The sequence below is a fragment of the Lytechinus pictus genome, chromosome 1, assembly GCF_037042905.1.
Source record: "Lytechinus pictus isolate F3 Inbred chromosome 1, Lp3.0, whole genome shotgun sequence".
Classification (NCBI taxonomy): domain Eukaryota; kingdom Metazoa; phylum Echinodermata; class Echinoidea; order Temnopleuroida; family Toxopneustidae; genus Lytechinus; species Lytechinus pictus.
Window position 1 is genome coordinate 12,827,533 of NC_087245.1, and position 72,089 is coordinate 12,899,621.

A 72,089-nucleotide genomic window follows, 5' to 3' on the forward strand; every position below is an offset into this window, starting at 1 on the left:
TTGACGAAAATACGGCACTTGTTATTATGGCGTGCTATATTATGTACGTGTATTCCAACAATTCCGCTTTGGTCTGGTAATAAATTCGCCGCTAATCGAAATCACGATTTTATTTCTTGAAAATCAACCAAATTGATCTTTATTAATCACTTCATCGATCTAGGGGTGAACATTGGTGCACAGAAAAAGGGGACGGGGTCTACGGTGCCCCGAAATGTCGGGGTGCGTTGACGAAAATATCGCGCGCGCTATGTGTGTTCGTGTATTCCAACATTTTCGCTTTGGTGGCCGGGGGCTGGTAATAAATTAGCCGCTAATCGAAAATAACATTTTATGTCATGAAAATTAACCAGAGTTATCTTCATTAATCACTTCATCGATTTAGGGGTGAACTTTAAATGGTGCACAAAAAAGGGGACGGCGTCTAAGATGCTCCGAAACGCAGGTAGTGCTTCAAAGTTGTTATGTAATTTTTTCTGAGAATTTAATGTGGTCTACCCCCCCCCCCCCCTGTTCCAAGGCCCATGCGAGAGGGACTGATCCTTCATATGAAATTAATTAACTGATGCATTTTATTTAGGGAATAAGCAAAAACTATATTGATACACATAGGAAACTCAGAACACATAAACTGGTTGCATACTCCGCGCTGGAAATAAGATAGGATGGGAGGTCGGGTGTCCGGACACTTTATATTTTTGAAGCCTTCTTTTTTGTCTTTGGATTACACTAAAAATATGAATTCAATAGCTGTAATCATCTTCTGTTGTGTTCTTTATATTGTTTCCTAACATTTTGTACTAAAAATTGATGAAACTTCGATCGCTTGTAAATTTTTCAAAATGACTTTCTAAAATTGATCGTCCGGACACACAACAACTGGGTATAGTTATTAATAAGAGTTGAATTTACAAAAGAGAATCCGGAAGCAATCATCAAACTCTGATACTGAATTTTGAAGTAAGCAGTATTTTGTGAAAATAAAATGCACGCAGTCATAACTATCTATTTGAAGTGATCATGATGACGTGTTCCAACTTCGTTTTGCTTATAAAATGCTCTTGCATGAAATCATTTTTTAATCATGTGATGTCGCTTATTAAAATAATGTCCATAAATTAATGAAAAAATGCATTAAATATTTTTAATACAATATTTGTAATTCTATAGGAGGAGGAAATTTGAATAATCATGAATTCATGTGATTAAAAAAGTGGGAATATACAGGAGAGATTACTTTTCTCCATTGAATGTTAAAGAAGAAATGCATATAGAACTGGCCGAAATGCGGATCTTTAAAATATCATAACTCTATTAACCTTGTCCGATATTGTTTACATTTTACCAACTTTGTTTGATTCTTCTTTATCTGTATTATTTTCAGCTGCACTCATGCCATATAGAAACATACTCCATTCAATTCTTAATGATTATATTCAAATGTTATACAAATCAGTCATATACTAATATTTGAAGCAATCATAATGTGGAATAGTGCATTATGGAAGTTCCATATTTTCAATCATCTGTAAGTTCCGGTAACTATGCCTTTTTACTATACCATTTCCGTGCGCATTATGACAATATTCGAGACGTTTGAGAATTTAAGCTGTATTTAGGGTCTGCGACTAATAGACTACGCACACGGTGTAGGGCGGTTTGTATCGCGATAGCTCTGTGCGCTGGATTTGTGCGCTGGCTTGCTTCAATATATTCTGTGCGCTGGGTTTGTGCGCTGGCTTCAGCCTGGTCTGGCATGGCACGGGCAGCGAATTGCAGATTGGCCAGTCCTGATCCTGTCGGGGCGCGGCCGGGCTGCGCGGCGCGAACGTGATAGCTCGGCCAAAAGCTCCAGCAGCTCTTGAGTGAGCTGCTTGAAAACTAGATGATAATGAGCGAAAGAGGGCTCACCATCAAACAGGATTTCGTTTCCATAACTACGAATTGGATGGATGGTGGCCGGCCGTATGATTTCCGCTGGGGTAAAGAAAATTATCGAACTGAGAGAAACATTGCCCAGGCCTGACGTTGCTCCAAATAACAATTATTGCACACTTTTATTTTCATAAACTGAAATTGCTGGTACTTAATGAAGTCAATACTTGCAAGCAAAAAGGGGGTGCATTTTGCATGTATGAAAAAGTTGACAGAAAACATGAATTTAAGGACGATTTTGCTTTCTCCAACAAACCCTCTCATTCCTACCCTATATCCTCACTCCCCCACCCCTCTTACTCACTCATACCCCCTTCTAATTCTCCCTCTCTGTCACTGCCATCCCTCTACCGCCCCCCTTTCTTTTAATACACCCTCTACCCCTTCCACTCAATTTTTTCAAGTAGGTTGTTGCTATTTATACTATGCAAGTCTTTATCATTTTTTTTCATTGAAAACGGTCATATTTCTTATTCCGATTTGAATTTCTCTTTATAAAAAATAGATACAACAAACAAAAAAAGTATCTTTGACTAAACCAGATTTGCAAGAATTGTTTTTTCACAAAGATATATCAACTCTGTATTTTTAAATGCAGTGCTTGATAAATCAGACCTTTCAAAACACTCATTGATATCTGCAATGATCATTCTATTTTTACCAATAGTCAAAAAATATATATATATCATTAATTTGTTCCCATTTTCTTCAAGAGGCACATTACTGTTATTTATCTATATTCATTATGTACTTTAAATTCAAAGTTAGCCATACCCAGGCATTTCTCCCAAACCATCAAGCCATCTTTGGTTCTCTAAAATTGATTTTCACACTAAAAATCCTGCCTAGGTGTTCATATGAACACTACTAACCCAAATCACATAATATCCTAAATAAGTAATTCAACTAAATAAACAATCAGTCTCCTCATCAGTTTTCTTTTCTTATAATTGCTTCCATAGTTCACATAAATGAAAGAACAAAAATTAGAGGAAAACAATACAAACAAAATGTAAAATTGACAAATCATTACATAACATTGCATAATTTCATGGACTTGGAAAGTAGACTTTCTTACATCAACAAGCTTTTGAGTTTCAATATTGATGAATAAAACAAAATAGGAATATATTTCCACATAATTGAAGTACTTCAAAAAAAATTGAGGGGACCAAAAGATGGTGTACAGGGTAGACTTTCTAAAGAGGTGCGAGCAAGCAAAAAAAAATTAAAATCAAAATCTAATTTAATGATAGATTATTACATAATATTTTAGAATATCACAGTTCAAACTTTTTCTTTTCCAATTTTCCCCTTTTTTTTGGGGGGGGGAGGGGGGTCATGAAACTTTCGAGGAGGGGGGCAAAACCCTCCAAGAGGCCAACCCTGGCCTTGTCTCAACACTAACACTGGATTATTTGAGGTGTGGTACGAGCAAAGTCAAAACACCAATACCAGCTCCAAATACTGAATGTTAAATCATCCAGTGAGCGAGAGGGAGAAATCCATTCTAAATATTATCAAGTCCATTGTTAAAGGAGCATATTCTTGTTACATTTGATTTAAAACTTTGAACAGTTGATTGGCTAACTCCCGATTCATTCTTGTTAAAGGAAAGTAAATGTCACTAAATTCCATGATGACACTACTTTCATTTCAACAAACTTAACTCAGAACATCACTATAATTATAATATAATAGCTAATAACAATATATCACTAAATAATTCAATATTCAAGCACCATGATTGTAGCCTATATTTGACATGAAAGCACTCCATGGCTTAAAGGCTATGTTCATCCAAACACATGAAAATTCGAGTATAACAAAAATGACTCAAATTAAAAACAAACAAATCACACAAAAAATATCCAAATCCAAGAATAGAATATGCATACAATTGTTAATGACATGGACTGCACAAAAAAAATCAGTGAGACAATGAATTCATTAAATTCAATACTTTGAATACAGCCCATGTTTAAAAGCTTCAAAATGCCATAAACTTTATAATCTCGTGTTTTGAATTTTGATGACAATTTATTGTTGTCTTTAATATGTCATAGGCACTTGAAATGAAACTATAGAAAATAATAAAATGTTAGAGTGAAAAGTGTAAATATACATAATTATTTCAACATACATGTAGATGAATCTTAGAAATGGTTAAGTTCTTTGTTTTGAACATTTTTGCACTTTATCACAGCAAAACTCAAACTCCTCTCTTTGGACGGTAATAATTACTTATAATTAATTAACACTCTTAGTACGTTTATTATATAATACTACTCAGGGTGTATCAATAAAAAAGGAAACCGATTATAAGAAATCATCAAAGGAAACTTATATTATTTGAAAGTACAACTTATCAGCATTCCAAAGATACATGAACTGTGTTTTCAGAACCACGACTGGTGAACACTCAAGTTCTAAAAGCAGTACAAAATAGCAAGGGATTTCAGTTTCACTGCAGATTGAATACAGAAATAGTAAGTGTGTCTCTATGGACAATGGAATTATGTATTTGCTTATCAATTTTTTTTATGAATATTCATTTTTATGCATCTGAATTAAGATTTACTCAATATGCTCAAAGAGGATTCTTGAATAAAAACAAACACAGATTATGGGATGGCAAGAAGTAGTGAGATTTGGTAATTTTCGCGTTCCTTTCAGTTTCATTGTTCACTGTGTCACATGTGTGATCCCAGAAGCATCATCAAGGTACAATAAGAATACTAATATGATTTGGTTTTACGGCATAATTATTTTTCTTGTCACTTATGTCAGTTTTCCCTCAGTACAGGAAAATATATGAAATCTGGGTTTCCTTTTTTCCTGATACACCAATATTGGCGGACACTCATTCCAAAGCTGAGAGCATTTAATTTAATTTGAAATACTAAAAAGTAATATCGGTATTTTCCTTCAAAAATACATCTTTCACGAGTGTGGATTTTCCTGATTTAGGAATTTTACTCTTTTTCACACATAAATTTTTACAAACAAAATTGTATCACTAAATTCTAAAACTTTTCATTGATGCTTGATTCGCACAATAATAATAGAACCCCTCTAATTGGTAATAGATTTTCTGATATATAGTCTGATCAATTATATACAGATTCATACAAAATATACCACTGTAAGCTTTGGAAATATGAACAGATAGAAACAAAGATATACAAGTCAAATCAAATTAATTACAATCTTAATACAACAAATTTCCACATAAACATATAAGACAAGTATTTTTCAAGAAAAGAAATATAAGTCAGGAATTATATACAATATACATGTAGCAATTAGGTAGATTTTTTTAAATATTTCAGACAAAAATTAATCTCAATATATATCATATTCCTATATAAGGACACAATATCCAATGATAAGACTACACATTGAAAAGCACACAATGATATGATTTGACAAAATGTGATATTTACAATGACATATAGTACCTTGAATGAGCTGACTAGATACCTTTTGAAAATAACCAGCAACAAATATGGGTGTATACAAACACCATTGCAGCACACATTATATATATTATGAGATGAATCACTATCATAGAAAAGATTTGATATGAGATGTTATTCTTTCCTCTTATTAAAGTACAAAATGGCTATAACAATCCAGGCTTTCAAAATAAAAGGGCTGGAATATTTAAATACAAAAATGGTGCTTTTATGAATATAATTAACTTAAAGTTGAAACCGTACCAACTAAACAGGAATAGAAACATTCACAGTATTTGTAGTAAAATAGACCACTTCTGGGCAGGAAGAAAATCATCATGAAATCTGTAGATAAGACAAGATAGACTAGTTCCAAACATATACATCAATCACTTTAGAATTAGAAATCCCTTAGTAACAACCCATATGTTCATGCCAAGCCAGTAAATCTGTAGTCCTGTCTAGTGGTGCTGGAACATTGTGGGGGGGGGGGGGGCCGTTTCATAAAGACTTAAAACTGCACGGTAACTTTACCATTATGGCAATTACCATGGATATATCTCAGTTGTAATTGGCTGATGAGCCCTGTTACCATAGTAGTTGCCATATGGCAAAGTTTACAACAGAAGTGTTTATGAAACAGGGCCCCAGATCAGATGAAAGTTTAAAGGGGCAAGCCATTGTGTATTAGCAATGGTTACCTCCTCAATTATTTGTCTGATTGGTTTAATTCCAGTGCCATTGTTTTATCTGCAAGTTTCATGAAGATGCACTGCCTTAAAAGGCCAATGAAATAAGAATTTTCAAAAAATGAATATATTCGAAAAATTAAACACATGTCCAGGGAGAATATTATCTATGTTAGGAAAAATCAAGGTGATTTGAAACTTGCAGCAGTATTCACCTGCACAGTATACAACATGAAGCCTGTCATGGCTGAAGGCCAAATTTAACCTAGATTAAAATTTCATTTTTCCCTTTTATAATTGTTCTTTTGTGTACTGTGTCTATAAATTTAGAGTAAAGTAATCTGGAAAATTTAAAACATTCTGTCCATGTAAATTATTTCTCATAGCAATAATTGTTCACTAAATATCAATAACTAGAATCACACTGAAATCTGCATAACAGGTTGACATAGCTTTGCATAAGGTTAATATTGGCATTTGCTTAAATTAAACCAGCTAAACCTTCTCCCATTTTTTAGTCTTGCAGAATGGCAGTTTTTCTTGTTGGTCCTCACAGTTTGGCAGTTGTCTGAGTGATAATCTTTAATTTTTATTTTAGACAAAGATTGAGGAAATATTCAGTGAATATCATATCACTGATATCCATTGTGTAGAATTTTTTTTTTCTTCAAATAATTCTTGAATGGATTGCAAACCTCTCAATCTATTATTATGAAATCAAAATTCATTTAGTAGTGCTTACAAAAAGATGTGTGGCACACAAAGAATTTTCTAGAAATCAAAATGTTAGCAGGCCCATTCACACTAGCTATAAAAAACTGCAAACTTAAAAATTATTGAGTTGTCATGGCAACTTCTCCAAGGTAGACTGTTAAGAACCATAGAAATTTAAAGAAATCCTTGAGGTTTGTATGAAACATACTGAAATTATGTGTAGAAAATGAATTTCCATTGAAAAAATTGTCTTTTCCATTTCTTTTAAACCTGTAATACCATTGAAACTTGATCGAAAAATTGATTTTTGGGGGTCATAGAAAAAGTACACAGTACAAACATGATTTGTTCTGCAAAGGTAAACTCAATAAGGCCCTGATTTATTCATTTTATTCAACTAAACACTGCTTATTCCTTCTTTGAAACAATATCATCATTTACTTGGACATCAATTAATGACCTGCTTTCAATGCTTTGCTATCCCATACCCCCCCCATGTTCTATTCATCATCACTCTTATCAAGATTTGAACTCAAGTTTATGAAATACATTTTTATTGTCTACTTACTTGTTTATATTAATAGAATTATCATGGTGAACTGTAATTTTCATTGTTTATTGAAATTAAAATTGTTAATTGATATTTATTTTGTAAATTTGAATTATTATGGTAAATCCAGATTATTGTAATTTCAAAATGTATTTTTGTTGCAGAAATTATATGCAATTTATATGTTGTTTTTTTCTTCGTCACTGTTAATTCAATGGCAATGCAGCCTTCGAGCAGCAATAATTGAATAAATACATCTTGAATCTTGAATAAAGTTTCGAATAATAAGTAGGGAACAAGAACAGATTTTTTCATTATGATTTCCCAGCAAACAGAAAATCAATGTTCCTTGATGTGTGTCAGAGAGAACCTTGCAAGGAATAAATAACAGCAATGCATAACTACAATAGGCCAAGGATTGGGCAGCGTAATTATGACCCACTGCAGAACTCATTGTCGACCACTGTGTAAAACATGCTCTATTTTGATGAGGTAGAGGTATATGATTACGAAACAGTGCTGTCATTATCATTCTCTTCTATCTTGCATGAAATAAAAATACTAAAAGCATGTCAAATTATGATTTTTTTCATGACAAAGTTTATCATGCCTTTTCTGTTCTAGACATGACCTGTTGAACCACAATATTTTTTTTTAAACACCATTACAACATAAACAATAGATGAATTATGGATGACTTTACAAATAATTGGAATATAGCAAGCTAGCAACAGATTTCTGAACTGCCTCTAGACAAATTATTTTAGTTGATTTACAGGGATATAATAGTATATCATACCTACATTAGTCATATATTTGTAGGTAAGGTACATGTAGATATTTCGCCCAGTGTTGAATGATGTAGTTTGGAATATAAAACTGTTTGCTAGGACATATAGGCCTGTATTCTGAAGTCGGATTTAACTTAGACCATGGTCTAACTCTGTGCTAAACTTATGGGAAACCAAACAGATCAAAATTTAGTTTACAGTGAATGCTTCTCATGTTTACTGTGCTCTTTACTAAATCTTTAATGGTGAAGACAACTGTCATACGTATCTTTCCAAGGCATTTAATGTTTCTGGAGTCAAATGAGCTGATACATTGAACTTCTTCTGTTATAAATTTATGTAACAACTGGCTTTCCATAGTTAAACCACAACTTTAAACCCGAGTTTAAATTAAACCCGAGTTCAGAATACGGGCCATGGACTCCATCTCACACAGGAGTGTGACTGATCCAATCAATCTATGGAAAGCCACTGACACCGCAATCATACGTTTGCACACTGCCATGTGATTCTTCTTGTTAAAGGGGATAAGTGCGTACACTCACAAACAAAGAATGATGGCATTACTGGCTTTACATAGTTGTGATTGATTCAATTGATCACAGTCCTTTCTAAAACAGGGCCATTGATAAACTTTCAGCCCAAACTTTGGCACTTCACATTCCTGTCATTCTATCAAGCGTACCTTTCAAAACAGCTCCATGAAACACATCCTGGGTTCAATTTCACAAGACTTATTTTTGAAAGATACCATGCCATGGTATGTGATTGGCCAATAGCAAACTTGTCATACAAATTTTGCATTTGTTGTTATAGCAAGTTTCTACTTGATTACTCATACTCTGGTTAGAAAAAATAAATAAGTAGATTAGTCTTTTGGTACAATTCTGCCTGCATACCGACAGTTCAAGTGAAATTTAGGGATGAGAATTCATTTGTGAGTCTCAACAGCAATCCAGAGCATTACCACTACTATCCATGCTATGAAGAGCTATTAAACTTTCCGACTGATCTTTGTCATCTGACGTTGGTAACCTGGTAAGGAAAACAACAAAAAGAGAAACGAGGAATACGATGGAAACTATTCAAACAGCATTATAGTATTTTGAGGGCCCCTCCAAGCATTTTGGGTAAGAAAACAGGATTCTCAACAAGCAGTACAATGATTGGGTGAGGAAACAAAGTCTATCCAAGAAGTATCAAACAGAAAAGTTTTTATTTGTAAATGGTAGCTTCTATATGATTGAAACTTCTCTACACACAATGCAATATTAACCTCCCCCCCCCAAAAAAAAAAAAAAAAATGATATTATAGTTGCAAAACAATTTCTGCCTCATTGATCATCTGTGTTCAATAATACATGGATGCAAGGTGTGTCCTTATTGTGACTTCACACCTCTGCATAAATCTTGAAAGTTTTTTTTTTTAATTTTCCAATCACTTTCAGTGCATGCTATCTGGCAAAAAGTTATTTTAACCACAGGGGAAAGTAGGCCTCCCGTGAAAATGAACCACACACATTTTGGGGACGGAATGAGATTTAGCTTACCTGACATGAGGTGTTTTCCTTCTGCATATTGAGCATATCGTGCAGAAGAGGCAGCTTAGTCTATGAAAACAGTAGTAAAGTCTTTTGATGAGAGCCCATGCAGGATCCCAATCATTGTAATGGGTTAGGATAGCTACCACAATAAATGACACAAACACTGGTATGGCACCTAAGATGAACATTAGGGAGAAGTCCACCTGTAAAGAAAATGAAAATGAGAGTAGAAATGTCCTGACATGGCGGCACACATATCCTCTGGTAAGGCATGCACTGTTATCATGGTACATGTAGTTATGTCTATCCAGAACAAGAAAAGACTCTGCATGGAGATGGTTAAAGACCATTAAAGGTTAAAGGTTATTAGTCCTCTTACATGTTTTCAGAGCTATAATTGTGTGTATCCTGATAATGTATGTTTTTAGGCACCTTGTTTTTATGTCTCAACAATAAGTACTTCAAAAACAATTTTCTATTTAAAATAAAATGAACCGAACATACTATGTAATATATTTTATCAAACATTTACTAGAATTGCTTTATGTTTACAGGCCTACAAGGGCTACGTTTAATTAAATTATTTCAGGAAATGACAGGGTATTGCACTCAACTTCCTTGTTAATTGGTGTCAACAGTCATTTCTTAATGCAATAGCAAGTTAATCTAACATGGTGTACATGTATATCACATTACATAATAAAATACAGAATTTGACTTACATTATTATAATAGATATCTACAAGGATCGACATGGGGATAGTGAGACTCAAAGAAAGTGTTCCAATCAATGATGATGTCAAGAAACACCCCCTGTGGAAAGAAAAAATGAAAGCAGATTTGGTATCAACTCCAGGAGAAGAAAATTAACTTTGTAATTAAAACAAAGATTCACAAGATTCTGTGCTAGCATGAAAGTGAATTATAAATAACAGTTTTACAAGAAATGAATACGAGTAATTATTGAATTCTGAAATGGAAAGAAGACGATGTGAAAGTTGATTATCAAGACTTCGCAAATTAAATGGGCTTGGAGATTCAAAGGACATGTCTATCCTATGGAGAAAGGGCTGAATGTTCAAGGAAATCATGAGGTTTCTTGCAATTTACGATAACAAACGTGCTGAATTATTGCCATATAATCTGTTACCACATGTGGTAATGTTGCTTCTGACACATTTCGCATGTGCTAAATTCCATGAGCACTCCTAAAACAAACTGAGGAAGTATTTGATATGCATGATTATAAATGAATCAGCCGACAATCTGCCAGACCCTTCAAATTTGGATTGGCATGAGCATATCTGATTGGGCCATACTCGCAAGAGAAATCGTGTTGGCCATTAAGACTTTGATTATAAGCACTCTATTTGCAAAACATTATTTGAAAATGTATATATTATTATTAAAGACCTTTTTTTTACTCCTTTTTCTACTTCCTTTATTCAACGCTGATTTTTCTGTTTTCATCAAAAGCAACATGCTAGCAAGGTACAAATTATCATTCTCATTTATCATATAAAAACAAACATGAATTTATGAAGGGATCCCCCAAAAAGTAATACTTGGCAAAAGCAAAGTGTGAATACCTCAACATCATAGTAATATTGTAGACATAGTATTTTGAACAATTTAAGAAATAAAAGATAGATATTGCCAATAAAGCTGACAAAATGAAAATCATGCATGGGGACATTGGAGAACAAAAAAAGGACAGTTTTTCATGCTGCAATCATCAAATTATCAGGGATCAAATTCTTGGAAATGAAAATCTACCACCAGTGTAGTCTCCCTTTTCAATAGTGCAGTGCCCTTTCACCTAGAAGTCACAAGTGACCTATTTCAAGAACAATAGGACACATGGTGTATTTATATTCCACTTCATTCAGAAGATTAAAGACCTCCCTTCTGATGTCAAACACCATTCTTCCAACCAAGGAATCAAGCAGCACTCATCCCCACCACAATAGAAAGGATTAACACACCCATACATTCTATACCTTACTACATGTCGCCCAAGGTATAAGATGGGTAGATATCATAAAATGACTGGGACCTGCGATTGTTATAAATCAAATGCAAACATTTCCTAATGCCAACACTACACATACCATAACACTGTCATTTCCTAATGCCAACACTACACATACCATGACACTGTCCATTTACAGGTGTGTGTATGTATATCTTTGAAAAACTAGAATCAGCATTGATGGTATTGCTCAATTCTATTATTAAATTATTAAAAGTGGTTGTGGTTCCCCAGTCAAATTGTCTTCAGGAGTTGTTGTTTGGTTAGGGCATCCTCTGACTCCCCCCCCCCCACACACACACCCGGGGGGGGGGGGGGGCACTTACATTGACGAGTGGATACCATGCGTGACTAAAAAAACATGTAAAAAGGATGTCTTTTTCAAGATAGGGCACATTACGTACGTAACATAATAAGGATGTCAAAAACACTAAAATAGTGAAAAAAGGGTATCTATTTTCGCTAGGAAGCTACATGTTTAGGGTCAAATTTGCGATGGTATAAAAAAATTAAGACTAAATTGTTTTATAAAGGATGTACTTTTTGCCCCAAGAAACAACACTATGTTTTTAGAGTACGATCATGACTTGCGCGAGGTGTGGGAGGTGGGGCTGTACTAAGCCCAACGATGTACATGTAGGTAAAGGTAAAACTGTCGACCAACGTCCTTGACATAACAATTAAAATATTGCTGTACTTGTTTAGGGGTTCAATTCTGGGAATACTTGCCAAGACTATCGTTTGGTTTCCAATACTTGTTAAGGGTAGGGTTTCATCACACGCCAATACTTGTCAAGGGGTGCATTTTCAGAATATGGAAAATATGTGTTTAGGGTGCTTTTGGAGACCCCATGGTCATGCATGGTATCCACTCGTCAATGGAAGTGGCCCCCCTGGGACACACACGGGAGCTCTTCTCCAAGAGTAATGACTGTACTCTCAGATATTTTCAGGTTGGGAATCTTACCCTTCGAGTCTTTCTCTTGGGGAAGTTGCCTTATGTTTACAGTTGTATAACAGACCTGAGAGGATATCCATTTCATATTTATGACATTTGATCTGACTTACCAGAGCCAGAGAAACTCTGAAAGCACTGTTCCCACTATGCCATTAACAGCAAGGTATATCCAAACGTTGGATTTAGGGAGTTGGAACGGCTCTATGTTGGTGTAATGTAGGATGACTATTCCAGGCCAAATCACTAGGAAATTGAACAGACCAACAAAACCTGAGAGAAAACAAAAGGAAAGTAGTGTGTTATAACATGTGCATGAGCGAAGTCATTCTGAAATTTACTCTTCAAACAGTTCAAAGCATTTTGATACAGTAAAAAAATCAATTAAATTCCTTCAATACATTTCAACCTTATCTATAATTTATTGCAGTAATATACTTCACATACCCATGTGACATACAATTCAATCAAACTGCACAACACTATCTGTAATATTGAAATGAAGATAAAAGAGGCCAGAAGAAAAAAAAAGTAGATCTCTTTAAAATGAGGAATTCCAGATTACAATACAAGTAATTAAATGTCTCTAACCACTGGAAAATATATAAAATGTTTACTACATTGTACATCTGGTTCCGGTTTCACTAAAAATCATTATAAATGACTAATTGACAGGCAGAGCATTTTACCATGCAGTAACAGTGATTCTCAGCTGAGCATTTCACTGTACATGTAGTTGAATTGTATTGAATTGAATATATTCATTGTCCTTTGTAGGAAATTCCTTTCACATCAGGTTTACAAAATTACAAATACATATGTACACATAGGCAGAGTGAAATAGACTTACAATACAAAATGCCATAGACGTTATCTTAAATAGAAAATGTACAATTGCAAATATAGAAATTAATTAATTATTCAAGTATTAATTGGTATGTGATTCCATCAACAGCTCGAATACAGAACAGGTCTGTACTACGCTAGGGGTGGAAAGAGTATTGCGAGGAAATAAGTTAGTGTGAACAAATATTAGTTAGCAGTAAATGGCAAATTGTCATCAAACACCATTATAGAACACATCCCAAGATGTTACAAAGCATGAAATATGACAACAGGAGCATAATTATCTAAGGATATTGTGCTTTGTGTGTATTATTAAACATTAATAACATGTGTAAATAGTTGCATTAATCTGTAGAGTACTCGAGGCACATATTTAGAAAGTTATGGATTGAACAGAATGTCTTTTCTTTAAGAATTCAATAGAGTAAACTCACCAAAAAACATAGGAATATCAATCTTGTCCTCGTTATCTACTTTTCGTTTGAGTGCAACAAGGTAAACTGCATAGAAGAAAGCACCAGCTAAAGCCCAAAGGGAGCCAAGTTTAAACTGGTTATCCTTGGTCCTATCTGAGTAGCTGACCATAAATATTCCTCCGACGCTACAAAAAAATCAGACATTTAATCATTATTGAATGAAAATTTGATAACCGTATCAATAATCAACAAGCAAAAAACATGTCATTCAACACAACAACCAAAAGAAAAAATAAATAAATAAAAACAAATAATTGTAATTATGAACAACACAAGGAAAAGAGAATAAAAAATAATGCAATAAATAAAATACAAACAATTACAAATAAAGTCAAGAATATATTACTACCAGTAAAAATAAGGTAATTGATAGATAAAAGATTTGATACTTTTATTAATAACTATATACATGTAGAAGGAAATGATGTCATCAGCCAATACAACCATATTATAAATCCACAATTAAAACTTCAATATAAAAAATCAGATGTGTGGGTACTTCGTAACGTAATTACAAGGAAATACCAATGGAATCTATTAACTTTTAATCACATATGCAATTTGAAACCTTACCTACATAAGTTTTATCATGAAAAAAAATATTTACAAGTATCTTTTATGGATTATAAGGATATAAGTGTTACGAAGTTCTATTATTAATCAAAGATACTTCTATATTAAAGATTATATTCATATTCAAATTCGTATCAAAACCTACAGCCACACAAAGTCTATATTATCAATAATGTACATAGCTTCATACAGTATGATGGTGTTTTTTCCTTTTTAAAATACCTTTCTAGAAACTATAGGTACATCACTATGATTCTTATAAATGAAGAAATTAGTATGATAGGAAATGACTTACCTCACTAGAACAGCAAATAATTTTGTGAGTGTGAATTTATCACCTTGAGAACTGGGAAACAGTGCTGCTAAAACAACGGTAAATAATCCTAATGAAAAAGAACGAGAAAGTAAAGAAATAGAAAAACATTAAAATGGGTGCAAAGTCATATAACAAGGCTAATGGAGATTCTGTCACATTAGCACTTTACAATGGACAAACCACCCCACCCCCCAAATAAAACCCAACATATGTTGAACAATGAGAGATAAGTAATATTCTTTGCTTAAAACATTCTCTATAATTCCTTCTTCCAATTTCTTTCAGGAGAAACAGCCCAAGTTGTGAGCACAAGTATAGGATGGAATTCCTTGAACAACCTAGGTAAACCTATTGTACCAAGTACTGTATACATGTTACATAACAATAGTCATTCTCACAAAGCACCCTTTTATGTCTAGTATGCCAGTACTTACATATCATTTTCTAAAGCCTGCCTCACACAGATACTTTGCGATCCAATTTTAAAAGTAAATACAAATAAATAAATCATTTGTACACACTTTGAGGTAACAGAAAAGTACAGTGCGTATCAAAATCAAGTTTACACTTTGAAAAAGCCCTGGGAATTAAAAAATATACAACATGGGTAATTTTTTCACATATAACCTTAGGTTTGGGTCTCATCTCTCTAATGAAAGCAAAAGTTTGAACAGAGTGTTACACTTGAGTGAGCACTGTCCAGTTTTGTAAAGCTCACAGAAATCTGTTTGCGCAGAAATGCTCGTTTTCACGCTGTGTCAAGGGGAAATGGCGAAATCAAACTTACCCTGCGAAACATTTCTCATGCATTTTCCTTGCACTTTTAGTCAATTGAAATAAAACGGATACATTCAAGCATTTTGTAACAATTTTGCCACCCAAATTGAAATTTCAACACATAGTAAGCACAACCTTTACCCTTTTGTGCTAGCTGGATCTGAGGGCATAACTGAATCTGAACAAAAGTTTGTATTAGACATCTCCAGCATTTTTTCACTAAGTTTTTATCATTTAAAGTTGGTTTACATTTCATTTAATACTTGTTTCTCCACACATTTTCCAAGCTTGACAACGATTAACAAAATGAAAATCAAGACTAAGCCATTTCATGTAAATCACAGCTCAGTGTAAACAAATATCGTCACGATGGCCTCTGTGTTTGGGGGAGTGGGGTGGGGCGCAATGCACTCTTCGAAGTGTTTTGGGCAAGGAACCGAGTTAAAAAAGGTAAAAGATATCTTCAAATCAATTTTACTAGCTAAATTCCACGTGTTCTTCATGATTAAGGTCTACTTTTATTCACATAACTATTTCAAAGTTCTGCGCAAATCATTTTTCACTAACTTTTCAAAAGTAAGTGGTGCTCACTCAAGCGGAAATATTTTTCGACAGTTATATCGCCATTTGCTTAAATGGATCTGTACCAATGTTAAAATGTAGAATTTTTTTCAGGATATTACAAATGTATGATTTTACAGGATTTTTTCTAAGTGTAAACTTTTATTTGATACGCACTGTAGAGGTAGTAAAATTAAAATTACAGAATGATAAACCTTCTTCACTGAATATATAAATTGTTAAAAACTCATATTTATATCAGTGCCAACAAGGTGGGGGCAACTTGAAAATGATCTGAGTTATACTCCACATGTACAAACCTTGCATAGATTTCTTATGCAGCAATATTATTCCTCTCCTGAACCAATTACATTTGATAACTCAGACCTTAAAAAATGTTTAAATTCAATGATATTGTGATTTGGCATTAAAACTGGATCAAATTGTATTGTACAATGCGAGGCAGACTTGAAAAGGAATCTATTACTTCAATACTTACCCGATGTCGATGACAGGGTATTGACAATAGCCATCTGGGAATCATTTAATGCTTCTTGATAAGAAAAATTGGCAAGGAACCACTGAAAAAAAAAAAAAAAATGATTTTTGTAAAGATCATAGTGATAATATGGAACAAAAGATTTAGCCTTTTCTTTGTGGGAACATTTTGTAGTCTAAAGGTAGAATATATCACATGGATGCAACTTCTCTCTATAGTGACCCAACAGTTTCATGACCAAAATCCACACCAAATATGCATGGAAATGTCCAAAAGGTTACTTAGCATGTAATCTAAAATAGTAACGTAGCATTGTAATAACCATTTCATATTCGAACCGCAGACAACTACATTTAGATATAAACACCCTTTAGTCTTTGGTCCACACAGTACTGTCAGAATATCAAATATAGATTATCTGGACCAGAAATAGAAGGAATTCATCACAGAAGCTATACTTCCTTTACATTGAAGGCCAAATGCATCAGTCAGTTAAAATCATTTAATAATAACCTCTCAAATTCAAGGTTTTGAGTTTCAAGTATGTGGAAGACCTAAAAAAAATGGGGGGATGTCTGTATTTCTAGGATCTGTTACAAAAACATTATTGTTGATAGTACATGTACCAGTATATATATGAATTATAAGCTACAATTAATCAAACGAAACACAAGGGCCAATAAATGCCAGGGTTCTAAGAGCAATAACCAAGGCAAAATTACAACCACTAGGAAGTAACACTCATTAGTGCCCTGTGAAATGAGGATAAACAATCATTTTACCATGGATTTTAATTCTTAAGTCTTTTCCACAGACTTAAAATGAACCAAATCATAACATTGTTAAATTACATATAATGTGGAAATTTAACACATGGTGAAATAATAAATAAAATTCACTATTCTTGAAGTACCTTATTTATTCTTGATGTTTGTTGAAATGCTTATTAAACTGCTTGTGAATATTTTCTTTTAATAAAGTACAGAATAAACTATACCTAATTTGAATCTTTTGAGACAAAAAAATATGTTTGACTTAGGAGATATTCAACTTTATCATGTAAATAACACCTATTTTAATTCATCTGGTTTTAAAAAACTGCTTCAACTTAGGTGAATATTTAATTTATGGAAGGTGAACTTAAGCATAGTTTTGTACAAAATTCCAATAGATCTTACCACTAAACAAAACATGAAGCTAATTTTTGCGACTTGAGGAATGGTAAACTTGTTTGCTTGTTGAAGGTTTTCCTTTGCTCTCTGTGTAGCATTGTAGGATAACCTAGCCATCATGGCTTCATCTGCAACATCATCTGAAATACAAACAATGGTCACATGAATATACAATGAAATTGTGAGTATACAGTGAACATACAAGAGTAATATGCCATTGTGTAATCTCTAGACAAAGACTATAATGGCACCAAAATAATGGTGTACAAGCGTTAATTTGTGATGCTTATCTAATAAATTGTCCATGTATCCAGGATGAGTTTACTTTCCATCTAGACTCGCTTGTATGTCCCATGGTTGTGAACTACCCTTAACTTAACCAAAAAATATTAAATGACCTACAGTATATGCATGAAAAGTGAAAGCCACTTGAAATCATGTTCAATACAGAGTCCTTTATTCTACTCAGCATGCAAACTGCCCTTGAGAGAGAGATCCTGAAAAATCAATATTTGATTTTACCCAATGACTATATTTGATCCCTCCACATATAATCATTTTGAGCTTGTGCAAATAGCTTTCAACAATCCACAACGTTACGTCAATACAAACAGAATTTTTATTTGAATGATGAAAATTCAATACTTTATAATACGTTCATCGTGCATGCACATGTATGTCAAACTTTTAAACAATAACTGAGGATCTTTGAGTGAATCCAATTTATGAAAGAAGAAAAAGGAAAATGAATTTATGTACAGTAATCCATCCATTACCAGTTTTACATTACTTATTAAAAGTCAAATGTTCAAATGCTTACCAGACAAATGTCTGACTTCCATCAAATTACTAAATCGAACTCTGGAATTCAATGTTGCTGCAAAGAGGAAAATACACATATAATTTAAACATTTTCAGTATCAATATAGTATACAAATAATGCACGTAAGCGAGTGTATGCAGGGCCAAATAATGAACGATGTGCGAGAAGAGCCAATGGATATACCGCATAGAGGTTCGCAGGACCAAGAGCGGTATATCCATTTGGCGAGTCGAGCACAGAATTCATTATTTAGGCCCTCAATGCACAAGAATGCCTGTATTGCACTATCCTGCACTCTGACGTCAGAGTGCAGGATAGTGCATTTTGGATACAATACTGCAATTCCCTGAATATCATGTGATCCGATTTGGACCAATCAGATTACGGAACATTCTTGGGAGTTGTATAATAAACACTGTTTGGCAAAGTCAGAATTACTGACAGGTCATCCATGTGAATTGTAGACTAAAAATGCGATAGATTTTAAAGTAAAAGAATTTTACTTTATCAATCATGTATGAGTACATGCATATCAACCTTACATTCTTTTAAGTTCATACATTCATAATGAGCACAGGTCACTGATTTTACCATCACACAGTATACATTAATATTTCATGTACATGCAAAGTCATTGATATTAACAAAAAAAATTATTAAAAAATCTATTGTATATACTCCAAAACCTAAATCAACTTACAAGAATCGCATGGCTCACTAAAACTGTTACTCCGACTGCTCTCTTTATCACTGTCGTTGAACTTGACTGGAACATACAGAGGATCACTCTGCAAAAATAACAATAGCATCAAAGTCAGACTTAATAAAAGTACAGTACATACATGCACATCATTCAATTTAATCTTCATACATGCACATCATTCAATTTAATCTTCGATAATTTGCTTTCAACAAAAGACAATTCAACATATATATAGTAGGCCTACAGCGTGCACTTGGAATTTTCGCACATTTTGATAACATATTGTACTTTGAGAAAAACCTTTAAAAAAAAACTCAAACATTTTCATCCCCCCCCCCCCCCGAAACGAAAAACCACCTTCAATAGCACCTGCATACATGAACATAGCATGTAATATTCATAAAGGATGCTCTTGCTTGAGGGCAAGGTAAAAAGCATCAGTACCATATTTTAAAGAATATATATTTTTTAAAGCGTGACATGTTCTTTGAACACTAACTATTTCTTTTGTATTTTATTATATGAAATATTAAATATTTTTATTTTCTCGTCATTGTCATGTGAAATGAAGTTTCATTCCTCCCTGAATACTTGGAATTCCATTATCTTAATATTTTGTGCTTCAGGCAAGGAGGTCCTAATCGTCAAATTCGTAAAAATTGATATATTGTATAATTCAAACAATAAAAAACAAAAGAAATAGTGAGTGAGTGACGTCATCGACTCTCTCATTTGGATGTAACTGGCTCGTTCATATAACTATTTTGTTAAAAATAAGCGAAACTTTGAAATGTTATAACTTTCTTATTTTACATCCGATTTTGATGAAATCTTCAGCATTGTGCTTGTCTGATTTTTCTCTATTGATTCAAATCAACATTTTTCTGAGGTGGACTTGACCTTTAACAAATCATGTCAAGTGCATGCATAATTCTAGAACAAGTATATCAAAAGGTGGTTTCAGACCGCCTCGAAGTTCGTCAGTTCCAGGTATTCTCTGATCGGGAAATTTACCCCGATCAGAAAATACCAGGTATTTTGGTAATGTGAAAGCAAACTATGCGTAATTTCCCCGAAAGAAAATACCTGCTAAATAGTAGGTACTTGGCGAAATTACGAGAACTATCGCGGGGATTTTTCCAAGGTCGCAGGTATTTTGGCAATGTGAAAGCAATTTACAGGAACTTTTAGCCCAGCGTGTCGTTGGGCGCGGGCGCCGTGGGTGGCTGCTGGGATAGTGGTTTTGAATCTCGCGCCTTGCCTGCTTATTAGACCATACTGCGCATGCTCCTAACTTCAGGAATTTATCCCGAAGGATATGTTTCGGGGCGGTGTGGAATAATTAATGGGTATTTTTTAGCCTAAAAATGTTCTCGTAATTTAACGGGGATTCTTGTGATCGAGGCGGTTTGAAACCACCTAATGAGAACTCTTCATCAGTAGCCATTCACAAGATCAAATTAAGAAACCCCCATCTCCGTCAAGATACTAAGGGAATTTTCAGTGACCTTGAACTCTGAGCAGGTCAGCTTTTAGCTGGATAATTCACAAAATTGGGTGCTAAAAAGAAATAAGATGACTCAGGATTGTATGAAACGCATGATAGTCCACTAATTGCATTCAATTTTAATCTTATGATTTCATTATTGGGTAAGTTTGCAAGCTAAGAATTGTAGTAGGATCATTTGGAAACCTTTATTGATTGATGAAGTCATTTCGCTGTGGCAACCCTTGTGGTCACCCTGGTGCTAATCCTGACTTTCATATGGGTGATTTATGAATGTGTGGAAGCTAACAAGCTTTTTACACCTGCCTAATCACAAAATACTGTATCTGTATAATTGCAAGAAATTCTCAGGCCTCACAAATAATATCTGATTAATTCATGTACATTCACCCCTTCCTGAACAAGAAAATTTTCAAGTCTGCAACAAGACTTACACTCCATAGCAAATGATGCAATATTTTCTTGCCTCGCACTATAGGATCTAATGTATGTCACACTCCAATATCCCTACAAACTTGATGTGCAATTTTATAAGCTCTCATGATTTGGAAAGTACCAACAAAAAAATACAGGTAGGCCTGTTTTATTTCAAGGGAGACCGGGATAGTACTTTGCTTAATTTAGCAAAACACAAGGCAAGTGTGAAGGCACCTATGGAAGTGAACCTCAAAACTACCTGAAGATCTTCCAGCATATGCCAAGACAATCATAAGGGTTTATAGTCCTCTTGTGTCTGCCCCTTGGCGATAGGGCCGCGATGAACACTCCATCATCCAGAAAGCCTCTTTCTAATCATCAACATATTATGCATTGTATTTATTGGTACTACATGTACAAGTCTCTGAATCCTGAATATTTCTTGTCATTTGAAATATACTGTAGGTCTACTTCAATATTATTAACATGAATGTGTTTTGGTAATGATACCAAGTTACAATATAGGCCTACTATGTACTGAACATGAAAGTTAGTTTGCAAAAAGCAGACTCTCATGAATGCAGCAGATCAAAACATCAGTTCAAAGTGTGGTAATTTTGTTTCAATATATGTATACTATGAACAGTATCATTCATACATTTACTATACCATTAATATAGGAGGGCCTGCATTACTTAGGTTTGTGAAAATGCATTTTTATTAGTCAAAGAAAAAAATCAATTCATCTACATGTATTTACAAAATCTGTAAACCATATAAATTCACTCTTTTATATAAAATATAGTTTCAAATTCCAGATTGATATATTAATGAATGCATCAGTGTGATTTGCGGCCACTGCTTTGCAATTGGAATGACTTCTGCCCGTCTACAGGTATATTGTGAATGAGTCATGGATACACGTTTATGACTCAGTTACCAATATCAACCATGCAGCAATTATAGCAATGGTTCAATGCACACAAAATTCATTAAGCCTCCACAATAACACGAACTGGACCGTACATTTAGTATCATGAAAAAATCTCACCATATTAATTATTATGAGGTCATACTTCAAATATGTATATCATGAGCATTAACTAGGGATGTATTTGCCAGGCAAAAATTAACTACATGTACACGTTCACTATAATGCAGTTTATTAAAGTTTCCTTTTGTATTCCCCCCAACAAATATAAACATTACAAATACTCCCATGTATTTCCTTATTGAAATATTTCCACTTCTTTTCCCATGAAGACAGTTGGAAGCAGTCAACATAATCACCATGAGAACTCAATAAAGCAATTATCCTTGATAAATTCAATGATGCATGCATGCTTCAAAAGCATAATTTGCTCAAATGTAATAAAAAAATATAATTGGTCAATACTTTGCTATATACAAATACTTTATTTACATGTACCTGACCCAACACAATGAATTATAAATGACATGATCATTGCAATTATAATGATGTAGACAGTAATGAGAATGTTTTAAATTGGCTAATATATAATTCAATCTATAAATAGCATACTCATTATTCAGTGTAACCATGAAATACGGTTGAACTTAATAAAATTCTATCTTCATTTAATAGCTAAATTGCACAATATTGAGATTAATTCATGGAGGTGAGATTAGCATGTGGTATTTTTCAATATCCATATATGAATTTGTTATTGTACTTTGTACAATGTTTCCCATGCTAGAGTATATGGATGCCACCATACATGTTCTTGTACATAAAAGATCAAGATCTAATCGAGAGAATTCAGGCATCTTTTGATTTTATATTTTTTGTATAACCCGTACCAGATAATAGTTGAGAAAACTAACTAATGCAAGGCCTAATGTAAATGCCTACATGTAGGCAATGGTTGCTTTGCACCCACTGTTTGGAGTCTCATTGCATCAAACATATTGCTTACATTAATGGCTAGAGACAAAGATATGGCTGCATGCAACCTCCTCCTAGAATATAGGAAGTATGAAAGCAACTTACTCAACATACCCCAAAAATACCTGATAGTTAACCTACAAGTAGTAGGTAGGCTACTTTTCTTAATTTCAGAATCTTTCACAGGAATTTCTCAAAGGTCTCTAGTATGCTTTTCATCCTGCATTTTTTAAACCCACTACCATACCGATACCTGGACTATCCTTTAACCTGGACTATCATTAACCCCATACTATCTTTTTGGGGGGGTTTCAGACTGACTTTCTTAACCCCATACTATTTGCTTTAATAGCCGGGGTTATCGCCTTAACACCGGACTATCGCACAGCTCATGAAAATTGATGATTTTGCCTCACAGTGCGTGATTAATACACAATTTCGACTTCTGTGATTGGATAATGCTTAGCCCCACTTTTCTCTGCCCGGTTTGGATTCAGACTGCATTTCTTAGCACTGCGATAAGCCACCTAACCCTGCTTTTTAGCAGGGCCAGATGTGCTAGCCCACTTGGTATAATGTTGTGTGAAACCGAAAAGTGAGACAAAAATAATGCATATCAATGCAAGAGAATCGCTGCTGGCTTCTGGTTCAAGGGGAGCATTACATCAATATATTTTGGACAATTAGTTGACAGACAACTTTTTTTTATTTTGACTGGCTGATCTTGAGAAGCACTGTTACCCTGGTCACTGTCGGATAAAACACTTGACAACTCTTTTCATAAATCGCTCCCCAGGTGGATGTAAACACATGTACCAAGTATTTTGAGGCCTGGATATGCTTGTACAAGTAAATTATGGGTAGTCTTGGAGGTAAATCACTAAATGCAAGAACCTTAAACAAAAACATTTTCCTGTGACTGAGTAATGACTTATGTTTATAACATGTTGCTACAGTTATCGATTACATGTATGTTACATGTATGTTACATGTATGTTACATGTATGTTACATGTATGCTCCACAAACATTTAGAAGATGAGTCATGCAAACATCATAAAACCACAAATGGATATCTTGGGGTATTTAATGTTTACAATTCAAGGCTAAAATAATACTAAATATTTGTGGTGGAGAAAGCTCAGGAAAGAGATTATGATGAAGTGTTTTCACATCTCACCAATTAGAAAAATACATGTAGTATGATGAGAAATAGTTAAGGCTTCAAAATGTACTTGTACCTGATGTCTTATATTCATAGTTTCACACTTGCTTGAACCAGACGAGTTCTCCTAGGAATTAGCCTGCAACAAGACTTAGACATTTCTTGTCTCATCAGTTCATATTCAAAATTTGCTACAGCACTTGGAGAAATCTCTCATTTTGGGGTAGGCCTATTTTCTTTCGAGTATAGTGAGAACTTTGAATTCATACCAGAAAAATGCCTCAGGGTATATTCATATCGGGTCGAATCCACAATTTATAAGAAACCACATATTTTTTCCTGATTTGGCGGATGTAAAAAAAAAAACCCTTTATATAACATGTAATGTATCGCAGTGGGGTGAAATTAGAAGTAGACATGTTGGAATTCACAGCAAATTCCTATGAGAAACATATTTTTCAAAATGTGCACATCCCAAATTTTTTATGTTAAGTTTGTTTCAGGCCTAAAGCAGTGCAAACATAGCCTCAAATGCCTACATGTATATATGCAACAAATTCAGAGAAGATAAACTTACCAGTAAATGTTCTTGACTGCAGATCAACACATCTTCGTCATCGTTTGAATTCTCATCAATATTCTGATTTAAGAAAAAAAAAAGGATTTGCAGCAACATATACATGTAAATATATATACAAAAGTAAATCCTGCAAATGTGCATTAAATTGAGCAGTTCCAAAACTATGGATTAAATTACCCACAAAACTAGAAAGGCAAAGTTATAAAGACTTCAGGCCCTATATCTCTTCAAATGGTTGATTATTCTTGATAAAGAATGTCTTATGTTTCTAGCAATGTTAGGAATGGGAACTCTGTTTACATCGCAGCACAGCAATATAGACCTGTAGTCCTGTACATTCATGTAGTAGGCATAGCTATCCCATAATGAATAATTTCAAATTATTATTAACACTTCAAATAAAACATAATAAAATAAAAATATATATATATTTAAAAAACAGAATGACTGAGGATGGACTGGTATTGAAATTATTCTATATGTACATAGAAATATGAAAGCTTTATACAGTTTGATATTGGTATACATCCTTAGATGTAGGCCTACTGTACATGGTAAATTTTTGTTATTGAGTGCCGTGTTTCCTGACCTTTATTTTTTCTCACGAAATGAAATGACCTGACCGATGTCCATATCTGAAGTCTGCTATTAAATGGATCTGATAAACTTGTGACTCAAATTCTTCTTAATTGTGCTTTGTTTGTTTAATGCAGAAAAATAGGGGCATTCTGAACTATAAAGTAAACATGAATGCCTGATTGCCATAGTGCAAGATGTACTGTAGGCATACATGTATATATATACTTGTGAAGATGTACAAAATAAATGAGTCACAAATAAAATATGGGTTTAAACTTAAAAGGGGTACCCATCGCTGAAAATAATATGATTTTACAATCAACTATAATTCAACTAAAGCTTCTTTGGGCTACATGCACATGTAGGCCAACATCCATGATTCACGTAGAGGTGGGATTGAAGAAATTCACAAAAGAAGGGAAAGACAGGGTTTGGATTTTGATGTTTTATAGTAATCAAGAGGCACGCTTTAGTATAATACTGTGCAAGAACCACTGTACTGAAACTCAACAGGACAAAAACATGGCCTTCATATGCTTTTATCTTGGCTAAAGTTGGTTTAACGTTATAAATGTAGGGGTAAATTGTCAATTGGTCTTCTGCCAACTCGTCCACTCCCCACATGGTCTACCTTCATACATGTACCTAGTCTAATGCCATTCCGTCTATCAACACCATTTGGTCCAATCATCACTTTGTCTAATCACCAGTTCGTTTATGACCATTTCATCTTGTAATTAGTTGGTCTAATAGTAATATCCATTTTAGTTTCATTCATTTCGCCCAATTTTATTACATTCATTTCGCCCAATTAACACTTAGTCCAATTAGACCACATGGTATGGACTTACAAATCAAATAATTAAAATTCAAATAACTTTTTTATTCTTTGATGGGATTTTCTCAAACCTTCTGCAATATTTTTATCAGCTATTTTTAAAATAACTTTTTGTCAGGCTGAACTTCCTCTTTAAAAAGACAATATCATAATTTTTCATTTTGAAGCCAAAACACTGAATTTAGCTCATTACAAAGAACCTTTCCTGATAAATTATTTTGGATTTTCAGCTGGGTTATCACTTAAAATATAATCCTACATGAACATACTGTACATCCCTTAATACTAATTTTGAATTTGGAAGTGTCCCTGAAAAACAAATTTCCAAATATATTCTAAGATACAGAACACATGAATTTTCAGGCAACTAATTAAAATGTGATATATTTTTTATACTCTACTTGGTATATTTGTAGCTTGGCCCCACATGTATATTCCCATGATGTACTGTAGTATGGTAATGATTGATGCACCCAAGGAGCTGATCAATGCACCTGTACTGTACACTGTAAACGTGTAGAGTGTAGACTACATACATGTACATTATCAATATGGCCACAATATTGCTGTTATCTCTAGAAACAGAATCATCCAATAACTGGAAAGAGAACAAACTCTGACACTTGGCAACACATCAATATAAAAACTGAAATTTCACACAGCATTATACACGTGTGTACTAATTGAAAGAAACATGTACATGTAGGCAATTGCTCTTTATCAATTGACACATGGGTCAATATACATGAAGGTATTAGGCTACAATCTAAAACTGAAATATCAATACACATACTATCAGAGGAAGGTTTAATTAGGAAGTGTTTTTTAAAATGTTGAAGTCATATGCAGGCCTTCCTCATGATACATGTAGAAACGGTCACCTTTAAAAACAGAATAAACTAAAAGTAACTGCTTCCAAGGACTGTATTGTCTGAAAGGACATGCATCTTTTGAAAGCATCCACAATGTATCTTCATACTTGTTTTATTACCCCCTGTAATAGAGTTGCCTTATTTGGACACATATTAAAAGGAACTCACACAGCGACCTCAGAGAGTGAATAAAAATAACAATTCACAGTTCTTGAATAGTCCTTATTGGCAAAACTTACAGCTCAGTAAACAACACTCTTTTCATCTTTTCATTCCATGCAGCAGACTGCAACTAGACTGAATGACAGAATACAAATTATATCCTGCCCCAATGAACACTAGACAAAAATACTTAGATTTTGTTATTCATACAGTACATGTATGTACATTTATTTTACAGCTAAATGTCTTGTGTGTGAAATCTGGGATCAAAGTAAGCCTTATTTCAAGAGCCAATGTGTTCAGCACCAAAGCTTTGGTAATAAATGCTTATAAGGCTTTAGAGCAAACAAAAATTAAAGAAAGCACTTTCTTTTCTGAGGTAAGGGCACATACATAAGTGTGTTGACTCTGATCAACACACTTAATTATCAAAACAGCTCTGGTGGGATGGTCCTGCTTAAAGAAAAAGTCATTATGATATCAATCAACAAATGCTTCAATACAATTCCGACAAAATCGTTCTCAACTAATCAGCTTATAACAATAACAGAAGCTTATGAAACGACACCCACTTTATAAGTTTTACTTGAAAACAAGTTTCATGAAACCGTAATAGAACAATTGTCTGATGTGTTGCCATACAGATATCAGTGTATTTGTGATATTTTGCACCCTGCATCCACCTGAACCTTTCCAAAGAGAGACTACTACTGGGAACAAATTTCCTTTTCCTCATGACACAAGAATATGTTTTTTAAAAATTATTCACATGCAGGGTGGGCCCTTATCAAACTTATAATCAGATGAGAATTTCAGCACATGTATGATCAAGATGTAACCTTTTATTTCTTGCAAGCACATATGTACTGTACATATACATTTTCAATGAATATTTTAGAAGCAGAATCTGTTTTGCCAAGTAACCTTGACAACACACACTCCTATCGTATACATTCTACTTGGGACTAAACCAATTTCATACATATCTTTACAACCAAGTAGGCTAACCAATAGGAAGGAAGTCTTTTTGAAAATGTACATACAGTGCCTTACGGAAGTCACTATTTAAAACCAATGTCAATAGTATGTAAATACTGGAAAAGTATAATCATATACATGTACAGTATATACTGTATCAGCTAGTTATCTTTCTTCAGCTTTGCTTTGGTATTAAAGTCAGCTATGTCAAAATTGTCTCAGGAAATAATAGTTCATCCTATCATTTCTTTACAAGAGAGAATACCTTGTTACCACCCACATTTGTAGGGAAGAATTATCCATACATTTCAATTAAAACTGACATTTATTCTGCAATTGCCAATACCTCAGTCAATTTCCTGTTTAAAGGAAAAATAATATTAGTCTTTTGTTGCCGTTGGGCAATGCAAAAGAGCTTATTAGAAAATGAACAAACATGGAAGACTTAGGCCGTGTTTATGCTTCCACTTTTCGGGCCAGAATCAGCGTTTCCAAACGTGATTAGTCCAAAACATGGTTGCGTCCATGCTTACTTTCATTTAAACGCTGTTTCAAAACGCCGATCGTAAACTCACAAAAAGGTGCGTTTGTAAACGTCGTTTGACCAGAATCAGGCTTTCTGGGGAAGTATAAACAGAACCACGATCGTAAACGTGTTTAAATGACGTCATTTTGGTGCATGCTTCCGGTGAGATGAAAATCCGCGGGCAAATACAGTCGCATAATCGCATTGCTCCATGGTCGCATGTTATACCTCCACGGAATTACCTCTCATCTCCCTCGTTACATTTGCATGTGTGATAATTGAATTAAGTACTATCATTAGTATTACTCTTCCCATTTGTCATCACGATGAATGTTGAGGGATTTACAAAAAAAACCTGGAACATGAGTTATAATGAGGAGACATCGCCAGATGCAAATAAACAAATAGATGTTTTGATTATTTTATTATGTATACTTTAATATTCTTTATTTTTTCTCACTATTATCCTCACCATGGTGGAAAATATATGGCTATGTCAAGTAGCTCCATGCAATGACTAATATCGGAAATTGTTCGATGTTTAAATAACATGTAGTTAACGTACCTTCCCCATAACAACTCTCGGAAAAAAAAACTTTCGAAAAAGGGCGCGCCCAATTTGTCTTCGCTTTCCTGCTCAACGAAAATTACGATGCGAAGCCAGCTGGAGTTCGTGATTTCGCCTCTGAAAAGTGAAGCATAAACAGCACTCCCAGAACCACGTTTACGATCGGCGTTTTGAATCGACGTTTGAAAACGCTGATTCTGTCCTCGCAATGGAAGCATAAACACACCCTTAATCTTGCCTTCAGTGAACAGCTTACCAGAGTCTTTGACTTCTCAAAACAATCTAAACACTGCCGCCGCCATGGTCTCCAAAACAAGAAACCCAGTAGATAAAGCATGAACAATGATGTCTTCAGATAGGTGGAGAAGAATGGCTTGTCATATCCAATATCCTTGAAGATGTACTAAAATATAAGATTTAAAAAAAAAAAGAGTGAAAAAAAAAAAAAAAAAAAAAAAAAGATGTGTTGTAGTGTACAGACAATATTTGATATTCTTTCTTCTCTCATTCAATAACCAAGATTCTATTGGCTTTCAATAATGTGTAATTGTTCTAAAAGGGGTCTACATTTGTAAATCTGTGTACCAGTACAATATACATTTTTAATCTCCATATTATTGATGCAATGCACAATGAATTAATGTACCATGCATTAACTGGGTTGTGGAGGCAATGGATGCATACATACACTGTAGTACACATATTAAAAGCATCTATATTAATCCAAAGAAATTGCATAAACTCACACTATATACATGTACATGTAGTAAAAAATCCACATCAGAGAGTAAGTTTACATTACATACAATACATGCAGGGAATATTTAGTGAGATTCCTTGTACTGTACAAAAATATCTACTTGTTGCACATACATTTTTGATATATCCCATCAGGGATAGGACTCACACAGCATAAATAAACTCAGTATTGTAAAACCACAGTACTTCAATTCCTCTCTCAAATGCACATGAATATCATAATAAAAAATTTTTTTTTTCAAATGCAATGGCATTTTTTTGGCTGGGACTTGATCAACAGGACTCCAATTCAATTACAGGAGTGAGAAGCCGCTTATTATATCAGCACTTTGCTTCGGGCTCTGTCACGCTACATGTACAGTAGGGCACAGATATCCAAAGCATCCAGGCACCAACCAAAGCAATTCAGATTCAGGACCTTTGTTCATAAAAGTTGGGAATAAATTAATTCCTCTACAGGAAAGTGTAGGGAGGCAAGGGGGAGAATTGGGTGTTGAGACATTCTAACGGCTAAAACAAACACAATGTATGTACACTGTACACAAATAAATGCAGATCATTATTGATTTGTAGTACAAGTAAAATCAGCTTATTTTTCAGATAGGCCTACATGTACATGTAATACAATTCAATTTATAGCAAAGTTGAATTCGCAAATCACTCTCCTCTACATGTACTAGGCTCCAAAGTATTTAAAAAAATATGAAAACTAACAATTGAGACCCCCATGTCTGTACACCTACATGTACAAGTGGACTGAAGATCCATGAAAAATTCATTCAATTGATATATTGTTTCTTAAACTTGTATGCCCCCCAAAGAAAATCCATCCAAATAGAAACAATTCTTTTTTATGAAAAGCTACAGCCTTGTCATTTAAAAAAAAATGGTGCTCCATGTCTGCACACCCATTCATTACACATTGCTGACCAACACATTGCCAACATTAAACATTAATTTCTAGTATGGTACCTCCTGGTATCTTTTCTATTTATTTTCTTTGAGGCCGTTCTCATTACGCTTTCTAAAACTAGTTTACTGGAAACCGATTCAGGAAACCAGTTTGGAAGATCGCTTTGCTAGCGTTCCCACTTGATCACACGAAAGTGGTTTTCAAAATCACTTCACGTAAAGCGCTCTTGTTGCTATGGAAATGCTCTCATAGGGTTGACATGTTTCGCGCGAAATTCGAAACCGCAGCATAGGCATTCTACACCTGTCTTGTGGAGTAGCGCGCTCAAAATGTGCGAAGATCGCTTCCCGAAGAACGGTTGTGTCCTCACTTACGCTAAAACCAGTTTAACGAGGCAAAGCGATCTTGAAAACTACATCGCGAGGTGGTTTTCCAAACTGGTTTGGAAGATCGCTTCCAAGACCGCTTCAACCGTTCTCACTACGCGTTAAACTAGTTTCCACTAAACTAGTTTCCAGTAAACTAGTTTTAGGAACGTAGTGAGAACAGCCTCTTTCAATGAGATGAATCTGATCTGTTTTGTAATTTGTACAATATTAAACTTCTACAAATTCTTACGAAAAAAAATATGGAGCAAATTTCAAAATAGGCCTTGATTTGAAAATTTTGAATTTTAATATACATTGTAAGACCTGAGAGACAAATCAAATATTGCATGAGAGTAAACCAAAAAAAATGCTTTAAATAGTGTTTAGGGGATACTGGAAAATATTTTTGAGCTTTCATTTTCTGTTCATATCATAAAAGGTTCAAGTGCTGCAAAGGACTGCTCCTCAGATACTTTCACTTTTATTTCAAGCTTTTGACCCAAGACAGCTGATAATTTTCATGACAAACATTTGTGTGAACTGTGAAGTAATACAGTTGAACTGTGTTCAGTGTGTAGTGGTTTTCTTTTCATCAAACACTGATTTCAACATGATCAGAGCTTGATCACTTTATTTTACATTGATCATGCAAAGACAGCTGATTTACAACTTAATTATTTCTTTTCATGGAGCACCTCTCAGTTAGACTATTCAACTTGATTCTCCTGTCTATCTCTAAGCGGATGTTTTTCTCACTTAGCAACGACTAGCCAATCAGATTTAAGCTGAGAGCAACCTCATGGTTAATTTTTACACTCCAACACACGCGGTAGAAAGTCTTCACCTAGTAAGGACATGTACAATTTCTGCTAGTCACTTTTCTTTGCAACACAACAAATAGCTCTTACTTTGGGATTTATTTTTCATCATCAGGATTTCAAGTTCTTCATTTTCCATCCTTTTGATTTTGGACATATGTAAATATATACTCATCGCTTGTGTTATCCAAGTGGACAGCGTGTAATATTTCTAGGAGAACATCTCGTGTCACGATCACCCTATTCGCGACGCGTTTCGCTGAGGCCTCACGTGCGCGGTCGTTCTTCATCGCGACATTGTTCTTCATTCGCATTTATCTTGTTTATGGACATCGCATTAAAGGATCCCGATGAATTACTCGCCACTAGATTTTCTACATTTTTGCCTTCGCATATTGGACCTCAGTGCTGGTGAGTCAATCAGATATTTTTATGTTAAGTAAGTTCTCATTTCTTACAATTGGTGACCCCGACGTGATTTTCGAGACGCAACAATTTTCATCATGAATCAACAATCAGCTAATCCAGCTGCTGCGGTATCGCATGTCGCTGCAGTCGCCTTAAAGCTTCCCCCATACTGGCCGAACGATCCCGCTGTATGGTTCGCTCAAGTACAAGCCCAGTTCATGACGAGGGGAATTACTTCAGAGGAGACTCAGTTTGCGTACATTGTGTCTGCACTTCAACCTGAGATTGCACAGGAAGTCAGGGATATTTTAATGAACCCTCCTAAGGACACACCGTACTCGCACCTCAAAGCAGAATTGATTCGCAGGACATCAGTCTCGGAGCAGAAAAGACTCCACCAGCTACTTACCCAAGAGGAACTAGGGGATCGAAAACCCTCCCAGTTATTACGTAGAATGGAACAACTGCTTGGAAGTGATCATCTTGATGAAACAATCTTCAAACAATTATTTTTGCAGCGACTTCCACATCATGTCCAGACAATTCTAGCGTCAAGCCGCGACGACATGAAGGTGACACAGTTGGCAGACTTGGCTGATAGAATCATTGATATTGGTTCAACAAGTACTGTTTCTGCTGTTAGTTCGCCCTCGTCTTCTACTTCTAGTTCAGAGTTGTCACAACTTCAACAGCAAGTAGACAGACTTACATTTCAAGTGCAGTCATTGACTACGCAACTTCAACATGAACGTGGTCGATCTCCAAATAGGCGCCCTCAACGTCCAAATACTCATTCAAATAGACAACGTAGCAGGAGTAGCAGTCAAAAGCGTCCTCTCTGTTGGTATCACTGGAAACATGGTGCAGAAGCTCGCAAGTGTACACCGCCATGTAACTTTAATCACGCTTCTTTGTTTTCGAGTGATTCTCAACAGCCTTCTTCCAACACCCATGCTCAGGGAAACGACAGAGCCAGCCGGGATTAAGAGCGACGACTCGTGCTGGTGCTAAGAATAAGAATGGTCGCTTGTTCTACATTCATGATCGGATCAGTGGTACTCAATTTTTGGTAGATACTGGAGCGGAAGTCAGCATAATCACGCCATCTGCAGTTGACAGACAACGGCATACACATTCAGAGTACACATTGGAAGCGGTTAACGAGTCTCGCATTCGTACGTATGGTGAACGCTCCATCACTTTGGATTTAGGCCTTCGAAGGACTTTTCGTTTTGTTTTCGTGATTGCCGATCTTCCTACACCCATTATTGGAGCCGATTTCCTGGATGAATTTGGACTGGTTGTAGATGTTAGGCATCGAAAACTTATTGACTCCACTACAAAGCTCACGATCGACGGCATCCGTGCTCCACTTCACACGCAGTCTGTCAGTCCTATGTTTTCACGTTCATCGACTACAGGCAGTGATGAGTATAACGCCATCTTAAAGGAGTACCCAGACATCACTCGTCCTGACTATCGCCCCAAAGCTGTCAAACATTCTGTTACGCACCACATTGTAACGACAGGACCTCCATGTTCCGCACGTCCACGTCGTTTAGCTGCTGATCGCCTGACGATAGCACGTTCTGAGTTCGAACATATGCAGGAACTGGGGATCGTTAGACCGTCGAGTAGCAATTGGGCATCCCCGCTCCACATGGTTCCCAAATCTACACCAGGTGATTGGCGCCCATGTGGGGATTACCGTGCTCTTAACGCTCGAACTGTACCAGATCGCTACCCAGTCCCACATATCCAGGATTTTACAGCATCATTGAATGGCAAGGAGATCTTTTCGAAGATAGATCTCATCAAGGCATACCATCAGATACCCGTTGAACCATCTGATATACCGAAGACGGCAATTACCACACCCTTCGGACTCTTCGAGTTTACGCGAATGCCTTTCGGACTTCGAAATGCAGCCCAATCCTTCCAGCGTTTGATGGACGAAGTGGTCAGGGGCTTGCCTTTTGTCTTTGTGTACATCGACGACATGCTAGTTGCTAGTGCAACAGAGGAAGAGCATAAGGAACATCTCCGACTTCTTTTTGCTCGCCTTCACGAGTATGGTATAGTGATCAACCCTGCCAAGTGTGTGTTTGGTGTGAGTTCTCTCATCTTCTTGGGACATCACATCAGCGCAGATGGCATTCGACCCCTCGAGAAGCGCGTGGAGGAGATCCGCGAATTTGCTCGTCCTTCTTCTATTCGACAGCTCCGTCGTTTTCTAGGACTTGTCAATTTTTATCGACGATTTATCCCCAAGGCAGCAGCTATCCTCGCACCACTTACCGACATGCTCCGTGGTCAGCCGAAGAGATCAACCAAGGCAGTTGAGTGGACGGAAGAGCGCATCAGTGCATTTGAGCGTGCGAAGGAGGAACTTGCAAATGCTGCTTTGCTTGTACATCCTTCGACAGATCTCCAAACTAACTTGATGGTTGATGCATCAGATGTAGCAGTCGGTGGCGTCCTTCAACAGTACGCTGATGGTATTTGGAAGCCAATTGCGTTCTTTTCACAGCGACTCAAACCTACCGAAATAAGATACAGCACTTTTGGTAGGGAATTATTAGCTATTTACCTCACGATTCGCCATTTTCGCTATTTCTTAGAGGGACGCGAGTTCACAGTCTACACAGATCATAAGCCATTGACCTACGCTTTGCGATCGAAGCCTGACCGTCACTCTCCAAGAGAAATCCGCCAGCTAGACTATATCTCGCAGTTTACATCAGACATACAGCATGTACACGGTGTAGACAACACAGTAGCTGATGCCTTGTCTCGACTGCACGTGGATGCTCTCCACACATCATTTACTGTTGATTTTGATCAGATTGCAGCCGACCAAATTGATGATGAATGGGAAGAGATACAGAAATCAACTTCACTGACATTTAAGCAAGTACCACGGCCTTCAAGCGACGGAATGATTTGGTGCGATGTCTCTACAGACCACGAGAGACCTTACGTCCCGAAGAAACACCGCCGCATGGTATTTGAAGCGTTGCATAATATGTCACATCCTGGTGTACGCTCTACCCAAGCAATGATTACTTCACGTTTTGTTTGGCCAAGTATGAACAAGGACATACGTACGTGGGCTCGTTCATGCTTATCTTGCCAGCGCTCTAAGGTCCATCGACATATCAAGGCACCACTTGGAACCTACACTGCGCCAGACGCCAGATTCAGTCATATTCATGTAGACTTAGTCGGTCCATTGCCTTCGTCAAATGGATATTGTTACATGTTAACCTGTATTGATCGGTTTACAAGATGGGCCGATGCTTTCCCAATATCAGACATTACAGCAGAGACTGTCGCCAAGACACTTGTGCATGGGTGGATTTCCCGATTTGGCGCACCCTCAACCATCACCACGGACAGAGGTAGGCAGTTTGAATCGCAACTCTTCCAAGCACTCACTTCACTTCTTGGGAGCTCTCGTACACGCACCACTGCGTATCACCCTGCGGCCAATGGTATTGTGGAGAGATTCCATCGTCAGCTCAAAGCAGCACTTCGAGCGCAATCTGATCCCAGCAAATGGCAAGAGTTTTTGCCTATCGCACTTTTGGGCATACGCACAACGGTAAAAGAGGATCTTGGATGTACACCAGCAGAACTGGTGTATGGAACTACACTGAAGGTTCCAGGTCAGCTGGTGGCACCAACGACTCCGGACTCTTTCTCCAACCCAGGCGACTATGTTCATCGCCTTCGCAACTATATGATTGACATCAACCCTGCACGAACACGTTCTCAAACTACTACATCGCATGTTCCACCTGATTTGCAAGATTGCTCGCATGTATTTATCAGGTGTGATGCTGTCCGGCCATCACTTCAGCCGCAATATGATGGACCTTACAGAGTTGTTAGTAGGACGCCAAAGTTTTTCATTTTGGATGTGAAAGGGAAGAATGATTCCGTCAGCGTTGATCGTCTCAAGGTTGCTCATCTGCCATCTACTACAAGCATGGACAATTCAATTCAACATCATGCATCATTTTCATCGCTACCTACTCCTACTGCCTCTACTCCACCGGTGCGGACAACCAGATCAGGTCGCCGCGTCCATTTTCCAGCTCGTTTTGCCCAGTTTTCCAATGGATGAAAGGACATCTTACATTATCATGGGACCAATGCTTTGTATCGATCAACTTAACTCTTGTTCGTTGATCTAGGAGGGGAGTATTGTAGTGGTTTTCTTTTCATCAAACACTGATTTCAACATGATCAGAGCTTGATCACTTTATTTTACATTGATCATGCAAAGACAGCTGATTTACAACTTAATTATTTCTTTTCATGGAGCACCTCTCAGTTAGACTATTCAACTTGATTCTCCTGTCTATCTCTAAGCGGATGTTTTTCTCACTTAGCAACGACTAGCCAATCAGATTTAAGCTGAGAGCAACCTCATGGTTAATTTTTACACTCCAACACACGCGGTAGAAAGTCTTCACCTAGTAAGGACATGTACAATTTCTGCTAGTCACTTTTCTTTGCAACACAACAAATAGCTCTTACTTTGGGATTTATTTTTCATCATCAGGATTTCAAGTTCTTCATTTTCCATCCTTTTGATTTTGGACATATGTAAATATATACTCATCGCTTGTGTTATCCAAGTGGACAGCGTGTAATATTTCTAGGAGAACATCTCGTGTCACGATCACCCTATTCGCGACGCGTTTCGCTGAGGCCTCACGTGCGCGGTCGTTCTTCATCGCGACATTGTTCTTCATTCGCATTTATCTTGTTTATGGACATCGCATTAAAGGATCCCGATGAATTACTCGCCACTAGATTTTCTACATTTTTGCCTTCGCATATTGGACCTCAGTGCTGGTGAGTCAATCAGATATTTTTATGTTAAGTAAGTTCTCATTTCTTACAAGTGCAAGAGACTTTGAGTAGATTTACATACACATGTATCAACAATTGGGACTCCCCATTCTTACACAATACTCAGATTATTTGGTGCCTTAACTAACATTTATCACTCACTATCACATTGCATTGGGTAATTTCTTCCATTAGTCAATCTACTGACTGTAAATGAATTTATTTTTAAAGATTACATGTAGTACCACCATCCATACAAGTCATGTCTAATTAAATATTTACATGTATCTACATTTTTCATATAAACTGAAATGAGGAAATGCAAGCAAATGGATTGTACATTGGTAAATATAAACACTGAGCAGAGCCTTTAAAACTCATGGACAATTATGAAATACAAGTAGCAATGATAAGTACATATCCCAATCAGGCTGATGAAAATGTTGGAGTCAGGGGCAATTTTAGTCAATTCTTTTCAAAGCACTTCAGCTTGTGCATTCAAACGTCAAGAATAAAAATTAGTAATAGGAGAATGTTGAAATTAAGTAATTATATAGAGGGAACATCATTCTTTTATTAACCGGGATTAACAGATTTTGTTTGCAATTGAAATAAGGATAAATATGATGTAGAACTGAAAATCTACATGTATCCTGGCAGAGCTTGACAGGATTAATGACAGCAACAGTAAAGCAATTACAATGTACTACAAAGCTGTATAATTACTCATCAGGGCCCGTATTCCATAAACGAGATAAGCATGCTTAAGTCAAAAATCTAAGCATTTTGTCTTATTTTCTGTCTAAGACAAAATTCTTAGCCAAAACGCGTATTCCATAAAGAATTGGCTAAGAATTTTGTCTTAGAATTTGGCTAAGAGGTTTTGCGCGACTAAGACAGATATAGGATGAATGGCTAAGTAACTTTTCTTAAAACTGCAGAGTCTGTATTTCATAAATACAACATGGCTAAGAATTTAGCCCTAACTTTAAGACAGGTGTGAGTTGTCTTAATTGCTTTAAGACAACCTGGTTTAAATCCAACAAATCATGGCCAATTTTTTTTTAGAATTTATACCTATATTGCATTTCGAGCTACTTCCTCAGTTTTTTAACCGATTTTCATGAAATTTGGAACACACATTGGTCTTAAAGTAAGGAGGTGTGAGAAATTTTTTTTTTGCTTTTTCAGAAATTGTGTTGCCATGGTAACAGTATATTATGGCCAAAATTTAAAATTTAAATTACTTCATCAGTTTTCTACCAATTCTCATGAAAGTTGGCTCACACATTGGATTTGAGGAAAAGATGTGCAAGACACAATTTTGCATGTGTTGGAAATTGTGTTGCCATGGTAACAGTATATTATGGCAAAAATTATGTATAAATCTTGCTATTCCAACTACTTCCTCAGTTTTTAACAAATTCTCATGAAATGTGGCACAAACATTAGTCTTGATGTGAAGATGGGCAAAACATATTTTATGCCTATATAAAAAAAATGCGTTGCCATGGTAACAACATATTAAATAACGAAAATTAGGTGAAAAATTTGTGGTTTTAACTAGTTTATAATATTTCAACCACTTCTCATGATGTTTGCCACAAACATAAGTCTTGAGGTAAAGATGTGCAAGACACATTTTCGCATGTGTCGGAAATTGTGTTGCCATGGTAACGGTATATTAGGGCAAAAATTATGTAAAAATCTTGCAGTTCCAACGACTTCTTCAGTTTTTAATCAATTCTCATGAAATGTGGCACAAACGTTAGTCTTGATTTGAAGATGTGCAAAGTATATTTTATGCCTTTATAAAAAATTGCGTTGCCATGGCAACAAATAAAATAACAAAAATTAGATGAAAATCTTGTGATTTGAATTACTTTATCAGTTTTCAACTGGTCAATTCTCCTAAAATGTTGGCGCACACAATAGTCTTGAGTTGAAGATGTCTAAGATATACTTTTGCCTGTATCAGATTCGGGTTGCTATGGTAACATATTATATAACGAAAATAAGGTGAAAATCTTGTAGTTCGAACTCCTTCATCTTTTTTCAACCAATGCTCATGAAATTTGGCACACACAATAGTCTTGAGTTGAAGATGTGCAAGACTATTTTTGTCTGTATCAGAAATCGTGTTGCCAAGGTAACAACATATTATATAAAGAAATTAGGTGAAAATCTTGTGGTTTGAATCCCTTTATCAGTTTTACCAATTCTTATAAAAGTTGGCTCACAAATTGATTTTGAGGTGTAGATCTGCAAGACATATATTGGAAAATGTGTTGCCATAATAACAGCATATCAGATCAATAAATGTGTAAACAGCATGATGTGTATTGAACTACTTCTTCATTTTATGACATTGGCCTATATGTCCATGAAATGTAGGTTTTGAGCTAAAATAATCTGCAAGACACATTTTCTCATTCATCAAAATATGTGTTTGTATGATAACTACATGTATACGCCAAAAAAAGATTAAGACAATGGTCAATGCTAACTTTTGTTTGGCTACATAGTCATAGAGAACTACATGTAGCTGAGGGCTTAGTTCTAGTTTTTTTTTTTTTTTTTTTTTTTTTGGGGGGGGGGGGGGCTAGACCTCAAGATTTCGAACTACAGCCCCTAGTTTAGATCTAAGCCTAGATCAAGATCCTTTAGTCCTAGAAATAATCCAATGCTAGATCCCTAGCCTACTTCCTTTCTCAGGCCTAACGTTAAATGAGTAGAACTAGACTAGATCTAGCCTACATTTACTATTTTTAGATCTAGAATCTACATTGAGATAGAGTCTACAAGTCTCTAGATCTAGACCTATTACTATGACCCTATGTACACCTAGATTTGTATAGTTCTAGATCTAGATAGGGTCTAATTTTAGTCTAAGTGAGTAAGTCATTTAGTCTAGATCTAGGCCTAGGTTAGAGATTTCTAGATCAAACAGTAGACTAGATCAGCCAGTCCTAACGTTAGGGCTACCGGATAGGCTAGAAATAGAATCTAGAATGAATAGAAGAAAGCACAGGCTAGGCCGCCTAGGCCCTAGATCTAAATTCTTATATAAATCTAGGCCCTAGGCCTAGTCTAGACTGAGCTGTTGCCAGTGTTGGTCTAGGTTTAGGCCTGTTTTCTAGTCCTGGAAACCTAGATCTAAACAAGTCCTCAAAATGTATAAAATAAAAACTCCAAACAAACAGATGGACCTAAAAAAAGCAAGAGTAGATCTAGATAGATGTCTTACTGCGGCAGCCTGAACACGTACTGTGTCTAAAGACGTCGTGTCGAGGTCCCCGGGGCAAGATAGATCAGATGTCTAGACTACTACTAGGACTAGATCTAACTTTAGGCATAGTTGGCAAGCAATGCGTAGCGATAGATCTAGCACTGTTGACAGGAATAACCGTCGTTTCTGGGGATTTATTTAAAAGTTTCTGACATTTACTGTCATATCACATTGGTGAGACTAGGCCAACGTAACGTTAGATTGTTTACAGTTTAGTGTCGTACTCGTAATATAGCGGAACAACCAAAATACAGTCGGAGACTGAAGCTTTTGGTCTAAGTCAGATCTATTCTAGACCTACATGTAGATCTAGATAGATCTATCCCTGTCTTAAGGCTAAGCCAGGCTAAGTCCTGCATGTTCTAGGCCTAGACCAATACTAATATAGGTCTATCGTTAGATCTAGGCCTACGTAGCTTCAGTCTCAGTTGCTCCACTACGGCACTGGACTAACAAAGTTACGTTTTGCTTCAGCCTTCAGGAAAGTAAAAAGTAAAAACAATGTTCAATTCTCCTCCAAACAGACGGATATTAGTTGTAGATCTTGGGCCTAGGCTAGATCTAGGCCTAATGTTAGACCCAAGACTAGTCTCAAAAGTTACAAATGTTTTCCCTTAGACCCTAGATCTACTTCAGTGAAGTAGAATAAAGATGTCGAGAGGAATCTATTCCATTTAGATTTTGACAAACAATACATGAAAAGTAATGAATGGGACTGATACATAAAAAACTGTGCAAGTCACTCGGTTTGGGATTGAAATGTTTTGGTAATTAAAAATATATAGATAATCTGAATAAAAAATTCTTACCATATATGGGTGATGAATGCTCTTCTTCTACTACAATAGTTGTAATTAGTTTCAATAAAATCAAACTTGTTAAGAAAAAACAACTTCAATGACATTTTTGCTATTTTGTTGCAGTCACCCCTGCAGCAGTTTAGAAGGTCATAGAATTTGACTTTGAGACTTTGGCTTAGCCATATCGTCTGACTTGAGACAAATGTCTTAAAGTTTATAGAATATCCTTAGGGAAGATTTCTTAGACAAGCAAAATGCTAAGACAAATTGCTAAGACTTAAGCAAAAAGCTTATCTTGTTTATGGAATACGGGCCCAGGTCCTAGAACTCTACTGGATAAGGGCACGGTTTCAGCAGCAAAACTTAAAATTGATAACATATAAGAACTGCCAAGAATCATGTTCAACCAGACCTCCTTTGAGTTTGATCAATATAAAAAGACAGTGTGTACAGGCTCAAGCAACTCTTGCGACAAACCACTCTCACACCTCAATGCAGGTCTAAAAAAGCTACAGTAAATGTAGGCCCCATTTATTTTTGTTGCCAATCATTTAACATATTTTTTTTAAACTGATGCTTTAAAATTAACCATTGTGCGGAATCACATACATGTACAACATGGGAACAAGTTTGTTTGGGCATAAAGGTAAAAAGAATAGAACACACTCTGATTATACTGCAGCTACATGTACATACTGTCTGATTTATTTAGAGCTTACCTGAGTTATCTCTGATGAAACGACCCAGATGACATCCACTACAAGGAGTAAGAGGATACCAACAGCCATTCTCTTAGGTCTGGTTAGTCCACTGGTAAGACTCATCTTGAAGTCAGTCTTAGTAGTTGGTGAATGGCAAACAACCCCACACTCTACTAACCATGCAGTGATGATGGGAAATATGAAAGGTAAGAGCTGCCTTCAATCCAAAACTTGAACTTAAAGCTACAACAAACATCTACCACGGCAAACCACATTCCATGTAAATGGTTACTGTCCTGTTGCTACCTTGGCCTAGGTCTGTTGAAAAACAAAAATGTTGGTACAGATGAATTGTGATTTTAAAAATAATCATTGTGACCCTAAATCTCATCAGGGGCTTGTTTCATAAAGGACTTACAACTGTTGTAGCTTTGCCATTATGGCAACTACCATGGTAACAGGGCTCATCAGCCAATCAGAATCAAGGTTTCCATGTTAGTTGCCAAAATGGCAAAGTTACAACAGTTGTAAGTCCTTTATGAAACGGGCCCCTGATCTTGGTCACTTCCACATGAGCCAAGTTACGGTTATTCAAAATTTCAACTCACAAGAAAAATACATATTTTCATGTAGGGCCTACATGTACATGCATAAAAGTTTTTAAAAGCAAAATACCTCTGGGTCCCTTTTATCTTTGTCTTGTGGCCAAAATTCTAATCAAATGGTCAATATGCCTACATAAACACAATTTGAAATTTATTTATGTCCTTATCTTATATGGATAATGAGATACATTGATGTGTGAAATGATGACCTATGTTACCTTTAAGTTTTGACCTCATAACCCCAAAAGTTAGTCAGATCATCATTGCCACCCACATGTATACATGCAATGCCAACACTTGACAAAATGAGTAGTGGACAATTTACAATCTACAAAAATGTAGACCAAAAGCTTTGGTCTTATTCACTGTGCTGTTCTGCTGAACTATGTTGGCTACCTGTGTCTGGAGAGAATAGTCAAATGCCAGAAATTATTTAATAAATTCCTAGAAAAGACAGTTATTTTTGTCTAAGGACAACCCAGCATTCCATGATTAAAAATTTGGACACAGAAATTCTGGTTGTCATTTTTTTCTTCAAATGTCAAGGAAAGAAAGAATGTCAATTATCAAGTTACAGGTAAATGTGCATATGTTAGTTTTTAAACTTTTAATAATAGTCCTATTTATTGTGAAATGGCAAGCAGTCAGTCCCATCAGCATTTAAGTTGTTGAGCGGAACAAGTGATGGCCAGTCAGAGTCGAGAATGAAGCTTGTAAAACTAACCTTTTTAAGAGTGCTTTATCCTAGACTGAAATATCAGCTGTTTTGGAGGAGTTTTTGAAATATTTTCAGATTTTTCTCAGTTCTCCTACACAAATGGAAGCCTCCCATAGCCTAGGACTTGTAATGGCAGAGTTGCCAAGTTGTATTTTGCATTTTCAGTATTCTCATCCCCCAAAATCAGTATTTTTACCGTGTGAGATAAATATTTTGTATTTTTCCCCAAACAAGTGTATTTCATAATAAAATGCTTGGCGCACTCGCCCATCACGGCGCTCAAGCTAAAATGCGCACTGCTCTTGCAGATGAAAAAAAAACCATTAAAACTTGTGTATATCTCACCCTGGTTTTTACAAAATGATTGAGAAAAAAAAACAAGTTACCTGAAATTACATTGATCTAATAACCATTTTTTTTTTAAATACAAAAAACGTATTTTTTTAAAGAAAAAATGTACTGCCGTATTTTGGTTGCAAAAACGTACTAAATACGGCTAAAACGTACTGGTTGGCAGGTCTGTAATGGCGGTGATTTGCGTCTATGGGGAAAAGAGTGGGCTCACTGGGCTGCCTTACTCCACTTTTTATGGGGTGAAACAAAGCTTGTGAGTTGTGAATGAAAAGTACTAATAACTTCTTATGGATTATTTCTCACCAGTTTCTCAAAATATGTGATGTAAAATACAAAATTTTGACTCCAAACAGACAGGGTTCATGTGTTACTATCATTGCATGTCTACCACCACCAAAGTGGTGCGTATGGGATACTTCTGTCCAAGCAAAAAAAACTTGGGGGGGGGGGCTACTGTTCACAACTTACTGCCTAAATCTGCAACATTGGGCAAGCTTTAACACTGCAATGAATGGGGATTTCCAGTTTGTTTCATAAAGCTGTTCGTAAGTTAAGAATGCCTTTAAGAACGACTGGTGACCCTTTCTTACGCGCTTAACCATCGCCAATGAATATACCATTTACCAAAAGAAAGGATCATCAGTCGTTCATAAAGTTGCTCTTAACTTACGAACAGCTTTATAAAACACCCACTTGGGCTCCTTTTTTTTTAGTTTCCAGGGGGCAGTTTCATATTCAGCTGTTCGTAAGTTAAAAGCGACTTTAAGAACGACTGGTGATCCTTTCTTGTGCACTAAATCATCGCCAATGAATATATCATTTACCATAAGAAAGGATCACCAGTCATTCTTAAAGTCGCTCTTAACTTACGAAAAGCTTTATGAAATGCCCACCAGGGCTCTTTTTAAGATCATTTCATGAGCTATACTTGCCCCAAGCCCCTGTGTAATTTTTTTAAACATTATATCTAGATTTATTTAATATTAGATTTGTCCCTTATTAGAATCTGAACTTGCAGTCTTTTAACTTTGAGATCTTGATAAAAAATACTTGCATCGGTCGATAAATATCACGAATCTCACCTCGATGCTGAAATATCCCGCATGCTAGACCACTTGAAGCAGGATTTAGCATTGAGGTAAGATTCATATTTATCGGCCGATGCAAGTATTTCTTTATCTGGTAGCACTGCTCATGATGTTGTCACCCTCTATAAGCGTCTTGTAGCTAGGCTACGATAACAAAGACAGCAAGATGGCGACAATAACATGTCAGTAACTGCTCATCTTCTTGTAATATGATTTTTCTTCATTCTGATATCAATTTTCATGTAAAAAGAAGTTTAGTATTTTCTAATGGGGGGAAATGAAGTTGTAGCCCATTCACGTTCACATAAGTTTGGGCTCAAATCCCTAAAAGACTTTGTGTGATTTTGAGCCCGAGGCTTTGAGCAAATTTAATTGTGGGAAAATTGATGGTGCGTGTAGACTGGCATGCCGTCCCTTGCTCCGTAGAGATTAAGTACGTCAGTGGTATGACTTTAATCTTTAGGAGCCTCCTGGCTAGTGACAGTGTAACCAAGGGAGCTCCGGCCCGCAAAGCGGGCCAGAGCCCAGGACTCGTCCGTGTAATACTAGGCGGACATACGCTCTCCAAAATGGGGTAGAATGGGGTCGCAATAGCACTCCAAATAAAAGGGGAAAATATAAATTATCATTATCATTTATTTGACCAATATAAAAAGTACATACACATTACATTAGAATAAACAATTTACAGTACTTGAAAATTCACTGCGCTTCTCTTTGCATACAGAGGACATTGTGCAAGTTTTTTTACCTTCATCCATATAATCGAGGTAAGTGCATAATGTTTGTAATGTTTTCGATATTAATTCCATTCTACTTTGGACTTCTAACTACCCCCCCTTCTTTTTTTCCGAACTCCAGTTACACCAGGGCTCCATCTAACAAAGAGTTACGATTGATCCGATCAATCGTAACTCTATGGAAATCCATACATGTCATAATTTTTTTCTCCAAAAAACTTGCACAATGTCCTCTGTATGCAAAGAGAAGCACAGTGAATTTTCAAGAAAACAATGAATGCATGAATACACATCATAGCTAGCAAATATTTTGAACAAACATGCATAGTAGATGCACTCACACGTATTGCGAGGTTAGTATTAGTATACTAACCTCGCACCACGAACCGCGTATGGCAGTGGATTTCTAACTAGTGGGTCGCGCGTGCTGGGATCTCACTTCTTGGGTCCACAACACACGACTTCTATGGCTTGAATTTTCTGTGCGCGGCGGCAAGTAATGAACCCTTGGGTGTAGTAGATGTTGACCTTGCTGGCCATCCATAGTTACGATTGATTTGTTCAATCTTAACTCTTTGTAAGACGGGGCCCTGATCTGCTTAATCAAATATATTTGAATTTCCAATTTCTATTGCAAGTTTATTTAGAATGCCCCTTTCATATTACTGTTCAGCACCGAGGTTTTAATTTTTTACTATGTTATATTTCTACAATTTTGCAGTGATATATTTTTTTTCTAATGCATCTCAAGACTATCTAATTAATTATCTTGGCACCCTTTTCAGGATTCTGTGTCTCACGATAGACCTTCATCCATATAATCAAGGTAGGCCTAAGTGCATTATTTATATTTCCCCCTTTTATTTGGAGTGCTATTGCGACCCCTTCCTACCCCATTTTGGAGAGCATATTTCCGCGAAGTATTACACGGACGAGTCCTGGGCTCCGGCCCGCGAAGCTCCCTAGGTTAGTGACAGTGTAGCCTAGGCCTAAGTAAAGAAAGGCCAGGAGTCAGACTCAGGAGAGCTCGACACGCAACAGGACTGAACTAAAAACAAAATCTGAAAATGTTCAAATATATTGTGGATCTTTCAGTTTCACTATATATTGCCTGATTCAAACAATGATCACTCACTGAGTGTCACTTTACTAACACAACAGTAAGTAAGTAACAGTAATACTTAATGTAGAAGCGGGAATGGTAAGCCATTCCAGCCAGCTGCTCCGTTTTGGTGTTTTTTACTTAAACTTGGCTCGGCAAGCTGGCGCTAAATAACTAACAGAATACCCAGTTGTTGTGTGTCCGGACGATCAATTTTAGAAAGTCATTTGGAAAAATTTACAAGCGAAGTTTCAGCAATTTTTAGTACAAAATGTTAGGAAATATTCTTTAAAAAAAATAGAAGATGACTACAAAGATTGAATTCATATTCTTACTGTAAACCAAAGACAAAAAAGAAGGCTTCAAAAATATAAAGTGTCCGGACACCCGACCCCCATCCTACAGTCAGCTTCAGTGGCACAGCTCAAACTGAAAAGGGCCTAGGGAGGAGTGGCACTCACATCATTGAAATAGCACGCATACGGTACCGTACGGTATCACACATTCACACCACACAGAGCTGCAGAGTAACAAAACCAACATGTTTTGCAAAGGTATAATGTCTTAACTTACCCAATCTTTAACAATTGTATCACATGTAAACAAGAGAAACGACAAACTAATCCATCAATAGACGAGAAAACGTAATTTTTACGATTCAACTACGCCTACGGTACTGGCAGTCTTGATCTTCTAAACTATCATGACTATCTTCTACCCAATTTCAGATCGGATTGCGCTAGCTAGCGCCTGCATATAACCGGTACGCGGTTAATCCGATCCGAGATCACTGAACGAGATGAACAATTACAAGTTTCATCCTGGCTTGATGAATGATAATGGGGGTGGTGATTATGATGATGGTGGTGGTGGTGGTGGTGATGATGATGATGATGATGTTGATGACGATGTTGATGATGGTGGTGGTGGTGGTGATGATGATGATGTTGATGATGATGTTGATGATGGTGGTGGTGGTGATGGTGACCCGGGGGTGGTGGTGATGATGATGCATGTTGATTATGATGATGATGATAATTAATGATGACAGCTAGGGGCGGCGGAGTGAAGTTGAAAGTGGGGGGCACAGGGAAGAAAGGGCACCTTTTTTCTTTCGAAAAAAGCACTATCTTCAACATGGCCATATGCAGAAATTTTTCGCTGGGGGGGGGGGGCATCACGCGTAAACTTTTAGGAAAAATATTAAAGCGAGGGAGCAAAGCAACCGAGCTTATCATAGAGGCACTTTTGCATTTTGTTAAGTGAAATTGTTGGATTTTGAGCATATTTTTGGTGCTTTTCGGTTGTGAAAATCTGCAGTAAATGAATGTGAGTTTTCAAACTATGGGAGGGGGGCAATTGCCCCTCTGCCCCCCCCCCCCCCCCGCTGCGTACGGCCATGATCTTAAAGTAAATAAAAAATGACTTCTTTACCCCACTTACGTGACTCATGAAACTTTAGGCACGTCTGAACAGAGTTCAGAAAAAGTGAGAGAGATGGAAACTTGTCGTGAAGCAGATGAGAACAATCTCGGTAGTGCCAATGGTTGACAAGAGCTGGCGCTATTGCTCTCAATGCATTATACTTTTGCCCCTCCCTCCTTTTGGTATTCCCCACTAAAGTCCCCAACGACATTATACATCAGGCCAGGTTCAAGGTAGGTACGACTGAACGGCACCAATGGCCAACCAAACTGTTGTAGGTATGCTACACATATTTCACCACATTTCCAAACATGTTCCTAGCAGCCTCGCTTGCACAGCAGATTGATACATTGTCTGAATTACTTGTGAGTTGAGAAATCATGGCCGAGAATGATCAACGGGTATGTAAATGTTATTTACATGACGAACCAAAAAATAAGCATTAATGATATTCTTATTCATGTTAAAGTCGTATTTTTTTATCATGTGTTGCAGGCCCAATGTTAATTATCTATACTTGGCTTAATGTGTGACGTGTGATAGTATTTGGCACAGACCTACAATCCTACATTGATTTCCGTGATATTCGTACAAACATGACTAATGTCAGAATTTTGTATAGATCTTCAATTTTGAATTTTGAAATTGAATTACAAATGATCTCTCCCCTGTCTCTACTAGGAAGAGGGGAGGAGTGGAGGGAAGGGAAGAAAGATCCAAATAGATTTAGAGAGTGTAGGAGCGAGAAAAGAGAGAGAGGGTCGGAGTGAGAGAAGGGGAGCCAAAGAGGGGAGCAGTGCGCGGGGAGGGGGGGGGGGAATGATGGTAATGATGAGCGCTCTGGAAGTGAAGAAAACTGAAGTATGCCAATAATTATGGAGAGAAGGGTATAGGAGGCACGGTCATGATTATGGTCGGGATGCAGAAATAGGCGAGAGAGAGAAATAGATATATAGACGATGGAGAAGAGGATAGGGCCTATTACAGACATGATACAGTTAGGAGGGGTACTACGGGCTAAAAATAATTATGTCTAAATAAATAGATTAAAATCGAGCAAAATGCTTAAAATTTCATCAAAAATGAAGTCGTTTAATTTTAAAGTTAAGCAATATTTTTGTGAAAACAGTCATGCCTATTCATTAAGTGGGCTGATGGTGTCATATCCACACTTTCCATTTTGTATGTTATTACATGGAATCATATCATTTTTTCATACATGTTTGAACGATTTGTCTCTCTTATACTCAAATAAGTTGCAGCAATGAATATTTGATGCATTGAATCAGTTGTCAATAATGTTTTCTGTTCTTGGTGGAAAAACATAAATAAAAATAAAAGAACAAGTAGGGATATGACTATCAGATTGCTAAATGAATATTTATAAAGTTTGAACTGTTTCAACGAAATAGTGCAGATCTTTAAAATATCATAACTTTGTCATAAGTGTATAATTTTGATCAAAATTGTTTTCTTTATTTGTTAAACATATGTTCAGCCTGGAGCAAAACACAATTTGACGAGAGTTTCAGAAAGAGAACGAGAGACGAGCGGGCGGGGGGGGGGGGGGGTGCAAAGATGAATTCAGACAATAAATCATCATTTAGTGGAACAAGGTGATTCTGAAAATGAATTTTACTTCAAACATATGCCCATGAAGACACAGATTCATATACGTGAACACAAAGTTGGCCAATTTCTTCGTAATTTCGTGCACCAGTACATTTTTAAGGGGTTCACTTCAAGTTGTCAAAAATGTTGTTCTAGTCGACGAAAAAGGTTGACACTAGACTGTATTGAGGTTTGTCGATTTGATAAGTAAGCAAAAAAATAAAAATAAATAAATAATATGGATAGATAAAGATATCTAATAAAGGCTTTCAAGTCCAAAAATGGTTGACATTTAGGCGCAGGAAAGGAGGGGGGGGTTCTCTTTTGTACGTCATTGCTAGTCTAAAAAAGTGATTTTATTTTTTGATACAGCCACAATCAATTTCTTATTGTGATTCAAATTTCACTATTCTTTTTTTTAAATATAATTCTCCTCATTTCCTGCCAATCATATCATCCAGATTACTCCCCTGCGGAAACATAGGGTGCATGCACAATGATCATGGTGCTTTTTGTAAACAAAAACGTTCAGACAACATACCATTATGATGCATTTTCTAATAATAATCTTGTCGTACATTTGCGTATAAATAATTAAATCAAATTAAAGGGGCACTCCAGGCAGAACATAAAAATAAAGATAAAGAAAAATCAGACAAACACCTGCCCCCCCCCCCCCTCCGCCTCAAGTTTCAATTAACCTCTGCTGGGAATTTGGAAACTCCCAGTTTTATAAAGACACACATTATGTGTGTCATACAAACAGATGGCCAGACAAATTGAATCAATACCATATATGATTCTTCAAAAATACAAATGATTTAATTTTGATATGAAAGAATGACAAGGCCGCCCTTTTTTCACCTGAGGTGACACAGAAAGGACTTTGTTATGCTCAGAGATTAATTAGGTTTACTTTATGCCAAAATATAAACTTGCGGTCTATTTGCATTTATGAATACAAATAATAAGACCATACAGAACTGATATATAACAATGTGTTTTTTTTGGGGGGGGGGTGGGTCGGGGAGAATGACAGCAGTTGGTAGGTTTATATCAATCAATCTTATAATTGCTCTTTTATTTTTTTTTTATGTTTATACACATGCTTAGGCATATCAAAACAGAAGAAGAAGAATCTAGTTCTGCAGCCTATGATGAAGTTCATGTTTTTAAGAGATTAAAGGAGAACATTTCTATTATTTTTAATCATTATAGACACATCGCATCGGTAGAGAGCGGATAAAATATCTGACAGATGGCCAGGTTAGTGATATTTTACTTCAGCAGATATGCACTTTTCTTTTTCTTATCGATGGTGCATCCAGGTTTGATAAAATAGTAATGGGTTCATTTGAATTTAGACGATTTCTTTAGAATTTTTACAAGCAAAAAATAGGAGGTAGAAAAGATGGCTGGCCCCAATAATTGAAAAACAAAAGAGGAGAGCTTCATATTTATGAGTAGAAAAGATAGAAACAATGGCCCGCATTCACCAATTAAGGTGGATTCGAAAATTCATTGAATCTGCAGAATCCACCTTTGTGAATCCAGGTCATTGGGGTTTGATCATATTAATCTTAATGTTGATCATCCTGTTAAAATATCTCGTTATGCTTAAAGATAAAACACAAAGAAAAACAATTAGCACACAAATCGCAGACACTGTACGAAAGTGTGTTCTCAAAACATAAATCCATTCTAAACTTATTTTCGAGGTTTAAACATTCATTGAAACGTTATACATCTGCTGTTTCGTCACTCTCATATTTAATTTGGCTTAATGTTAAATTTACTGCAGCCGGATCAGAACAAGATACGGTCAATATGTCGGGCAATCTCGACAGAATGTAACTACACCAGGGTAGACTTCAATGTCCGTGATAACGGAACGACTGAGTTCTTTGTCAGGGGAGCCGACGATAAGATGGAGCTTGCTCTTAGGTTAATACATCTGAGACTAAAAGGAAGAGTGAGTATTAAAAGACTGCCAATCGTGTTTCCATGGAAATTATTTTGATAAAGAATTTTAAGCAATTGTGTCTATCATCCAGAAGTAGAATAGAGATTTATGACCCATTGATTTAACATAACTGATATGTAAATTACTCTCAGTGTTTTACTATTGTAAAATAATTGTCCCTGGACCGAAATAAGGAATTTGATGGGACATGAATTTGCCGATCTCCGGGCCTATATTTTGATGTTTTTTAAACTTCACTCTAAAAATATATTGGGTAAAAATGCTTCATGAGGGTAATTATGTGTCCAACCAACATTGGACATTTCTTTTGGGCATTTTTATTTATCCATTTTAATGAATATTTTGCCCATTCTAAAGTAATTGCTGCTTATTTTTTTTAACCTTACTGGACAATATGCTTCCCGCATTGGGTAAAACACTGCCCCAAATTGGTTGGACACATAATTAACCTCGTGCTGGTTAAAATTTTACCCAATGTGTTTTACAGTGTTGTATCAGTTTTAAAGAAGACTGAAAATACAATGTCTAGTGGTTAAAATAAACATGTCCATAGCTTTGAATATCAAGAGACAACACTGGGGAACTATTTCATGAAAGCTGTCAGCACCATAAAATCCAACAATCAGTGCAGTACTTCGATTAGATACAATCATGTGCTCCTTCCTCTTCAGCCAATCACAACCATAAGTTGCCAATCGAAAAAAATGTTGGGGGAAATGCTCCCAAAGCTTATTAAAAAATTCCCTTGTTTCCATGTTCAAGAAATTATATATAGGCGAACGGATGAATTGAAGTTTGTCTTAGTTTCAAAATGAGTAAATATATTATCTGGCAGGATGGCGGACAGCCCCCTCCCGAGGTAGTACCATTAACTGTAGAGAATATCAGGAGACACAACAGGAATCTAACAGAAAGAAGACAGTTCGTATGTGGAGCTTGCCCGAAGATTTGGTTTAAAAAAGTGTTCAGCTACAAACCTGTTTCACGGTAAGAAATAATCGTCTTTGTTCAATATAATACGGCATAATTTCCAAATACGCTAAATTCAAATTAGTACTTTTAATTATAGGGCAAAAAGCAGGCCCCTATATAGATTAGAACTTGTACGAAATATCGGATCAGGGGGAGGGGGATAGATGGGGGTCCACCCCTGGATTACACGACAATTAATGAATGTGGTGATTATGGGGGAACAAAGAAGTGCCCCGGATTGTAGTTAACCTTTTGATAATTTTCTCTCTCTCTCTCTTTGTTTTTTTTTGCTTGTCAATGATTGAATGAAAAATGTAATTTTGAAATATGTTATTGCCTGTCATTTTTTTTTAGATTTAAGTAATTTCTAGCCCTATTTTTTTCTCAAAAAGTCAAATTGCATCAAACGATTCTCTGCCCCAATCTTCCCAATCAATAATTATAATTATTAACTTGGGGTAAGGGTTCATATTAGACTTAATAATGAACATTTTCTACATTCTAGTTGCCATTATTTGATTGGGATCATTTATCAGTAGGTCCCAATTAGTTTGTCAGAGCCTTGTCGATGCATATGAATATTTTGCATAGCGAACGTATCCACCTTGTTAGGTGCTCAAGGCGCTCCTATATTCTAGTCTACCGATTCCGGTGCTCACAGTTCACAGCTTTTTGAGGAATTACTTCATACCGGTAATCTTTTACCTTACCTGGGTTGAGTGCAGCACAATGTTGGTAGATTGCTTGCTCATATTACCACATTTACCAAGCATTATCTATTTTTTTTCAGGTGTGCTCAATGTCATGTCCGTTATGATCCTATTCCTCGTGGTAGTGAATTTGGACATGGTTACTACAGGTGTGGACATTGTGGAAATGAATTTACAGGACGGGCTACTGCAGGAGTTCCAGCACCTTGTTTCGTTTGTGGAAGAATGGTAAGATATTTTAATAACCAAACACTTTTACGAAGATACGTTGCTAGCACTGTCATTTCGGCGAAACTGACCCCCCGACCAATCAAATATAATTATTGGGGCTTTTCCTGTAGCATAACAGTGAAATGATTGTAATCTTTGTATCCTGCTTTCATCCGGGGTTTTAATCAATACCTTCTCTTTTCGCTTTTCATCAAAATGTACACCTGCTCTTCAAACGAAAGTAAATCAAACAATGACGAAAAGGAGAATATCGCGGCAACACCAGAAAAGGACATGGCCGTACGCAGACGTGTTTTCGGGGGAGGGGGGGCCAAGACACCTACATTTTTAAAAACTAATCTTGAAAGTAAGGGAGCTAAGCGACCGAGATTTTCATGGGGGCATTTTTGCATTTGATAAAGAGAAATTAAAAAATGTAAGTTTTAAAATTTTCGGGGGGGGGGGACTTTCCCCTACACCCCCCCCCCCCTGCGCTGCGTACGGCCATGGAAATGATATTGTTTATGTTTTTGCATTTTTCTTGATATCGGCAGTGTTTGCCCTTGAGAATCGGACCGAAGCCCGAGAGGAATCGACCGCAGGGTGGTGGTCGTCATGCCTGTGAGATGTGTGATAACGGTAGGATCCGACCATGTCCATCTTTCAATCAATTCCCTGTCGTGAGCCAGCGCCATGAAAGCACCGGGTCAACAGTATCTACCTTTCTCACACAAGCCTCAGAACTTTCCATCGATTTCGTAAAGGGTCAGGAAACTGTTGATGAAACACTCCCAATGTAATGCCCACGTCCCTCCGATTCCTAAAAAAAAATGCATCGTCCCCTAAATTTTCTGAAAAATGTGTCCGTGTTTTTTGTTTTGTTTGCTTGTTTTTTTTCTTGCAGTACAAGCCTCATCTTCTCTCTATACATTTTTTTTGAAGCAATGGCGTCGGTTTTGAAGAAAATTGGCTCACTTCCTGTTATGTTCCTTCTGGATAATGAAGTCTTACTTGGATATAGCGATATTCATGATTAATTTGCAACATGTTATACAATTACTTTGAAACATGAAATACCTATTAAGTTCATATTTTCCGAAATTCTATATTTCGAGTTTATCACTACACCCCATGACTATACCCCAGTATTCGACGCAGAATAATATTAGACTACATAGACTAAGAAATGAAATAAAAATTAGTATGTGCTTTGAATAAGAGTAAGTATACAATGTCCCATTTACATTCCCATTCGTTGATTATTTGGCAAATGAAGTTCGTTTGTTTTGCGGTCTTTTGGTCTGAATCTTTCAAATGTTACCGTAAATTCGGTTTAAATGGGAGGTTGATACTGCCCTATTTTATTGTTTAACTGCCATATTTATGACAAGTAAGGGTACATGATTGTGAATTACAGCGATGTTACCATTTCAACATTATGTGTGGGCCCTACATTTTTTTTATTATTATCATCATAAATCATTAATAAAGTACATACACTCGGCAAAAAAAGTTCTTGGACACTAAGAAAAGTTAAAATATTCCATATAGATATATTTGATGAAAGGCAAATTATTGTATGTCATCATGACCAGACAATATACCTCTTCCAGTATGACACGACATTTTCATGTGAACGGTCATGCATGGGTGGTTAAATGCTTTAAACAATAGTAATGTCAGTAAAAGAAAATTGCAAGAAATGGATCAGTCAGTGCATGGCTGGTTACAGGCATTAAACAATAGCAATGTCAGTAAAAGAAAATTGCAATAAAACGATCAGTCATTCTTTCAGTTGTGAAAGTTTATGTGGCATAAATATCCATTAAATGATAAAAGCAAATTTAAAGTCAAATACCACTCTTATAAGAGAAGAGAAGTTATCCACCTTGGATGCATCACTATTCCACTGGAATTTTAAGTCAAAGTTAGTCGATGACTGAAAAAAATGTCAAATTTCAGTATCTTGGCATAAGCAAAATAAAATTCAATATCTCGTTTGTCCACCCTGGCTCTGACTGAGTGTACCACATCGACGTCGCATGCTTGTCACATGTCGGCGAATTTGCACTGGGGTGATGTTGTCCCATTCTTCCAGGAGATAACGCCGGACACCTTGAAGAGTGTCTCCTGGTTGAATTCTTTGATTGACCGATTTTCCTAGCTGATCCCACAAGTGTTCAAATGGGTTCATGTCTGGTGATCGAACAAGCGGGTCATGGATCCAAGCGCTGAACATTGTGGTCATCCAGAAATCTTTGGACAATGTTCGCTCGATGGGGACAACCCCCTGTCAGCCTGTTGAAATCGTTGAATGTATGCCTACAGGATGGCCATGATCATAGCATTTGAATGGTCCATTTCTTGCAATTTTCTTTTACTGACATTTCTATTGTTTAAGGCATTTAACCACCCATGCATGACTGTGAACATGCAAATGTCATGTCATACTGGAAGAGGAATATTGTCTGGTCATGTTGACATACAATAATTTGCCTTTAATCGAATATCTATATGAAATATTTTACGTTTTCTAAGTGTCCAAGAACTTTTTTTGCCGAGTGTATATAGTTTCTATTACCATATTCTTCGTTGTTGACGTATAATTATTTCTGATTTTGTGGTTTAGGTTTGGGTGGGCCTTTGTAATTTGGTTTTGAAGATTTCAGAGCTTTTTGAAGTGACAAAAATTGATGCATTCGATTTTTTCTAGATTTTCAGTGAACCGCTTCCTTCACTTTTGTGTTTCTTGGACAACCTTTATCTTTGAGCAGATGGACTTTCCATTTTATTATTTTGCCACCCAATATATTGATTCTATTTGAACGCAAGTTCCGTTTCATAAAAATTGTTTTTAATAACTAACGTATAGAATCAGTGGCTTACTCGTAAACTCAGCGTCCAAAACATTCACTTGAGCTGCACCCCTTTCTCAACATCTAACCCCGGGGGCCAGCCCTGAAATTTTATCCCTCCAATATTTCGGTACCCATAACTTCAATCTGTCGTTGTCCATTATGATTATTTGTTTTTTTGTTTTTTCTCTTTCTCTCTTTTTTGTACGTCTTTCTTTGTTTTCTTTTTTTTCTCCTCCATTTCCCCGTTTTACGCCCTTTCAGACTGGTAGTTGGCGCACGTGCCCCTTAAGGGGCTTTCACAATTGCTCGTACGATCGTTCGCGATCATTTGGTCACAATATACATGATGTTGCACAGAATCGCAACGGCTGTAAGCGGTCGCACCACCAATTGTGAAAGGGGCTTTAGTTAGATACTGGCTTCAATTTTGCTTTCTATCAATTACCCGACATCATTCCGTAGTTAATAAAGTAGCAAGTAAAAAAGTGGTATAGTTCATCATTTCATATGCGTTTGCAAAACTACAGAACGTAGATTATTCTAATAGTAGTTTAGAAGATATTTTATAAACAGTAATATTTCAAAGGAGATAGTTTATGATAGTAAAGCGAGACCTTTGTCAGCATTCATGTTCTATACAACTATGGTACATGTATATTCTTTATTGTTTTCATGGTGGCATTTTGGGTAAAATGGTCGAAATATTTGATGTTTGTGACTATTTAATAATTATCGTAAGTTTGCCTAATTTTTGAGGAAATAAAATGTTCAAACTATCATCAGATAAAAATTTGTTTGTGTTTTGTTTAGTAACGAAAAAAAAATGAAGGCATGTAACAAAAATATTTGTTCACAGATGACACTTAAAATGTCTAAGACCCCGGGGTCTAGAAAAGGATACACATGGTAATCTTTCACACATTCTCCCTTGGTCCAGATTGGACCTTGTTGTTTGGAAGTGCCCTTTCCCAAAGCTAACACAGAGGGCACATATCTCCCAATCTTTAATCAGCGCCAATCTCTCATCTTCCCTGGGGAGGGAAGATGAGTGGATTGGCGCTGATTAGAGATTGGGAGATATGTGCCCTCTGTGTTAGCTTTGGGAAAGGGCACTTCCAAACAACAAGGTCCAATCTGGACTACTTCTCCCTTTTCCCCACCCCCATGCCCATGGAATACTTCATTGAATCCTCCCCTCCTCCTCTCCTTTTCGATTCACCAGCGGTTCATTGTAACGAATTATTTCATTATCTTTATTTCTTTGTATTTTTTTTATTCATTAATTTTTTCTCAACATATTTTGATCTTTGCATCTTTCTCCTCACACTTTCTATTGACCCTATCCCGTTCCTACACTAACTGTGCGTGGTATTGACAATGGCCCAAAGACAAAACATTTTTTAAGTTAAGTTCATTTAAGTTCATTTTATTTGTCTTCCAACTTTGAGTTTGAATACATGACAAACATATAAGTGTGTATGAAACAATGAGCAGAGTACATGATAAAACATACAGGTTTTGCCTGTAACAGAGTATGCAAAAAAAAACATTGTTTTTTAAATACATTATACAGCTTAAGACAGAAAAGAAATAATTTTAAAGGAAGACGAGGAGACCTAAGTGAAGCAATGCTTGTAAATTAAGGTTCCTCATTATGAATTCAAAGAACATTGGATAAACAACAAATAAATGGCAATATAATATAATATGATAACTAAAGAGAGAGGAGGGGAGACAAATAAAACTATGAAATAAGTTTTATATAAATATTATTTAAAAGCATTGGTGAGTTCTGATAAAGGATAGCCCGTCCTCACATGAGAAGTGGTTTTATATTGTGGCGTACAGATGGGGGCTTGGGGGCTCTTGCCCCCCACAAAAAATGTCACGACCAAGAAAAAAAAGAGAAAAGGAAATAGCGAAGGGTAAAATGTGATCTTTTTTCTTTTTTTTACTATATTATGTCAAAATCTATCACAAAATGTTATTTTTGTATTAAAAAATGTATAAAAAAAAATGCTCGCTCGCTTCACTCTGACTTTTTTTACACAATAAATTTTACCAGATACGCCATAAATCGCCCCTTTCAGTATATTTGGCGCATTACACCACTGGTTTCATAAAAAAAAAAATTTATATATAGATAATTTATGTTGATCTGGCACCCGATTAAATGAATTTTTAAGCAAAATTGCAAATTTAGCCAGTAAAAAGCATATTCTCCACATTTGAACGGTTTTGAGACGTAATAATACAATTGTTCTGTGCCCCATTCGACCAGGGTTGAATGGGAAACTTCTTTTGATTAATAAAAATGAAAACAAATTAATAATCTAGCAATGGAATAGGGGGGGGGGTTACCAAAGCTAAAAATAAGTTTAATTTATAATTAATTTCAATAAAGTAAAATAAAATTCAACAAACAACACAAAACACAATCAGAATCTTTCAGTCTATTTCAAAGAAGGCTCTTAACCTCTCTTTATTTTTCGATTAAAGATAAGTGGTATTCAGTCAGTCCGCAAGCCCTGAAAAAGTAGCTCCTTTTATCCAAGTGATATTCATGACTAGAGGGTTTTTGCATAGTTAATGAGCTTGGTGCGAACCAAAACACCTCTTTTTATTCGGCCATTGCTGCTCTAAATATTGACAAAATTTCATGTTTTTTGGTATCTTTGTAAAGAAGAAGAATCATTCTTTTAGGTCATGTGTTTGGATTTTTAAAAGAGTGTTGTAATATAGGAAAAACTTTTGATCTAAAACATGAAACAAAATATTTTTTTTATGCAACAAAAGTTGTTGTTTTCACACTTAATTTCTGTTTGGGCACAAATGATTTTTAGATCATGATAAAGCTGAAGATCTAAGCTTTAATATGATATAATTTTTATAAGAAGATGTATTTTAGATGGGTCAGCAGCCAGCTTTTCATAGGCCAAGTACATTTTGCAGCTCAAAAACAAGAATACTGCGCTCTGATTGGTCATAGAGACCAGTAGACAACACACCCACGCAAATTCCAATGTTCCCCTCACTGGGCCTCTGCAAGGTCACACTCACCATGTGGTAATCTCTTCAAAATACCCGCGCCTGTTTGTTTTGAAAACAGTATTCAGCCAATCAGAACTCTGGATTTTATGTTACTCAGAAATTTCAGAAATCTCGTCTTGCATCTTGATGGACAAAGCTGGCTGCTGACCCATCTAAAAGATGCCACATATCAAGAGTGACATTGTAAGAAAGTATAGAGTTTGAGCTTTCTGATGATATAAATAATGTTGGTGCCTAAAACACAAAATGTTGCACAATTTGCAAGTGAAAACAGAGGAAGAAAATTCTGTTTGATGCATCTTTTCAGGTAAAAAATTCACTTATTTATCAAAATATTTCATTCAAAAGAAATGACTAATATAAAAGAGTAACATTTACTCTTGCCCATGGTACAAAAATAATCAATATTACGCAAGGAGAAAGTGGTTAAATTCTTTGAGAAAGAAAGTCTCACAATTCACGAGGGACATGAATTCAGCCACGAGAGGACTTGGATAAATCTCGCTCATTTGCTCATTAACACAGGGGCTTGCGGACTGACTGTATTGTAAGATCTTTTTTTAATAACATACAGTAGCAGAAAGATAAGATATTATTTCTTTCAATGGATGGAGAGGAAATGCTTTCAGGAAGTGAGACTGTGAATCCAGTCAATGCACGTCATTACGCTCTAAACCGTCAGAATTTCGTTTGTTTTCATTTCGTTAAAAACCCGGTCTTAAACTTTGGTTAAGATTCAATAAAGTGAATACGATTGGATATTGATTCTCAAATTTCAATCAATGTGTATTCAGTGCGTGATATCTTCTTTTTCATTAATTAAATCTTCGTTAAATGCACTCGTAATGTAGTCACTATACAAGCACTGTAAGTGCTAAATTAGCAGTTCATTTTTTTTACAGTGTGGTTATCTTGCTAGTCTCTACGTGATAAAATCCATTTTGCCCTTTTATTCGTTTTTCTTTTTATCGTAAGGCTATGTTTGGTATTGCATAGAAATTATTTCTTCATTGCTGTTATATAATCATTTTATCAATAATCAAATTTTTAAAAAGAGTGCATTGACAGTTTTGTCCCATTCCATCCTTGAGAATCGTTTTATATTAAAACGAAAACAATTTTTACCCTAGAAAGTTAGTTTTTAGATTACATATTGTTTTTGTACAAAACATCAGTTTAATTTATTTACTTTTTCCACAACATCCACTGCATATTGGTTATACTCTTTCTATTGGTCATTATATTGATCTGTTTATGCATTGATTGTTCTTTTTATTGTTCATATATATTGTATTTTGTATATCGTACCTTTTTAATGGATGTGAATAAAGTGAATTGAATCTTAATTGACAAAAAATTCCATACCCTATAAGTATGTCATATATATCGGCTTATACCCCTATTTTATAATATTTTTGTATACTGATATTCATCTATAGCGACTATAAAACGTTTTATGCGCAGGTAAAAAAATAACACTCATACAGAACATATTCAAAATATGCAATAGTTTTGCAGTAGTAAGAGTAAAATAGCTAAATAGATTCATTTTATTGTTTCATAGAAAATGTGCTTCTTATACATGGAAATCGGAAAAGTTACCCTTTTTCTTCAATATATCCCAGCTACGTTATGTTTTGAGGCTTTTAGTATCTCACATTCTTACACACACCTTGAAATACGTTTTGGGGGCATCTTTCAGTCTTCAAACTAATGAAAATTTGCTTGCTCGCTTCACTCTCTCGCATACTGATATACATGGTCACCCCAAAAGTTATCAGTAGCTTATATTACCAAAACCCATCTTTTAGAACAAAGATTACACTAGGTGCTGCACCCAAACTCTGGAATAGTCTCCCTTCCTCAATAAGAAAAGCATTATCTATTACCTTGTTCAAAACTAAACTAAAAACCTACCTTTTCAAGAGAGTTTAGTATATAAGTCACTTTTTGTTATATTATTCATAGAGACAGTATAGGCTTCTCTTTTGAATTATAACTTAATCGTTGCGTTGTGTATTTATCTTGTTAACTATTTTACCTTTTGAATATTGTAATGCGCAGCAGTTGAATATATATATATATATATATATAAATTGCGCAATATAAATGTACTATTATTATTTTTATTATAAAAAACATTAAAAGGGCCATCGAAAAAACAAGAAAATTTGCATTAACTGTCATCACCAAAGGTTATAAATGGTAATATTATGTATCCCCGTAAATCCAAGCTATATGGGGAAGTCACACATTGATATCGAGGTTCGAGCCCTGGTCACGTCTTTCGGATGGTGACGTTAAAGGTCGGTCCCAGACGTAAATAATCATTTCTGATTGATAAACATCTGACGAAACTCAAACGCACACACCCTCACACACACTCTAGTGTGGTGTGAGTGTTAATGATTTTGCACTACTATAGTTCTTTTCAATTCCCCTTCTCTTGTGTCAATCTGATTTGCGGATTTTGTGTGTGTACCCTATGTCGAAATTAAATGTTCGTGAACATAATTGTTTATGTATAGGGTGTGTGTATATGCAATGTGTGGTTTTTTTTTTCAATGTAAGTAGAAGGTTAATGTAAAAAATCATATGAGTGCAACAATAATGCGTTAATTTTTTTTCTGCATATCTTTCAATATTATATGTATTATTAGGTTACATATAGGATCGGGGCTGAGTTAATTTTATATACACATATATAATTTTTATGGTATTTCATTCCATCATTATTTGCTTCAGTTTTTTTTATTTTTTTATTGTTGATATGAAATAAAGATTTGTTAATTTTGTTCGTACTTTATCTTGAGTTTATTTAAATGAAATCCTTAATAAAAAAACATGTTGAAAAAACGTAGCTCGCAGTTTGCGCTCGCATATTGTTTCTATCGCTTCTAAGCATTTGCAAACAAAACGTTCTGCTTTCAGGTCAAAATATCCTAAAATTCCAGCTTGCGCTTCGCACTCGCGTTATTCATTTATGTCTTATCCTTTTCTTCATTATATGAAATAAAGCTTTAAAAATATTTTTTAGGAATAACCCAACCCGACCAAAGAATAAAAAAGCTGTTAACTCTCAAAGCGGCCAATCCGTGACCACATAGTTACAATATGGATATTTTTTTCTGCCTTCTTTGGCAAATGCTGGATTCGCCCCCTGCATTCGGATTTATTTCAATAAGCGATTTATACTTTCAGTAGCTTAAAGACCAGAATTTATAACTTTCGTGGAAGTTGGAAGGAGAGGAAATGATTTCAGAAAGTGAAACTGCGAATCCAGTCCATGCACGTCATTATGCTCTAAACCGTAGGAATGTCTTTTTAACTCTTTTCTTTTCATGAAAACCCGGTCTAAAAATTTGATTAATATTCAAAAAAGTGAATAGAGTGGACTGATTAAATCTTGGTAAAAGTTTGGATTTTAATGCACTCTTTGAGTGACTTTGTTATAAACAAAATTGTATAAATGCCCGTTGAACAGTAATCTATTCTAATAGTTATAAGCTGAGATTGTATGTTTACATTTCTGTCCCATTTCATGCTTGAGAATGGGTGTAGTGTCGAAGAGACAGAGAGGGTGAGAGATGGGGGGAAATAGTTCTTTGAAAAAAGAAAAAGTTTTTTATTCGACATTTTGAATATGAAATTTACCCATGAAAATAAGTTTTAGAAAACATCTTTCACATAACATCACTTGGATTTTTTTTTCATTATAATTGAAAATAAATTCAAATCCCAAGTGTTTCAAGTATATAGTCCTATTATGCCCATATTTTATACGATGATATTCATTCATAGCGACTGTTCAACAGGACATATAAAACGTTATGTGAAAGCCAAACAATAACACTCATATACAACATAAATCCAAAATGTATTAGTAAGAGTAATATTACGAATTAACTTCATTTTATCTATAAAACTCCTCTCTAATAAAAAATGTAAGGACCTGGCATAAGTAACCTTTTTTTTGGGGGGGGGGATCCAGGTTACATCATAGCCATATGCTATACCTTTAAAGATTAACCAAAGAATTTAAGTTTGAAAAACATCCATTGTACTCGACTAGGTCCCCACTCATTGGTAAGAAAACTCATCTACTAATGTGACCATTTCCATTTCTGATTAATAGGCCTATATACTCTTTCCGCGTACCCCCATTTTACTTTGGATTAGAGTTTGATTAATTTCCTTTAAAAATCATATTCCCGAACATTCTGATTTATCTATTTTAAAAGAGCCTCATCGATTTTCCTTCACGCATTAGTTTTGCTAATTTCTGTCATCTATGTCATATCTACAACATGTGTGTTGTTTAATTTTCAGTTTATGTATAGTAACAAACTTTAACAATAAACATGCCTTTATCAATCCTTAGTTGTTTTGTACTCAGTGCATGACAGTAGGTTGCTTAAATGTCTTTCAAACGAAACACAACGTGATAAATCCCTGGAAATTCATTTCACGAAAGGCCAAAGTCTAAAGTATCATGGTTCAGCCTGCCTATATAAGTACCGATGTAGATATTGGATCTCAGTCAACGCTACACTATAGATGGGGAAAAACCCGCCCAATATTCGAGGGGATTTTTATGTTTGACGCCGCAAGCTCTGTGTACGAAAGGTCTATTCTGCTATTGCTTGTCGGTTGTGAATTGGTATAAATTCGCAAGAGTATACCATTACCCCGGACCATTACGCAGCAAACCTCAATTTTAAAATCATGTGAGTATTGAAGTAAAGTTTGTCGACTTTACCATCGTTTATGATAAATATTGTTTGGTAATTTTATTCATAACAGTAACCTATACTAGTAGTATTGACAATGGCACAGCATACCACTACAGGGAAAATCATACTCATTAGATTCCTGGCTGAGAGGAAAACTGTATGGGTCATTCTGTGGGGCCATTTTAGACTGTCCAGATAGGAATAGTAATTGGGCTTGAGCAATTGGGCAATTGAAGAGCTTTGAGAAACTATATGCGACTGCCTTGCCTTGTAGTATCGTATTGTAATAGGCCTATGCTATGCTACACCACCGAAAATAATACAAACAAAGTCTTGATGGTCGACTATTGTGCAGATACATCGTTTTGGAGGCTGATGCTACAGATCCAATACTCGTTTGTATTTCATTTTGTCTTTTATAAAATATATGTATTTTTGCCCCATTTTTGCTCAGTCATATATACTCTCTCATAAGGTTGACCTTACAAGACCTGGTGGGTGTTTCATAAAGCTGTTCGTAAGTAAAGAGCGACTTTAAGAACGACTGGTGATCCTTTTTTCTTATGGTAGAACTCCATTGGCGATGGTTTAGCGCGTAAGAAAGGTTCACCAGTCGTTCTTAAAATCGCTCTTAACTTAAGAACATCTTTATGAAATGGCCATGCAGTACTCCATCCCCCTCCAATCAAACCCGGGCAGGAAAAAAAATTGTTGCCCCAGTGCTATTTGGTGTCACCGAACCCCCCCCCCCCCAAACATGAATGTAAACACATTCATGAATCCATGACACCAAGAGTATTTGCCAAGCGGACTCTTCTCTGAAACCTCTCCGCAGGGTCTCCAGCAGCTCGCGGTGATGACTAGGCGACGTTATGGAGATCTGTTCACAACTGAAAGAATATTCGCGACTGACGGAGACATACAGTAGAAACCTTTCAGGACACTGAAAAAAAAATCTTTAAAATCCCACTTTTTAATTTTCACCGCGAGTTTCCAGAAGCCCGTTGAAGAAGAAAAATAACATGCGTTTAACTACTTTAACAAAACATGAAATGAAAATCAAGTTTGTACTTGTTTGTTTGTGATTCGCTTAAAATCTTATGTTTGTTTTTGTTACCTCCGATTCGAAGTCTTCCTTCTATTACGGGCGCCAAGAATCGTTAAGGGCACTTGAGTAGTCAACTGGACGGATAATCATCATCATCATGGGTTCCAAACAAACTCAGATCTTGTTATTAAAAGAAATCTAAATCATTTCTTATTGTAATTAATTGCGACAGAAGACATGGCGGATTCAGGAGATCCGACAAATAGAAGTTCTACCCCATCAGATCAGATGAGCCGACCAGGGTCACTCAGGACCGATGGAGAGGTACCTCCAAACAACCCAACGAACCCGCCTTTATCAGGTAATAATTGAATTTAAAGTGATTTTTAATTGATTTAATTACCAAATGTCACTGATATGCATTCATTTGCTATTATATTAACAGGGGCGGATCCAGCCTCCGCCAATAGGGGGGGGGGGGCCGAATTTTTTTTCACCCATATTTTCCCCGATCGGCCGCTCTAAGTTGATTTTTGTTTGTTTCTTTGAAGGGGTTGTCCCAGTGGCGTAATGAGCCCAAAAAAATTGAGGGGGCTCGATATGGCATATCGCGTAAAATACATGTATATAAGAAGTTACGAGCGAGCGAGCAAAAATTTTGACATTTTTATTACAAAAATCCAAGTTCGTGATAGATTTTGACATAATATTTGGAAAATAATATTATTTTTCACCCTTATCCCTTTCCTTTTCTCTTTTTTATTCTTGATCGTGATTTTTTTGTTTTTTTTTGGGGGGGGGGGGGGCAAAATGCCCATGTCCTAACAGCCCTATTTAAATAGTGTGAGCGCGAAGTGCGAGCTAAACAATTTTGAAATTTCATGTATTTTTGTCTTGAAAATTTAACATTCTGGGTAATGTTTGTGAACCTGAACAAGATGCGTATGCAACTAGATAATTACTGCGAGCGCGAAGCGCGAGCAGAAATATTTATAATGCGTTCTGGCCTTGTCGAAAAGGGACCTGTCAAGGACGTTTTGCAGTTAGCCATTAAGACGATACATATTTCAATGATAAAATAATGCGAGCGCAAAGCGCGAGCTGAAAATATTTTGAAGTTCCGGCCTAAATTAACGTTTTATGCACTTTTTGTAATCATGAACGGTATAAGTATATAACCAAACAATTAATGCGAGCGCGAAGCGTGAGCAGAAAAAAATGAGATTTCAAACCTAAAAACGGGACACTCTCTTCATGTTTTGTAAATCATTAACAAATTTGGGTATAATTTGGGATCTTCCTACATTAATAATGCGAGCGCAAAGCGTGCGCAGAAAATTTTTGATATTCTGATCTGAAACTGGATATATAGGCTCATAATGATTTAAACAGAGAACAAGCTGCGTATCTGAATAAACATGCGTGCGTGTGTTTCATATTTTGACCTAGAATCTGGGCATTCTAAATACCTTTTTTCATCATGAAAATCAATAAAGCGAGCGCGAAGCGCGAGCTTAAAATATTTGATATTCCGATCTGAAAAAAAAGTCAATTTAAGCTCTGTATTTCAAGCACTTGTGAGGTGGATATGAATCACAGTTAAACAAAGATCTGATATGTTTCATCATTATTAATTTGAGTTTTGACATAGGACAGGGACATTCTAAGAACATTATGTCATCATATGAAAATGATGACTATCTTCCTATTTCTCTTCCTAAGCGGGAGATGAAACTTGTCGATATTCCATTCTTAAAAGGGTCAATTCGATTATTAAATTAATATCTTATTTATTAATCTAATAAGCCTAATGAGAGCGAGAAATCTGTTAATTTATTATGGCCTGAAAACTGGACATTTAAAGCACTTTTGTAATTATGAATAAGATGCATGAGTTAATATAATTTCAACAATCAATGCGAGCGCAAATCGCGAGCCGAAATTTTTTATAAACTGTCATGAAATGATTTTAAGTAGTTTGTTATAAAATTAAAATTGAGATATACATATCGAATCACCGATCAAAATGCGAGCGTGCAGCGCTAGCTGTTACGTTTTGACAATTTGAGCTGAATAGGGATACATGTATTTGAGAATTTAATGGAATACAGGAAAATAATAGGTACCTGCCACTATCAAATTTTGCGACCGCGCAGCGCGAGCAGAAAATATTAATATTCAGAAGATAAAACATAAATTTTTACAGAGCACTTTTTAAACATCAATTTGTAAATCAAACAAAATAATGAAAGTTTGATTTCCGAGCTGAAATATGTTTTATATATTGACTTCAAAATTTGATATTTAAGCTCCGTATTATATATAAATCACCTAAAAGTCAATGCGAGCGCGAAGCGCGAGCGAAAATTTACACTGCATAGTGACATGAAATATTAAAAAAATTATTTTCCAAGTCTTCCCCTCATCTTATTCTATTCACTCGTCTTCCTCCTCTTGTCATGTGTTTCCCCTTCTTTTTTCTCCTCTCTTTTCCCTTCTTTTTCTTTCTTCCCCCTTTTTTGCTCCGCCAATAGGGGGGGGGGGGGACGGGCCCCTCGGCCCCCCTGGATCCGCCTATGTCTTAACATGATGTACATGTATAGTATTTGGCAACTGGATATCACCTCAGTCAGTCTCTAAAACTAAACTTGCCCGGTAATAGCTAAAAATGGTATAGCCTTCTACACTCTCTGCTCGGCAAGCAGTAAATGGGGAGATCAATTCCTGTCGGTTCACCGGCGGATCCAGGGCCCCCCCCCCCTTTTGAGAAGCAAAATTAAAATTTGTAATTTAAAAAAATTTTTTGCTTGTCAAATTTGTCCGGTACGAAATATTCTTAATTTATGGTTGAAAACATTTTTTTTCATTTTTGCTCGTCAAAAATTTTCTCAGAAAAATCTGCCCCCCCCTTTTTTGGAACATCCTGGATCCGCCCCTATGTCGGTTTCATTTTCCCTGACGGTTATCTATTAGGATAATCAAGTAGGTTATATGATTTTGTTTAATTAATTATATTAGTCCAAATTTTTCATGAAAGGCTTTCAGTGAAAGCCGAAGATTCTAGTTTGACAATGAGAGAAATAACAAATTACGAAAGCAGTATGATCAGATGACTGCCAACAAAGATGCAAACATTCGTCTGTGGATTTCTCGAGCCAAGATATCAGTGAAACAATCTCCCCGCCAGTGTTGCCTGATGTTCTGCTATTACTGGACCAAAGATATCATAGGTTTTTTTTTTTTTTTTTTTGCTTGTCAAAAAATGTTGGTGGTCCCCCTCTAAAATTTTGGTTAATAACCTTTTTTAATTATTTTGTTTTTTGCTTGTCAAATATGTTTCCTGCGTCCCCCCTAAATTCAGGAGGACCCCCCCTAAATTTTTGTGGTCGCCCCTAAAATGTTGGTTGATAACCTTTTTTTTTTTTTTTGCTTGTGAAATTTTTTACCTGTGTCCATCCCAAAATTTCAGGTGGACCCCCCTAAATTTGTTGGCTTCCGCCGCCAATGCATAGGTGACAGATATCAAGAGAGCCATTTTGGAGTTTCTGATTAATTCATATTTATTAAAATGGAAATTTTCACCTTTCTTGATTTCAGTTTGCGTCATCAAAACCGATAATAGACAGTTTTCGCAATCACTACGCGGCCGCTCTCTACAACGCACCGATTCCTTTGAAAATGCAAATCAAATCACAATGGAGAGCTGAGAGGCTTTTGTCGAAAGTTAGGGGACACGGACGGCAGCGTCGTCTCATGACTCTGGACAACGACATATTTGCAATTTTTCGTCCGGTGCATATCTTGATGATCTGCTCCCACTTTCGACAAAAGCCTCTCAGCTCTCCATTGTGATTTGACTTGCATTTTCAAAAGAATCGGTGCGTTGTAGAAAGCGGCCGCGTCGTGATTGAGAAAACTCTGTTATATCCATGTGTTAATTGATGGCGTATGCCTATTCATGCTACAGTCACGCAACCAAATATCGATCGGCTTCAAACCGACCGATTATGATTATCTAAGACATTCGAAACAATGTATGATCGGTCTGGAGTGTATTCCAGTGTATACTTTTATAAGTTTTTTCTCATATATTTGTGAGTCACACTCATCTGGTACGATGCAGTGTCTTAAAATAATATTACATGATGTGCATAATGTATTAGAGTTAAGTAATTTGTTCGAATTATTCTTTACAATTGTTACTTTGTGAACTGCATTGTATGAATTTAATTTGAGAGAAAAACAATAAAACATCTTTTTAAAAAAATCCGTTAGTGTGACTAGCCTCAGGTAGAGCTGAAAAGGATGGGATGCACAATCTCATGGCTTTTGCTGACGTTAAAGGGGTACTCCGGTCTGAAAATATTTGTATCTAAATGAATAGAGTAAAATTCACAAAGCAAAATGCTGAAAATTTCATCAAAATCGGACAACAAATAATGAAGTTATTGAATTTTTAAGTTTAGCGAGATTTTGTGAAAATATTTATATGCACGTCATCATGAACATTCATTTGATGGGCTGATGATGCCACATCCTCATTTTTTTTTTTTTTAATGTCATTACTAGTACATGAAATCATAATTGTTTCATTTTTTCATACATGTGTGAATAATGTGTCTCCTTTATAATGAAATGAGTTGCAGCAATGAATATCGAATGCACTAAATCAGCTGTCAATCCATTTTTTATTCAATTCTTGGTAGAAAAAAATTGAATAAACCTACAAATTTCATATAATAAATACAAAAGAATAAGTGGGGATATGATACCATCAATTCGCTTATTGAATATTCATGAAGACATGCCAAGAACTGTTTCACCGAAATAATGCAAAATATTTAAAATGCCATAACTTTGTTATTCTTTGTCCGATTTGATCACATTTTTAGTGTTTTGTTTGTCTGATTTTTCTTTATCTGTTTAAATAAGATTATTTTCAGCCCGGAGCATCGGTTTAATATCTCACTCTAATTTCTTCCAACATAAAAAATGAGAATAGTTGAAATAGTCTACGCATTCTTTATCTGTTCTTCCCTACCCCCCCCCCCCCACTAATTTCTACACCTCTGCTTGTCTATTAAACTGTCTCTATATCTTTGTCAAATTTTTGCTCTCCAATTTTTTCATCAATCTTACTATCTCACTATACAGTGGATCGAAGCCCGTTTACGGATTTAGAATGTCATGAGCTAGCCAGTTTACTCCATCCGGATGATTTCCGCCGCCTTGGTCTGATATTGGGATGTCATGAAGCGGCGATCAGTAGATACGGAATGCAAAACAGAGATGGAAGATATGAGGGTACTTATAAGATGCTCACTGATTGGAAGAAGGGAGTCTTAGACCATGATCAGAGAGAAAATTTATCAAATGGATTGAATAAGGCAGGGGTGATTTCATTAGCTTTCCAGGTCCGGCATGGTAAGTATATAGCATTCATACTATATAATATGCCCCATTGCTCATAATCATAACCAAATATTCCCGTTCCTTAAGTAATACAAATTGGTTTCTATACTTGTAATTCACCCCGGTAGCATACACGTCATCATTTGATACTAAAACATGTAAAAAGGTGTTTTCCTCAATTATACTGTGACCACTTTCAGAATACAAGCACAATGAACGTAAACCTGAAATCGAAGGTCATTTCTATTAAAAGAACAAAAAATGGATGGTGTTATAATTGAGAATTCATAGCAATACTAAAGTGAAAGGACTTAAGATAACTTCTGTATAACTCCTTTGTGTGAGACATCACAAGATGATGACTCAAGTAACCACAAATGCCAATGAGATGAAGACAGTACTCTTTCTATCCATGCTAAAATGACAATTAATTATTGTACAAATGAATTAGGGGCCGTTTAATAAAGCTGTTCGTAAGTTAAGAGTGACTTCAAGAACGGTTGTTGATCCTTTCTTGTGGTAAATGCAGGCCGTCGCTAAAGGGGGGGGGGGGTGTGGGGGTGCGACACCTAAATCTAAAAAAAAGCAACAACCCCAGCTTGCGCTTCGCGCTCGTAGCATTGTATTGAAATCCACATCCTCTCTAAAAATTTCCTGAAGAGTGCTTAAAATGGTCCCTTTCGGGTCAGTAAGTCAACATTTTCAGCACGCGCTTCGTGCTCGTATTCTCTTTATTGGGATACACAGCCTGTCCAGTTACAGATGCAGAATCCGAACTTGTTCTAAATAATAACGAGTGGAGCGCCTCTGGCAGCCTCACCTGCATTAGGCGATTCGATATAGCAGTAGTGCTGACTTTGAAAACTACTATAAAATAATTATTCACAAAAAACACCATTCATATAATGATACAATACTGCGTTCATTGACCCTAAATAATATTGGACTTTGATCATGTGACCTGAGACTTGTCAGTGATACTTGATTACCCCTATGTCCACATTTCATAAACTATATCCATAAACTCTGAAAGTTATG

At 36.0% G+C, this 72,089-nt stretch overlaps 3 protein-coding genes and 1 long non-coding RNA gene across 4 annotated transcripts in view; 2 read left to right on the forward strand and 2 right to left on the reverse strand.

Annotated features, from left to right (window-relative positions):
- Positions 1-4,494: 4,494 nt before the first annotated feature.
- On the reverse strand, positions 4,495-29,917 carry LOC129257660 (solute carrier family 35 member F5-like). Its single transcript, XM_064096334.1, has 12 exons — positions 29,768-29,917; positions 24,986-25,048; positions 19,412-19,499; positions 18,709-18,765; positions 17,895-18,028; positions 16,717-16,798; positions 14,859-14,946; positions 13,949-14,115; positions 12,782-12,941; positions 10,404-10,494; positions 9,688-9,884; positions 4,495-9,172 (listed from the first exon to the last, which is right to left on the reverse strand). The coding sequence occupies exons 1-12, from the start codon at positions 29,846-29,848 to the stop codon at positions 9,082-9,084; spliced, it is 1,299 nt and encodes a 432-aa protein (XP_063952404.1). The 5' UTR covers positions 29,849-29,917; the 3' UTR covers positions 4,495-9,081.
- A 9,396-nt stretch (positions 29,918-39,313) lies between these two features.
- Positions 39,314-47,785, reverse strand: LOC135153516 (uncharacterized). The gene is made up of 2 exons (XR_010292906.1): positions 47,611-47,785; positions 39,314-42,748 (listed from the first exon to the last, which is right to left on the reverse strand). It is a non-coding gene; the product is annotated as an uncharacterized LOC135153516 (long non-coding RNA).
- Positions 47,786-48,611: 826 nt separating this feature from the next.
- LOC129263528 (shiftless antiviral inhibitor of ribosomal frameshifting protein homolog) lies at positions 48,612-57,597 on the forward strand. The gene is made up of 6 exons (XM_064096347.1): positions 48,612-48,863; positions 51,292-51,339; positions 51,875-52,045; positions 52,893-53,044; positions 53,820-53,967; positions 54,504-57,597. The coding sequence occupies exons 1-6, from the start codon at positions 48,843-48,845 to the stop codon at positions 54,747-54,749; spliced, it is 786 nt and encodes a 261-aa protein (XP_063952417.1). The 5' UTR covers positions 48,612-48,842; the 3' UTR covers positions 54,750-57,597.
- Positions 57,598-64,396: 6,799 nt separating this feature from the next.
- Positions 64,397-72,089, forward strand: part of LOC129263538 (uncharacterized) — a 13,007-nt gene continuing 5,314 nt past the window's right edge. Inside the window, exons 1-3 of the mRNA XM_064096358.1 lie at positions 64,397-64,585; positions 65,872-66,000; positions 70,794-71,063. Coding sequence (XP_063952428.1) covers positions 65,877-66,000; positions 70,794-71,063 — 394 coding nt within the window. The 5' untranslated portion in view covers positions 64,397-64,585; positions 65,872-65,876. The remainder of the gene's footprint in view (positions 64,586-65,871; positions 66,001-70,793; positions 71,064-72,089) is intronic.

Bases quoted from the DNA above. Each gene is read 5' to 3' on its own strand.
- LOC129257660 (XM_064096334.1), bottom strand. From the start codon at position 29,848: ATGCTTTATCTACTGGGTTTCTTGTTTTGGAGACCATGGCGGCGGCAG. The intron at 14,116-14,858 runs GTAAGTCATTTC...ATTTTTTTGTAG, and splicing joins TTATTTGCTGTTCTAGTGAG to CGTCGGAGGAATATTTATGG. The intron at 9,885-10,403 runs GTAAGTCAAATT...TTTTCTTTACAG, and splicing joins TAGATATCTATTATAATAAT to GTGGACTTCTCCCTAATGTT.
- LOC129263528 (XM_064096347.1), top strand. From the start codon at position 48,843: ATGGCCGAGAATGATCAACGG. The intron at 51,340-51,874 runs GTTAGTGATATT...AATTTACTGCAG, and splicing joins AATATCTGACAGATGGCCAG to CCGGATCAGAACAAGATACG. The intron at 53,045-53,819 runs GTAAGAAATAAT...ATTTTTTTTCAG, and splicing joins AGCTACAAACCTGTTTCACG to GTGTGCTCAATGTCATGTCC.